Source organism: Meles meles, chromosome Y, assembly GCF_922984935.1.
Source record: "Meles meles chromosome Y, mMelMel3.1 paternal haplotype, whole genome shotgun sequence".
NCBI classification, from domain to species: Eukaryota; Metazoa; Chordata; class Mammalia; order Carnivora; family Mustelidae; genus Meles; species Meles meles.
The window spans coordinates 24,877,516-24,949,604 of record NC_060088.1 but is presented as its reverse complement, the minus strand read 5'-3'; the positions used below and the strand labels follow the sequence as shown (position 1 = coordinate 24,949,604).

Here is a 72,089-nt window from a genome sequence, read left to right as displayed (position 1 = left end):
TACACCATCAAGGGCTCATCCTCATATAATGCCACACCACCACACTACCCTTATAGAGTTACCTCTTTACATCATGTCCTGTTCTCCTCTAACCCTCAGCTTTATCCCCCGAGTCTGAGTCTCTCCTGGTGCGTCTCACTGAATTCTAATCCTTTCATTTTCCATTACTAATACTCATGTCCATGGTATACCTCATGGGCCACCTAGGAGTGAATCCATAGGATATATCCCTGGGTCTGCTTGCATTTTCATTTGGAAATCATCTTCTTTATCATCATCTTCATAATCATCTTTATCCAATAGCCCTTAAAAGGGGATCTCGGCTCCTTCCACTCTGATGCTAGAGGGGGCATCGTATGCCATCGATGTTGGCCGTTCATTTTCATCTGTATAAAGAGAGTTCCTCAACATGGCTCTCCCAGCAAAAATGGCATTGTGCATTAAATAATGATGACAAGGAGTACTGACCAGGGCTCTTTCTTTAGGGGTGGCGATCATGCAGAATTTCACTCTGCATGAAGCCTTTGCAACGGTGTTTAATGTAATGTCAGGTAGACAAAGCCTTCTTCCCTTAGGATTGGTATTTCAGGACACTAGCAGTTAAGGACACGGACAGCACAACCCATCCCTGCCTTGGCAATTTTCCTGGAATGATGAATTTCCTTCCCTTCTTCCTTCCTCAACTTCCATACTGACCAAGCACCAAAGGCAGACCTTACAGCCAAGAAACCATAGGAAACAGAAGCTAAGAATGGACCCTCTCACCCAAGGATATCCAACCTCCCAGAGACCTAGTAGTAGCCAAGAGGACTCGCTGTTGATTGAGATCTCTAGAAATTGCAGGGGAAACAGGAACACCTTGCTCTCTCTGGAGAAATGTCGGTCTAAAGAATTGTACACGGAACATCGTTTTCTTTTCTCTTTGTATAGAAAGTGGAAGTGGGAATGAAATAGAAAAGACCAACTGAGATCATGATCAGGCTAACAGGGCTCTTTCTTTTTCCTTCCCAGAAATTTCTACATGAAGCCATAGGACTCATAAATCATGAGAATGGGATTGCTGCTTCAGTGAAGTCCGCTTCTGTGACGTCACAAAGTTCTGAGTTCCTAGCAACCACTCCTCACCAAACCACGCCTCATCACTTCACCTGGCTGGAGTAGTTCTGGGTCAGCCAGGAGTATCAAAATCACTCCAATCCGCTGGAGCTGCCTGGGTATTTCCCCCAAGAGAGTTTGGGAAGCGATTTGGGATCACCTTCTCCATGTCCGAATTTGTAGTCTTTGGCCAGAACTGTCACCACCAAACCTCTGGACACCTGAGAGGGGCAAGAATCCACAATTCCATATTACCAACATAAGGTCAAGAAGGAGTCAAGAGTAAAAGGAGCCTCACACGGGGAACTCCATTCCATACACATGTTCATGGTACTCACACATTTTCAGGATGCTTCTGACCAGCAAAAGCGCCCCCCACCCACCAAGGAAAGCTCAGAGTTAACACCCAGAACCATACCAAAGACATGTCCGGAGTCGTCAACTGTGAGGACACGAGTTCTTCTTGCATCTCCAGAAATCGTGCCATAAATGCCTCCCAATATTCACAGCTCACCAAACATTAAAGGCAGAACCTACTCCCTAGAGGCTTAGGCCCAGGACGGACTCACCTGAATGGAGCTCACAGGAGCAAGCACGGAGCCTCTTGGAAGAGAACCAATTCACACGGGAATCCTTTGGAATAGGCTTTCGGGCAAGTTTCAGGAATACAACATGAATCTACAAAAGGTCTCTGTCTTCTCTGTATTTTAAACCTGCCTTCTCTTATCTACCCTGAAGATAATTTCCTTAGGAAGTATAGCTCAGGGAGTGCCCAAAGGCTGGCACTTGAGAGAGTCTCAGGTGTGTGTGACATGCTCTCTGGGGTTGTGTTGTGGCTGTCCACTCTACTGTGGATTCGTCCTCTGCAGAGGCTCTCATTGCCTTCCATTCAGAGTGTGTGGGGTCTGGGCCAAATATGGTGAGGTTAAGCTTCGTATATTTGGTGTGCCAATGAACGTGACTTTCAACCCACTCCACAAAACTTAAGGCCTGCTGAATTCTGTGGCCAGGTGAGAGGATGTGGGCAGGGCTTTCTTCTAGTCCGCTGCAGGATTTCCTGTTCTACTGGGACTAAGCAACGTGGCCTGAAGAAGACAGTCCCAACAAGTTTTCCAGGTATGGGAATCCGCGATTGCTGGTTGGGCAGCTAATGTCCTCACTGTCCTACCTGTGGCCACTTCTCAGTCTTGATGCTGGCAGTTGTAGAGCCCAAGTTCTTTGGCGCCCATCGAGGTACCTCCTCGAACACTGCCCATCACCAAAGCACACCAAGAAATGATAATCTTAACACAGTGTCAACAGTTATTGTCTCTGATCATGGTTCCCAGGCTGTCTGCACCTGGTTGCTTGCTGGTGTCCTCTCCACGAGATACACAGTGTTCTGCAGTTCTGGAGTCTATGTCTGCAAATCATGCTGATGTGGAATCCCCGGGCCTCAAGACCCTTGGGTTGCAAGTACTCATGTCATTCAGACACTCTCCATTTCTCCGCCAACAGCTCTGGGTCGACATTCAAATTGTGGGTTCTAAGTGTGCTCTTCTCCCCTGGGCCTTTGTCTTTGGCCATGGATCCCTGCCCTCTGAAACACCAACCATCCAATTCTCCCATAATCCCTGTCTACATCCTTCTCCCATGGTCTCATGCCTTCTTCTCTCTTTCGCTGTGGAGTATGAGTTCTAGGCTTCAGGTCCATATATGCCTATGCCATGTTTACATTGATTTTGTCATCTTCTACTTGTGCTGATGGCTGAAGACAAGCCTGGAGCTCCCAGGCACTTCTACCATCTCCATGTGCTACAAATGCACTGCGGACTCTTATGAAGCCATAAGCAAGAAGGCATTCTTGCTCCTTTTGACATGTGGCAGAAAGGGAGAGAGCATTGGGCTATATCGTATCTGTCAGTCACAGAAAGACAACTACCATATGATTGCACTCACTCATGGGATTTTAGAAACATGTGAAAAAGCAAGAAAAAGGGACAGGCAATTAGACTCTCACCAGCGACACAAAGTGTGGTGTTTGTTCCAGGCAGGCTAGTCAGAAACTGCATTTCTAAAAGTGGGTCAAATGTACATTCAATGCAGGAATTGTGCCCGAATGGGGTGTAACGTGAGTTTCCACTGTGTTTGAAGGTGAAATGTGATCTGGAATAGAGCAGCTTCATATCTCTTAAAATATCATTCAGCGTTTTGTGAAACACACACACACACACACACACACACACACACACACACACTAAAAAGAGTCCCAGAGAAGATAGGGAGCAAGTGAGGAATAGCACTCATAGAAGCAAAATTCAGAGAAAATACCATTAAAAAACAAAAGCTCAGAGAATCAAAGAAACAAACAGTCCAAACTGGATAAGTTGACTCCTTACCTTTCAAGAATTAATTAATGAATTAAACAACCTTACCTAAAAGACCACTCCACACAAGTATACCAGCATACCGGAGTGAAAAGGATAAATTCCAAGTCACATACGCACTACCATGACAAGATCATGAGTCAAACATATTTGACGTCTCAGGTAATAACTTTTGAAGCAGCTTTGGAGGCTTTTGAAGCAATCCTTAAACATCTCCCAACACACAGAAAGCCAGGTTCAAATCAATTCCCTGGTCCACAATTCGAGACATTTAATGGTAGTGTCGGCTTTTCTCATCTATTCCCCAAATGTTGGAAGAGGCCAGACTCTAATTTACAATGTCCACAGACCCAATTCACATAAGGACCTTTTAGGAAACCAATTGCATACCATTTTAATCAGTAAGATAACAAAACTAGAATTCATTTCTCTACTCTTTCTTTCTTCACCTACATGTGAAATGGCCTGTTCTGCTTCCCCTTCATTATTTTTTCTTATATTTGGCAAGCCAGTCTTTCATCCATCTAACGTTTTTTGACATAGTGTTCCCTGATTCTTTAATTACATACACCATCAAGGGCTCATCCTCATATAATGCCACACCACCACACTACCCTTATAGAGTTACCTCTTTACATCATGTCCTGTTCTCCTCTAACCCTCAGCTTTATCCCCAGAGTCTGAGTCTCTCCTGGTGCGTCTCACTGAATTCTAATCCTTTCATTTTCCATTACTAATACTCATGTCCATGGTATACCTCATGGGCCACCTAGGAGTGAATCCATAGGATATATCCCTGGGTCTGCTTGCATTTTCATTTGGAAATCATCTTCTTTATCATCATCTTCATAATCATCTTTATCCAATAGCCCTTAAAAGGGGATCTCGGCTCCTTCCACTCTGATGCTAGAGGGGGCATCGCATGCCATCGATGTTGGCCGTTCATTTTCATCTGTATAAAGAGAGTTCCTCAACATGGCTCTCCCAGCAAAAATGGCATTGTGCATTAAATAATGATGACAAGGAGTACTGACCAGGGCTCTTTCTTTAGGGGTGGCGATCATGCAGAATTTCACTCTGCATGAAGCCTTTGCAACGGTGTTTAATGTAATGTCAGGTAGACAAAGCCTTCTTCCCTTAGGATTGGTATTTCAGGACACTAGCAGTTAAGGACACGGACAGCACAACCCATCCCTGCCTTGGCAATTTTCCTGGAATGATGAATTTCCTTCCCTTCTTCCTTCCTCAACTTCCATACTGACCAAGCACCAAAGGCAGACCTTACAGCCAAGAAACCATAGGAAACAGAAGCTAAGAATGGACCCTCTCACCCAAGGATATCCAACCTCCCAGAGACCTAGTAGTAGCCAAGAGGACTCGCTGTTGATTGAGATCTCTAGAAATTGCAGGGGAAACAGGAACACCTTGCTCTCTCTGGAGAAATGTCGGTCTAAAGAATTGTACACGGAACATCGTTTTCTTTTCTCTTTGTATAGAAAGTGGAAGTGGGAATGAAATAGAAAAGACCAACTGAGATCATGATCAGGCTAACAGGGCTCTTTCTTTTTCCTTCCCAGAAATTTCTACATGAAGCCATAGGACTCATAAATCATGAGAATGGGATTGCTGCTTCAGTGAAGTCCGCTTCTGTGACGTCACAAAGTTCTGAGTTCCTAGCAACCACTCCTCACCAAACCACGCCTCATCACTTCACCTGGCTGGAGTAGTTCTGGGTCAGCCAGGAGTATCAAAATCACTCCAATCCGCTGGAGCTGCCTGGGTATTTCCCCCAAGAGAGTTTGGGAAGCGATTTGGGATCACCTTCTCCATGTCCGAATTTGTAGTCTTTGGCCAGAACTGTCACCACCAAACCTCTGGACACCTGAGAGGGGCAAGAATCCACAATTCCATATTACCAACATAAGGTCAAGAAGGAGTCAAGAGTAAAAGGAGCCTCACACGGGGAACTCCATTCCATACACATGTTCATGGTACTCACACATTTTCAGGATGCTTCTGACCAGCAAAAGCGCCCCCCACCCACCAAGGAAAGCTCAGAGTTAACACCCAGAACCATACCAAAGACATGTCCGGAGTCGTCAACTGTGAGGACACGAGTTCTTCTTGCATCTCCAGAAATCGTGCCATAAATGCCTCCCAATATTCACAGCTCACCAAACATTAAAGGCAGAACCTACTCCCTAGAGGCTTAGGCCCAGGACGGACTCACCTGAATGGAGCTCACAGGAGCAAGCACGGAGCCTCTTGGAAGAGAACCAATTCACACGGGAATCCTTTGGAATAGGCTTTCGGGCAAGTTTCAGGAATACAACATGAATCTACAAAAGGTCTCTGTCTTCTCTGTATTTTAAACCTGCCTTCTCTTATCTACCCTGAAGATAATTTCCTTAGGAAGTATAGCTCAGGGAGTGCCCAAAGGCTGGCACTTGAGAGAGTCTCAGGTGTGTGTGACATGCTCTCTGGGGTTGTGTTGTGGCTGTCCACTCTACTGTGGATTCGTCCTCTGCAGAGGCTCTCATTGCCTTCCATTCAGAGTGTGTGGGGTCTGGGCCAAATATGGTGAGGTTAAGCTTCGTATATTTGGTGTGCCAATGAACGTGACTTTCAACCCACTCCACAAAACTTAAGGCCTGCTGAATTCTGTGGCCAGGTGAGAGGATGTGGGCAGGGCTTTCTTCTAGTCCGCTGCAGGATTTCCTGTTCTACTGGGACTAAGCAACGTGGCCTGAAGAAGACAGTCCCAACAGTTTTCCAGGTATGGGAATCCGCGATTGCTGGTTGGGCAGCTAATGTCCTCACTGTCCTACCTATGGCCACTTCTCAGTCTTGATGCTGGCAGTTGTAGAGCCCAAGTTCTTTGGCGCCCATCGAGGTACCTCCTCGAACACTGCCCATCACCAAAGCACACCAAGAAATGATAATCTTAACACAGTGTCAACAGTTATTGTCTCTGATCATGGTTCCCAGGCTGTCTGCACCTGGTTGCTTGCTGGTGTCCTCTCCACGAGATACACAGTGTTCTGCAGTTCTGGAGTCTATGTCTGCAAATCATGCTGATGTGGAATCCCCGGGCCTCAAGACCCTTGGGTTGCAAGTACTCATGTCATTCAGACACTCTCCATTTCTCCGCCAACAGCTCTGGGTCGACATTCAAATTGTGGGTTCTAAGTGTGCTCTTCTCCCCTGGGCCTTTGTCTTTGGCCATGGATCCCTGCCCTCTGAAACACCAACCATCCAATTCTCCCATAGTCCCTGTCTACATCCTTCTCCCATGGTCTCATGCCTTCTTCTCTCTTTCGCTGTGGAGTATGAGTTCTAGGCTTCAGGTCCATATATGCCTATGCCATGTTTGCATTGATTTTGTCATCTTCTACTTGTGCTGATGGCTGAAGACAAGCCTGGAGCTCCCAGGCACTTCTACCATCTCCATGTGCTACAAATGCACTGCGGACTCTTATGAAGCCATAAGCAAGAAGGCATTCTTGCTCCTTTTGACATGTGGCAGAAAGGGAGAGAGCATTGGGCTATATCGTATCTGTCAGTCACAGAAAGACAACTACCATATGATTGCACTCACTCATGGGATTTTAGAAACATGTGAAAAAGCAAGAAAAAGGGACAGGCAATTAGACTCTCACCAGCGACACAAAGTGTGGTGTTTGTTCCAGGCAGGCTAGTCAGAAACTGCATTTCTAAAAGTGGGTCAAATGTACATTCAATGCAGGAATTGTGCCCGAATGGGGTGTAACGTGAGTTTCCACTGTGTTTGAAGGTGAAATGTGATCTGGAATAGAGCAGCTTCATATCTCTTAAAATATCATTCAGCGTTTTGTGAAACACACACACACACACACACACACACACACACACACACACACACACACTAAAAAGAGTCCCAGAGAAGATAGGAAGCAAGTGAGGAATAGCACTCATAGAAGCAAAATTCAGAGAAAATACCATTAAAAAACAAAAGCTCAGAGAATCAAAGAAACAAACAGTCCAAACTGGATAAGTTGACCCCTTACCTTTCAAGAATTAATTAATTAATTAAACAACCTTACCTAAAAGACCACTCCACACAAGTATACCAGCATACCGGAGTGAAAAGGATAAATTCCAAGTCACATACGCACTACCATGACAAGATCATGAGTCAAACATATTTGACGTCTCAGGTAATAACTTTTGAAGCAGCTTTGGAGGCTTTTGAAGCAATCCTTAAACATCTCCCAACACACAGAAAGCCAGGTTCAAATCAATTCCCTGGTCCACAATTCGAGACATTTAATGGTAGTGTCGGCTTTTCTCATCTATTCCCAAAATGCTGGAAGAGGCAAGACTCTAATTTACAATGTCCAAAGAGCCAATTCACATAAGGACCTTTTAGGAAACCAATTGCATACCATTTTAATCAGTAAGATAATAAAACTAGAATTCATTTCTCTACTCTTTCTTTCTTCACCTACATGTGAAATGGCCTGTTCTGCTTTCCCTTCATTATTTTTTCTTATATTTGGCAAGCCAGTCTTTCATCCATCTAACGTTTTTTGACATAGTGTTCCCTGATTCTTTAGTTACATATACCATCAAGGGCTCATCCTCTTATAATGCCACACCACCACACTACCCTTATAGAGTTACCTCTTTACATCATGTCCTGTTCTCCTCTAACCCTCAGCTTTATCCCCAGAGTCTGAGTCTCTCCTGGTGCGTCTCACTGAATTCTAATCCTTTCATTTTCCATTACTAATACTCATGTCCATGGTATACCTCATGGGCCACCTAGGAGTGAATCCATAGGATATATCCCTGGGTCTGCTTGCATTTTCATTTGGAAATCATCTTCTTTATCATCATCTTCATAATCATCTTTATCCAATAGCCCTTAAAAGGGGATCTCGGCTCCTTCCACTCTGATGCTAGAGGGGGCATCGCATGCCATCGATGTTGGCCGTTCATTTTCATCTGTATAAAGAGAGTTCCTCAACATGGCTCTCCCAACAAAATTGGCATTGTGCATTATATAATGATGACAAGGAGTACTGACCAGGGCTCTTTCTTTAGGGGTGGCGATCATGCAGAATTTCACTCTGCATGAAGGCGTTGCAACGGTGTTTAATGTAATGTCAGGTAGACAAAGCCTTCTTCCCTTAGGATTGGTATTTCAGGACACTAGCAGTTAAGGACAAGGACAGCACAACCCATCCCTGCCTTGGCAATTTTCCTGGAATGATGAATTTCCTTCCCTTCTTCCTTCCTCAACTTTAAAGCTGACCAAGCACCAAAGGCAAACCTTACACCCAGAAACCATAGGGAACAGAAGCTAAGAATGCACCTTCTCACCCAAGGATATCAAACCTTGCAGAGACCTAATGGTAGCAAGAGGCCTCACGGTTGATTGAGATCTCTAAAAATTGCAGTGGAAATAGGAACACCTTGCACTCCCTGGAGAAATGTGGTACTTGTTCCAGGCAGGCTAGTCAGAAACTGCCTTTCTAAAAGAGGATCAAATGGGACATTCAATGCAGGAATTGTGGCCGAATGGGCTGTAAAGTGAGTTTTCACTGTGTTTGAAGGTGAAATATGATCTGGAATAGAGCAGTTTCATATCTCTTAAAATATCATTTTCAGCGTTTTGTGAAACACACACACACACGACACAACACACACACACACAAACACACACACACCACACACTTAAAAGGGTCCCTCCGAAGTTAGGGAGCAAGTGTGCTATAGCACGCTTGGAAGAAAAATTCAAAAAAAAATATCATAAAAAAACAAAAGCTTGGAGAATCAAAGAAACAAACAGTCCAAACTGGATAAGTTAACTACTTACCTATCAAGAATTAATTAATTAATTAAACAACCTTACCTAAAAGACTCCTCCACACAATAATGCCAGCAAATCCAATACCGGAGAGAAAAGGATAAATTCCAAGTCACATACGCACTACCATGATAAGATCATGAGTCATACATATCTGACGTCTCAGGTAATGATTTTGAAGCAGATTTGAGCCTTTTGAAGCAGTCCTCAAACACCTCCCAACACAAAGAAAACCAGGTTCAAATCAATTCCCTGGTCCACAATTCGAGACATTTAATGGTAATGTCAGCTTTTCTCATCTATTCCCTAAATGTGGGAAGACGGAAGACTCTATTTACAATGTCCAAAGACTCAATTCACATAAGGACCTTATAGGAAACCTATTGCATGCAATTTAATCAGTAAGATAATAAAACGAGAATTCATTTATCTTCTCTCTCTTTCTTCTCCTGCATGTGAAACAGCCTGTTTTGCTTTCTATTCCCTATTTATTCTTATATTCAGCAAGCAAGACTTTCATCCATTGGACGTTTTTGACATAGTGTTCCCTGATTCTTTAATGGCATATACCACCATGTGCTCAACCTCATATAATGCCACAACACCTCACTACCCATTAACTACTTCCCTCTTTATGGCATGTCCTATCATCCTGTAATGCTCAGCTTGGTCCCCATAGCTTGAGTCACTCCTGGTGCGTCTCCCTGTCTGAATTCTTCTCCTTCCGTTTTTCCTTCCTACTACTCATGTCCATGGTATTCCTCATGGGCCATCTAGGAGTGAAGCCATAGGATATATCCCTGGGTCTGCTTGCATTTTCATTTGGAAATCATCTTCTTTATCATCATCTTCATAATCATCTTTATCCAATAGCCCTTAAAAGGGGATCTCGACTCCTTCCACTGTGATGCTAGAGGGGGCATCGCACGCCATCGATGTTGGCCATTAATTTTCATCTGAATAAAGAGAATTGCTCAACATGGCTCTCCCCGTGACTATGGCATGGAGCAATAACTAATGATGACAAGGAGTGATGACCAGGGCTCTCTCTTTAGGGGTGGTGATCATGCAGAATTTCACTCTCCATGAAGCCTTTGTGACGGTGTTTAAGGTAATGTCAGGTAGACAGAACCTTCATCCCTTAGGACTGGTATTTCAGGACACTAGCAGTTAAGGACACGGACAGCACAAGGCATCCCTGCCTTTGCAATTTCCCTGGAATGGTGAATTTCTTTCCCTTCTTCCTTCCCTCAACTTCCATGCTGACCAAGCACCAAAGGCAGACCATACAGCCGAGAAACCATAGGAAACAGAAGCTAAGAATGGACCCTCACCCAAGTATATCAAACCTCCCGGAGACCTAGTCATAGCCAAGAGGCCTTGCTGTTGATTGAGATCTCTAGAAATTGCAGTGGACATAGGAACACCTTGCTCTCTCTGAAAAAATGTGGGTCTAAAAAATGGTAGACAGAACATCATTTTCTTTTCTCTTTTTATAGAAAGGGGAAGTGGGAATGAAACAGAAAAGACCACCTGAGATCATGATCAGGCTAATAGGGCACTTTCCTTTTCCTTCACAGGAATTTCTATGTGAAGCCATAGGACCCATATGTCATGAGAATGGGAGTGCTGCTTCAGTGAAGTCGGCTTCTGTGACGTCACAAAGCTCTGTGGTCCTAGCAACCACTTCTCACCAAACCACGCCTCATCACTTCACCTGGCTGGAGTAGTTCTGGGTCAGCCAGGAGTATCAAAATCACGCCAATCTGCTGGAGCGGCCTGGGTATTTCCCCAAGACAGTGGTTGAAGCGATTTGGGGTCACCTTCTCCATGGCCAAATTTGTAGTCTTTGGCCGGGACTGTCACCACCAACCCTCTGGACACCTGAGATTGGCAAGAATCCACAATTCCATCTTACCAACGGAAGGTCAAGAAAGAGTCAGGAGTACAAGCAGCCTCACATAGGAACTCCACGCCATACACATGTTCATGGTCCTTGTTAGGTTCCGTGATCAAAGGAATGAGACTGACACAAAGCGAAAATCAAGCAAAGTTTTATTTCGTGCCATGCATCAGAATCCAAACTGCATCAGAAACCAAACTGCATCAGAAACCAAACTGCGTCAGAAACCAAACTGCATTAGAAACCTAACTGCATCAGAAACCAAACTGCATTAGAAACCAAACTGCATCAGAAACCAAACTGCATTAGAAACCAAACTGACCAGTAGGTGCCTGAGTCTTGCTGGGGACCACCGCTTCCCAGTCGCTGGGGTCCCTTCTGGAGGCTCCCTGCCTCACCCTTACAGTACCACAGACCCACTCCCAGCGTGGCTGCACCGTTGGCTCCTGAGAGTCTGCTCCTGATGGTGGCACTGCCCAAGGCGGTGTGGCTGCTTGTGGCGGCGCTGCTGCTGATACTCTGGCTCAGGGTGGCATCACTCATGGCAGCGCCGCTGCCACTGCTGCTCTGGGTGGTGCTGCTTGCGGTGGTGCCGCTACCTGCTGCTGCTCTGGGTGACATGGCACCGCTGCCGCTGCTGCTCTGGTGCACGGGGTGGTGCCGCTCGAGGTGGTGACGCTGCCGCTGCTGCTCTGGGCGGTGCCCAGGGCGATGCCACTTGAGGTGGCGCCGCTGCCACTGCTGCTCTTGTCTGTGCCCGGGGCGATGCTGCTCGAGAATCAAACCGACCGGTCGGGGCCATCTCTTACGCAGAGGTGACAACGACAAGGATGCCACTCCCGATGACAAAGAGGTGAGGATGAGGAGGACGATGAGGATGACAACCCTAATGACACAGACTCTGCTCCCCATGATGCCACTCCAGCAAGGCCACTCCCCAGACGAGGCCACACTCTGGACGAGGCCGCTTTGACGATGAAGAGGCCATTCTAGATGAGGCCGCTCAAGGACGGGGCTGCAAGCCAATGAGGCCACTCCCCGGAAAGATACCGCTCTGGCGAGGCCGCTTTGTACCAGGCCACTCCAGCAAGGTCACGGATCAGAGCGGTGAGGCCGCTGGCAGCAGGGCCGCAGCTGGGGGCAGCGAGGCTGCTGGAGGTGGTGAGGCTGGTCGCAGTGGGGCTGCGGCCTATGGCGGCGAGGCCCCTGGCAGCAGGTCTGTGGCTTGGGGCAGCGAGGCTGCTGGAGGCGGCAAGGCTGGTCGCGGTGGGGTTGCGGCTCAGGGCGGCGAGGCCCCTGGCGGCGGGGCTGTGGCTTGGGGCTGCGAGGCCCCTGGCGGCGAGGCTGCAGCTGGGGGAGGCGAGGCCGCTGGTCGCGGGGCCGTGGCTTGGGGCGGCGCTGCTCCCGATGACCCCGACGCTATCACTCCTATGACTACCCTAATGGCTCCCAAAGGTTACCCTAACGACTACTCTAACTGCTATTCTAACTGCCATTCTAACTGCCATTCTAACTCCTCCCACTTCTCCAACGGCTATTCTAACACCTCCTACTTCCCCCCAACCCAGCCTCACAGACTGACCTTTATAGAGGTGGTTGAGCCCGGCCCAAGACAGGTGGCCAATGAGATTTCAACTCACCACAGTTAATATATGCTTACCCCACTGATTGGATATGGCTATCTGGCCTGGCCCGCCCCTATATCCAGGGTTTACAGTTCCTCTGCCTAATCAGGCCCCTACATTCCCCTCTTTTCTTTGGAAATCAGTCAAATCCTTGACTATTCATCCAGTTCTATGTTCTCCTGTTGTAAGGGGGTTATATTGAGCATGTAAGACTAACATTTTTATCGCTCTAATTTTCTTTGGTACAAATGACATTAGGGTGTTTATAATCCAGGGGCCAAAAAGTAACAGTAGTGCACAGTTGGCTGATGAGTTAGCCATTCAACGCTTTGTATAACCTTTTCCATTGACCATGTAGCTACTCCCATCTGTGAACAGAGTCATCTCGGCATCCGGGAGGGGAATGTCTCTGAGATCCGGCCTTATACCTGAAACTTGGGGTAGGACCTCCCCAAGACATGTGGATGATCAGCCAGCTCCTCTGGCAGCAGCGTGGTTGGACTTAGCACTGCCAGGGGGCAGATGGTCACTCTTGGTTTGTTGAAGAGGAGGGCCTGATACCCCATAACTCAGGTGTTTGTCATCCATTGGTCTGGTGGAGTCCGGAGAAGGCCCTTGATGGCGTGTGTGGTGGTCAAAATGAGATTTTGACCCAAAGTCAATTTAATTGCATTCTTGACCAGGAGGGCCATGGCAGGAATTATGCAGAGGCAAGAGGGGAACCCAGCCACTACTGGATCTAGTTTCTTTTTTTTTTTTTTTTGTATTTTATACATTTTATTTATTTTTTCAGCGTAACAGTATTCATTGTTTTTGCAAAACACCCAGTGCTCCATGCAAAACGTGCCCTCCCTATTACCGACCACCTGTTCCCCCAACATCCCACCCCTGACCCTTCAAAACCCTCAGGTTGTTTTCCAGAGTCCATAGTCTCTTTGGGTTCGCCTCCCCTTCCAATTTGTTTTTTTTTTTTTTAAGAGAACATATAATGTATTTTTATCTCCAGGGGTACAGGTCTGTGAATCGCCAGGTTTACACACTTCACAGCACTCATGATAACACTTACCCTCCCCAATGAGCATAGCCCCCTCCCCCTCTCCCAATCGCAGCTCCCCCCAGCAAACCCCAGTTTGTTTTGTAAGATTAAGAGTCATTTATGGTTTGTCTCCCTCCCAATCCCATCTTGTTTCATTTATTCTTCTCCTATCCCACTAACCCCCCATGTTGCTTCTCCATGTCCTCATATCAGGGAGAGCATATGATAGTTGTCTTTCTCCGACTGACTTATTTCACTAAGCATGATACCCTCTAGTTCCATCCACGTCATCGCAAATGGCAAGAATTCATTTCTTTTGATGGCTGCATAGTATTCCATTGTGTATATATACCACGTCTTCTTTATCCATTCATCTGTTGATGGACATCTAGGTTCTTTCCATAGTTTGGCTATTGTAGACATTGCTGCTATAAACATTCAGGTACACGTGCCCCTTTGGATCACTATGTTTGTATCTTTATGGTAAATACCCAGTAGTGCAATTGCTGGGTCATAGGGTAGTTCTATTTTCAACCTTTTGAGGAACTTCCATGCTGTTTTCCAGAGTGGTTGCACCAGCTTGCATTCCCACCAACAGTGGAGGAGGGTTCCCCTTTCTCCGCATCCTCGCCAGCATCTGTCAATTCCTGACTTGTTAATTTTAGCCATTCTGACGGGTGTGAGGTGATATCTCATTGTGGTTTTGATTTGTATTTCCCTGATGCCGAGTGACATGGAGCACTTTTTCATGTGTCTGTTGGCCATCTGGATGTCTTCTTTGCAGAAATGTCTGTTCATGTCCTCTGTCCATTTCTTGATTGGATTGTTTGTTTTTTGGGTGTTGAGTTTGCTAAGTTCCTTATAGATTTTGGATACTAGCCCTTTATCTGATATGTCGTTTGCAAATATCTTCTCCCATTCTTTCAGTTGTCTTTTGGTTTTTTCACTGTTTCCTTTGTTGTGCAAAAGCTTTTGATCTTGATGAAATCCCAATAGTTCATTTTTGCCCTTGCTTCCCTTGCCTTTGCCGTTGTTCCTATGAAGATGTTGCTACGGCTGAGGTCGAAGAGGTTGCTGCCTGCATTCTCTTCAAGGATTTGATGGATTCCTTTCTCACATTGAGGTCCTTCATCCATTTTGAGTCTATTTTCATGTGTGATGTAAGGAAGTGGTCCAATTTCATTTTTCTGCATGTGGGTGTCCAAGATTCCCAGCACCATTTATTGAAGAGGCTGTCTTGTTTCCATTGGTCATTCTTTCCTGCTTTGTCGAAGATTAGTTGACCATAGAGTTGAGTGTCGATTTCTGGGCTCTCTATTCTGTTCCACTGATCTATGTGTCTGTTTTTGTGCCAGTACCATGCTGTCTTGATGATGACAGCTTTGTAACAGAGCTTGAAGTCCAGAATTGTGATGCCACCAACTTTGGCTTTCTTTTTCAATATTCCTTTGGCTATTCGAGGTCTTTTCTGGTTCCATATAAATTTTAGGATTATTTGTTCCCTTTCTTTGAAAAAAATGGAAGTTATTTTGATAGGGATTGCATTAAATGTGTAGATTGCTTTAGGTAGCATAGACATTTTCACAATATTTATTCTTCCAATCCAGGAGCATGGAACATTTTTCCATTTCTTTGTGTCTTCCTCAATTTCTTTCATGAGTACTTTATTATTTTCTGTGTATAGATTCTTAGTCTCTTTGGTTAGGTTTATTTCTAGGTATCTTATAGTTTTGGGTCCAATTGTAAATGGGATTGACTCCTGAATTTCTATTTCTTCTGTCTTGTTTTTGGTGTACAGAAATGCAACTGATTTCTGTGTATTGATTTTATATCCTGACACTTTACTGAATTCCTGTACAAGTTCTAGCAGTTTTGGAGTGGAGTCTTTTGAGTTTTCCACATATAGTATCATATAATCTGCGAAGAGTTTTAGTTTTACTTCTTCTTTACCAATTTGGATGCCTTTAATTTTTTTTGTTGTCTGATTTCTGAGGCTAGGACTTCTAGTACTATGTTGAATAGCATTGGTTATAATGGATATCCCTGCCGTGTTCCTGACCTTAGCGGAAAAGTTTCAGTTTTTCTCCATTGAGAATGATATTTGCAGTGGGTTTTTCATAGATGGCTTGGTTAATATTGAGGTATTTGCCCTCTGTCCCTACACTTTGAAGAGTTTTGATCAGGAAGCGATGCTGCTCTTTGTCAAATGCTTTTTCAGCATATATTGAGAGTATCATATGGTTCTTGTTCTTTCTTTTATTAATGTGTTCTATCACATTGATTGTTTTGCCGATGTTGAACCAACCCTGCAGCCCTGGAATAAATCCCACTTGATCATGGTGAATAATCCTTTTAATGTACTGTTGAATCCTATTGGCTAGAATTTTGGCGAGAATTTTTGCATCTGTGTTCATCAAGGATATTGGTCTGTAGTTCTCTTTTTTGGTGGGATCCTTGTCTGGTTTGGGGATCAAGGTGATGCTGGCCTCATAAAATGAGTTTGGAAGTTTTCCTTCCATTTCTATTTTTTGGAACAGTTTCAGGAGAATATGAATTCATTCTTCTTTAAATGTTTGGTAGAATTCCCCTGGGAAGCCGTCTGGCCCTGGGCTTTTATTTTTGTTTGGAGAATTTTGAGAATGTTTCAATCTCCTTACTGGTTATGGGCCTGTTCAGGTTTTCTATTTCTTCCTGGTTCAGTTGTGGTAGTTTATATGTCTCTAGGAATGCATCCATTTCTTCCAGAAAATCTATGTTGGCATAGATTTGCTCATAGTATGTTCTTATAATTGTCTGTATTTTGGTGTTAGTTGTGATCTCTCCTCTTTCATTCATGATTTTATTTATTTGGGTCCCTTCCCTTTTTTTTTTTTTTTTTTTTTTTTTTTTTTTTGATGAGTCTCGCCAGGGGTTTATCAATCTTATTGATTCTTTCAAAGAACCAGGACCTACTTTCATTGATTTTTTCTATTGTATTTTTTTTTCGTTTCTATTTCATTGATTTCTGCTCTGATCTTTATGATTTCTCTTCTCCTGCTGGGTTTAGGGTTTCTTTCCTGTTCTTTCTCCAGCTCCTTTACGTGTAGGGTTAGGTTGTGAACTTGAGACCTTTCTTGTTTCTTGAGAAATGCTTGTACCGCTATATATTTTCCTCTCAGGACTGCCTTTGCTGTGTCCCACTGATTTTGAACCATTGTGCTTTCATTATTGTTTGTTTCCATGAATATTTTCAGTTCTTCTTTAATTTCCTCGTTGACCCATTCATTCTTTAGAAGGATGCTGTTTAGTCTCCATGTATTTGGGTTCTTTCCAGCTTTCCTCTTGTGATTGAGTTCTAGCTTCAGAGCATTATGGTCTGACAATATGCACGTAATGATCCTAATCTTTTGATACCAGTTGAGACCTGATTTGTGACCCAGGATGTGATCTATTCTGGAGAAGGTTCCATGTGCACTAGAGAAGAATGTGTATTCTGTTGCTTTGGGATGAAATGTTCTGAATATATCTGTGATGTCCATCTGGTTCTGTGTGTCATTTAAGGCCTTTATTTCCTTGTTGATCTTTGCTTGGATGATCTGTCCATTTCAGTTAGGGGAGTGTTCAAATCCCCTACTATTATTGTATTATTATTGATGTGTTTCTATGATTTTGTTATTAATTGGTTGATATAGTTGGCTGCTCCCACGTTAGGGGCATAGATATTTAAAATTGTTAGATCTTCTTGTTGGACAGACCCTTTGAGTAGGATATAGTGTCCTTCCTCATCTCTTATTATAGTCGCTGGCTTAAAATCTAATTGATCTGCTATAAGGATCGCCACCCCAGCTTTCTTCTGATGCCCATTAGCATGGTAAATTGTTTTCCACCCCCTCACTTTAAATCTGGAGGTGTCTTCGCGTCTAAAATGAGTTTCTTGTAGGCAACATACTGATGGGTTTTGTTCTTTTATCCATTCTGATACCCTGTGTCTTTTGATTAGGGCATTTAGCCCATTAACATTCAGGGTAACTATTGAGAGATATTAATTTAGTGCCATTATTAGCCGATAAGATGACTGTTACTGTATATTGTCTCTGTACCTTTCTGATCTACTATTTTTAGGCTCTCTCTTTGCTTAGAGGACCCCTTTCAATATTTCCTGTAGAGCTGGTTTGGTGTTTGCAAATTCTTTCAGTTTTTGTTTGTCCTGGAAGCTTTTTATCTCTCCTTCTATTTTCAATGATAGCCTAGCTGGATAGAGTATTCTTGGCTGCATGTTTTTCTCGTTTAGTGCTCTGAATATATCATGCCCACTCTTTCTGGCCTGCCAGGTCTCTGTGGATAAGTCTGCTGCCAATCTAATATTTTTACCATTGTATGTTACAGACTTCTTTTCCTGGGCTGCTTTCAGGATTTTCTCTTTGTCACTAAGACTTGTAAATTTTACTATTAGGTGACGGGGTGTGGACCTATTCTTGTTGACTTTGAGGGGGGTTCTCTGCATCTCCTGGATTTTGATGCTTGTTCCCTTTGCCATATTAGGGAAATTCTCTCCAATAATTCTCTCCAATAGACCTTCTGCTCCCCTCTCTGTTTCTTCTTCTTCTGGAATCCCAATTATTCTAATGTAGTTTCGTCTTATGGTGTCACTTATCTCTCGAATTCTCCCCTTGTGGTCCAAGAGCTGTTTGTCCCTCTTTTGCTTGGCTTCTTTATTCTCTGTCATTTGGTCTTCTATATCACTAATTCTTTCTTCTGCCTCATTGATCCTAGCCGTGAGAGCCTCCATTTTTGATTGCACCTCATTAATAACTTTTTTGATTTCTACTTGGTTAGATTTTAGTTCTTTAATTTCTCCAGAAATGGCTTTTATATCTCCAGAGAGGGTTTCTCTAATATCTTCCATGCCTTTTTCGAGCCCAGTTAGAACGTTCAGAATCGTCATTCTGAACTCTTGATCTGACATATTATCAATGTCAGTGTTGATTAGGTCCCTGCACTTCGGTACTGTCTCTTGTTCTTTTGATTGGGTTGATTTTTCCTGCCTTGTCATTTTGTCCAGATAAGAGGATATGAAGGGCCAATTTAAATACTAAATGGGTGGCAGAGACCACAGAAAAATGTGCTGTAACCAAATCTGAAGAGATCCCAAATTGTGGGGGGGAGAAAGGGGATAAAAAGAGGTTCAGAAAAAAAAAGAAAAAATTAAAAAAAAAACAAAGAAAAAATATAAAAACGAAAGAAAAAATATATATATTTAGATAAACTAGTTAACAAACGTTAAAAAAGAAAAGGGTAAAACTTTTAAAAAATTACGCAGAAGAAGAAAAAAGAAAAAAAGAAAAAAAATTGAAAAAAAAAATGGAATTAGCTGCAAGACTAAAGAATCATGGGGAGAAACCATGAGTTCCATGCTTTGCTTTCTCCTCCTCTGGAATTGCGCTGCTGTCTTAGGAATTGAACCTGCTTTCCTTGATAGATGAACTTCGTTCTGGCTGGATATTTTGTTGATCTTCTGGGTGAGGGGCCTGTTGTAGTGACTCTCAAGTGTCTTTGCCCGAGGATGGATTGCACCACCCTTGCCGGGGGCCGGACTAAGTAATCGGCTCAGGTTCGCTTTTGGGAGATTGTGTTCCCTGAACGCTTTCCGTAGAGTTCCGGAGGACGGGAATGAAAATGGCGGACTCCTAGTCTCCAGCCTGGAGGAGCTGAGAGCCTGGGGCCCCATTCCTCAGTGCGCACCCAGAGGACAGCACCCAATCACTCCCGTATCCCCAGTCTCTTGCCGCGCTTGGAGCTCACCCAGTCGGCGACCAGTTCAAGGTAATTCCGAGCTGAGAGTTCAGTACTCGGCTCTGTCTCTGCAGCCGGCTTCTCTGTTCTAATACCTGCAATCTCTGTGACACTCCAACACCCCCGATCCTTCTGTGACGCTGCCTGTCCTGGGGCCACGCTGACCCCGCATGGGATTCACCCTGGTTTAGACTCTGGAGCAATGTCCCTCAGTGGAACAGACTTTTAAAAGTCCTGATTTTGTGCTCCCTTCCTCTGCCGCTTGCTGGGAGCCGGACCCTCCCCCCGCAATCTATCTTCCTGGTGTTTTAGATTCATGTCTCCGCCAGTCCTACCTTTCAGAAAGTGGTTGATTTTCTATTTCTAGATTGCTGTTCTTCTTCTCTTCGATCTCCCATTGGATTTGTAGGTGTTTGCAGTTTTTAGATAAGCTATCAAGCTGATCTCCTGCTACCTGATGTAGTCTCAGCCTGCTACTTCTCCGCCATCTTGACTCCTCCCCGCTTTTGAGGCTTTTGAAGCAGTCCTCAAACATCTCCCAACACACAGAAAGAAATATTCAAATAAATTAAATGGTCCACAATTCGAGACATTTGCTAGTAATGTCAGCTTTTCTTATCTGATCCCAAAAAGTAGGAAGAGAGAAGACTCTAATTGACAATGTCCAAAGACCCAATTCACATAAGGACCTTAACAGAAACCAATTGCATACAATTTTAATCATTAAGATAATAAAACTAGAATTCATTTATCTTCCCTTTCTTCCTTCATCTCCATGTGAAAGGGCCTGTTTTGCTTTCTATTCACTATTTCTTCTTAATTTCGGCAAGCCAGCCTTTCATCCATCCTACGATTTTTGACATAGTGTTCCCTGATTCCTTAATTGCATATACCACCAAGTGCTCATCCTCATATAATGCCACACCACCTCCATTCCCATTAAGCAGTTCCCTCTTTATGGCAGAGCTTATCCTCCTAGAACCCTCAGCTTGGTCCCCAGGTCCTGAGTCTCTCCTGATGCGTCTCCCTGTGTGACTTCAACTCCTTCCCTTTTCCCTTACTACAATTCAGGTCCATGGTATTCATCTTGGGCCACATAGGAGTGAAGCCATCACATATTTCCCTTGGTCTGCTTGCATTTTCATTTGGAAATCATCTTCTTTATCATCATCTTCATAATCATCTTTATCCACTAGCCCTTAAAAGGGTATCTCGGCTCCTTGCACAGTGATGCTAGAGGGGGCATTGCAGGCCATCGATGTTGACCCTTCATTTTCATCTGAATAAAGAGAGTTGCTCTACATGGCTCTCCCCATGACTATGGTATGTAGAATTAACTAATGATGACAAGGAGAGCTGACCAGGCCTCTTTCTTTCCGGGTAGCGATCATGCAGAGTTTCACCCTCCATGAAGACTTTGCAACGCTATTTAAGGGAAGGTCAGGTAGACAGAGCCTTCATCACTTGGGACTGCTGTTTCAGGACATTAGCAGATAAGGACCCGGACAACACAACGAATCCCTGCCCTGGCAATTTTCCTGGAATTGTGACTTCCCTTCCCTTCTTCCTTCCCTCACCTTCCAAGCTGAACAAGCACCAAAGGCAGACCTTACACCCGAGAAACCATAGGGATCAGAAGCTAAGGATGGACCCTCTCGCCCAAGGATATCCAACCTCCCAGAGAACTAATGGTAGCCAAGAGCCTCGCTGTTGTTTGAGATCTCTAGAAATTGCAGTGAAATAGGAACAACTTGCTCCCTCTGGAGAAATGTTGGTCTAAAGAATGGTATACAGAACATCATTTTCTTTTCTCTTTGTATTGAAAGTGGAAGTGGGAAAGAAACAGAAAAGACCACCTGAGTTCATGATCAGGCAAACAGGGCTCTTTCCTGTTCCTTCCCAGGTCGTTCAATTTAAAGCCATAGGACTCCTATGTCATGAGAATGTAATTGCCGCTTCAGTGAAGTCACCTTCTGTGACCTCACAAAAGTCTGAGGTCCTAGCAACCACTCCTCCCCAAAGCACGCTTCATCACTTCACCTTGCTGGAGTAGTTCTGGGTCAGCCATGAGTATCAAAATAACTCCAAACTGATGGAGCTGACAGTGTATTTCCCCAAACAGTTTGTGAAGAGATTTGGGGTCAACTTCTCCAAGACCGAATTTGTAGTCATTGGCCAGGACTGTCACCACCACCACTCTGGACTCCTGAGAAGGGCAAGAATCCACAATTCCATCTTACCCACGTAAGGACAAGAAAGATTCAGGAGTACGACCAGCCTCAAACAGGAACTCCACGCCAAACACATGTTCATGTTCCTCACACCCTATCAGGATGCTTCTGACCAGGAAAGCGCCCCCCCCCCCGGCGCTCAAGGAAAGCTCAGAATTAACACCCGCAACAATGCCAAAGACATGTCTGGAGGCTTCAACAGTGAGGACACGAGTTCTTCGTGCATCTCCAGAAATCGTGCCATATAGGTTGCACCGTTTTCCCGGCTGACCAAACATTAAAGGCAGACCCTACACCTTAGAAGCTTAGGCCCAGGACGGACTCATCTGTTTGGAGCTCACAGGAGCAAGCATGGAGCATGTTGGAAGAGAACCAATCCCGATGTGAATCCATCGGAAAAGGCTTCCAGGTCAGTTTCAGGAAGACAACGTGAATCTACAAATGGTCTCTGTCTTCTCAGTATTCGGAACATGCATTCTGTTATCTACACTGAAGCTAATTTCGTTAGAGAGAAGACCTCATGGAATGCCCAAGGGCTGGCCCTTGAGACAGTCTCAGGTGTGTGTGACATGCCCTCAGGGGTTGTGTTGTGGCTGTCCACTCCCCTGTGGGCTCGTCCTGTACAGAGGTTCTCCTTGCCATCCATTCCGATTGTTTGGTGTCTGGGCCATTAGGTGAGGTTAAGCTTCGTGGGTCTGGTGTGCTTGTGAAACGTGACTTTCACCCACTCCACAAAACGTAAGGCCTGCGGAATTCTGTGGCCAGGTGAGAGGATGTGAGCAGGGATTTATTTTAGTCTCCTGCAGGTTTTTCTGTTTTCCTGGGACTAAGCAACGTGGCCTAAGGAAGGCAGTCCCAACAGTGTTCCAGGTTTGGGAATCCGTGATTGCAGTTTGGGCAGCTAATGACCTCACCGTCCTGCCTGTGGCCAATTCTGTCTGGATGTTGGCGGTCGTAGAGCCCAAGTATCTTGGGAGCCAATCGAGGCATCTCCAATAACACTGCCCATCACGAAGGCACACAAAGAAATAGTGATCTTACCACGGTGTCAACAGGTATTGTCTCTGATCATGATTTCCAGGCTGTCTGCACCTGGTTACTTGCCAGTGTCCTCTCCAGGAGATACACAGTGTTCTGCAGTTCTGGAGTCAGTGTCTGCAATGCATGCTGCTCTGGAATCCCTGGGCCTCAAGACCCTTGGGTTGCAATAACTCATGTCATTCAGACACTCTCCTTTTGTCCGCCAACAGCTAGGGGTCAATATTCGAATTGTGGGTTCTAAGTGTGCTCCTCTACCTGGGCCTTTGCCTTTGGCTATGGCTCCTGACCCTCTGAAACACCAACTGCCCAACTCTCCCATAAGCTCTGTCTACACCCTTCTCCCATGGTCTCTGTGACTTCTTCTCTCTTTTGCTGTGGAATGTGATTTATTGGCTTCAGCTCCATTTATGCCATGTTTCCATTGATGTGGTCATCTTCTGGTTGTGCTGATGGCTGAAGAGAGGCCTGGAGCTCCCAGACACTTCTCCCATCTCCCTGTCCTCCAAATGCACTGCAGACTCTTATGGAGCCATAAGCAAGAAGGCATTCTTGCTCCTTGTGACATGTGAGAGAGCATTGGGCTGTGTCTTATCTGTCAGTGCCAGAAAGACAACTTCCATACGTTTGCATTCACTCATCAGAGTAAAGAAACATGTGAAAAAGCAAGAAAATGGGCCAGGTAATTCGACTCTAACCAGGCACACAAAATTTGGTGTTTGTTCCAGGCAGGCTAGTCAGAATCTGCCTTTCTAAAAGTGGATCAAATGGGACATTCAATGCAGGAAATGTGGCCGAACGGGATGGAACGTGAGTTTCCACTGTGTTTGAAGGTGAATTGTGATCTGGAATAGAGCAGCTTCATATCTCTTAAAATATCATTTTTAGCATTTTGAACCACACCCACCCACACACACACACACACACACACACACACACACACACACTCAAAAGAATCCCCCAGAAGTTAGGTAGCAAGTGAGGAATAGCACTCATGGAAGCAAAATTCAGAGAAATTGTCAAAAAAACAAAAGCTTAGAGAATCAAAGTAAAAAACCATCCAAACTGGATAAGTTAACTCCTTTCCTATCAAGAATTAATTAATTAATTAATTAATTAATTAATTAATTAATTAAACAACCTAACCTAAAAGACCCAACCAAACAAGCATGCCAGCAAATCGAATACCAGAGAAAAAAGGATAAATTCCAAGACACCTAAGCACTACCCTGACAAGATCATGAGTCATACATACCTGACATCTCAAAATGACTTTTGAAGCCGCTTTTGAGGCTTTTGAAGCAATCCTCAAACATCTCCCAACACAAAGAAACCACATTCAAATCAATTAACTGGTCCACAATTCGAGACATTTGTTAGTAATGTCAGCTTTTCTCATCTAATCCCAAAATGTTGGACGTATGAAGACTCTAATGGACATTGTCCAAGGACCCAATTCACATACGGACCTTACAGGAAACCAATTGCATACAATTTTAATCATTAAGATAATAAAACTAGAATTCATTTCTCTTCTCTTTCTTCCTTCATCTCCATGTGAAACGGCCGGTTTTGCTTTCTATTCACTATTGTTTCTTATATTGAGCAAGCTAGCTTTTCATCCATCCTACGTTTTTGGACATAGTGTTCCCTGATTCTTTAATGGAATATAACACCAAGTGTTGATCCTCATAAAATGCCACACCACCTCCATACCCATTAAGCAGTTTCAGCTTTATGGCAGGCTTTATCCTCCTCTAACCCTAAGCTTGTACCCCAAAGTCCTGAGTCTCTCCTAGTGCGTCTCCCTGTCTGACTTCTTCTCCTTCTGTTCTCCCTTATGACTATTCGTGTCCATGGTATTCCTCATGGGCCACAAAGGAGTGAAGCCATCGGATATTTCCTTTGGTCTGCTTGCATTTTCATTTGGAAATCATCTTCTTTATTATCATCTTCATAATCATCTTTATCCACTAGCCCTTTAAAGGGTATCTCGGCTCCTTCCACAGTGATGCTAGACCGGGAATGGCAGGCCATCGATGTTGGCCCTTCATTTTCATCGGAATAAAGAACGTTGCTCAGCATGGCTCTCCCCATGACTACCGCATGTAGCATTAACTAATGACGACAAGGAGTGTTGAACCAGGCTCTTTCTTTCGTGGTAGCGATCATGCAGAATTTCACTCTCCATGAAGCGTTTGCAACACTGTATAAGGGAATGTCAGGTAGACAGAGCCTTCATCCCTTGGGACTGGTGTTTTAGGACACTAGCAGATAAGGACACGGACAGCACAATAAATCCCTGATCAGGAAATTTTCCTGGAATTGTGACTTGCCTTCCCATCTTCCTTCCCTCACCTTCCAAGCTGACCAAGCACCAAAGGCAGACCTTACACCCGAGAAACCATAGGGACCAGAAGCTAAGAATGGACCCTCTCACCTAGGACATCCAACCTCCCAGAACCATAATGGTAGCGAAGAGGCCTCGCTGTTGATTGAGATCTCTAGAAATTGCAGTGGAAATAGGAACACTTGCTCTCTCTGGAGAAATGTTGGTCTAAAGAATGGTATACAGAACTTCGTTTTCCTTTCTGTATAGAAAGTGAATGTCGGAAAGAAACAGAAAACACCACCTGAGTTCATGATCAGGAAAACAGGGATCTTTTTGTTCCATCCCAGGTCTTTTGCTTGCCGGTTTCCTCTCCAGAGATACACAGTGTTCTGCTGTTCTGAGTCTATGTCTTCAAAGGATGCTGATCTGGAATCCCTGGGCCTCATGTCACTTGGGTTGCAAGAAATCATGTCCTTCAGAGACTTTCCTTTTCTCCGCCAACAACTAGGGGTCAATATTCAAATTGTGGGTTCTAAGTGTGCTCCTCTCCCCTGGGCCTATGCCTTTGGCCATAGCTCCCTGCCCTCTGAAGCACCAACTGTCCAATTCTCCCATAAATTCAGTCTACACAATTCTCCCATGGTCTCTGACTTCTTCTCTCTTTTGCTGTGGAGTGTGATTTCTAGGCTTCAGCTCCATTTAGGCCATGTTTCCATTGATGTGGTCAACTTCTGGTTGGGCTGAAGGCTGAAGACAGGCCTGGAGATCCCAGAAACTTCTCCCATCTCCCTGTCCTCCAAATGCACTGCGGACTCTTATGGAGCCATAAGCAAGAAGGCATTCTTGCTGCTTGTAACATGTGGAAGAATGGGAGAGAGCACTGGGCTGTGTCTTATCTGTCAGTCCTAGAAAGACAACTACCATACGATTTCACTCACTCATCAGAGCAAAGAAACATGTGAACAAGCAAGAAAAAGGGACAGGCAATTCGACTCTAACCAGGCACACAAAATTTGGTGTTTGTTATAGGCAGGCTAGTCAGAATCTGCCTTTCTAAAAGTGGATCAAATGGGACATTCAATGCAGGAAATGTGGCTGAACGGGATGGAACGTGAGTTTCCATTGTGTTTGAAAGTGAATTGTGATCTGGAATAGAGCAGCTTCATATCTCTTAAAATATCATTTTTAGCATTTTGTACAACACACACACACACACACAGAAACACACACACACACACACACTTAAAAGAATGCCACAGAATTTAGGGAGCATATGAGGAATAGCACTCATGGAAGCAAAATTCAGAGAAATACCATAAAAAACAAGAGCTTAGAGAAACAAAAACAAACCGTCCAAAAGGATAAGTTAACCCCTTTACCTATCAAGAATTGATTAATTAATTAATTAAACAGCCTTAACTAAAAGATCCCTCCACACAAACATGCAAGCAAATCCAATACCGGAGAGAACAGGATAAATTCCAAGACACATACACACTACCATGACAAGATCATGAGTCATACATATCTGACGTCTCATGTAATGACATTTGAAGCAGCATTTGAGGCGTTTGAAGCAGTCTTCAAACATCTCCCAAAACACAGAAAGCCACATTCAAATCAATTAACGGGTCCACAATTCGAGACATTTTTTAGTAATGTCAGCTTTTCTCTACTAAACCCAAAATGTAGGAAGAGGGAAGACCCTAATGGACAATGTCCAAAGTCCCAATTCACATAAGGACCTTACAGGAAACCAATTGCATACAACTTTAATCAGTAAGATAATAAAACTAGAATGAATGTCTCTTCTCTTTCTTCCTTCATCTCCATGTGAAAGGGCCTGTTTTGCTTTCTATTCACTATTTTTTTTTAATTTCTGCAAGCCAGCCTTTCATCCATCCTATGATTTTTGGCATAGTATTCCCTAATTCTTTAATTGCATATACCACCAAGTGCTCATCTTCATGTAATGCCACAACACGTCCATACCCATTAAGCAGTTCCCTCTTTATGGCAGGTCTTATCATCCTGTAACCCTCAGCTTGGTCCCCAAAGTCCTGAGTCTCTCCTGCTGCATCTCCCTTACTGACTTCTTCTCCTTAAGTTTTCCCTTACTACTATTCATGTCCATGTTACACCTCATGGGCCACATAGGAGTGAAGCCATAGGATATTTCCCTTGGTCTGCTTGCATTTTCATTTGGAAATCATCTTCTTTATGATCATCTTCATAATCATCTTTATCCACTAGCCCTTTAAAGGGTATCTCGGCTCCTTCCACAGTGATGCTAGACCGGGAATGGCAGGCCATCGATGTTGGCCCTTCATTTTCATCTGAATAAAGAGAGTTGCTCAACATGGCCCTCCCCATGACAACGGCATGTAGCATTAAGTAATGATGACAAGGAGTGCTGACAAGGCCTCTTTCTTTCCGGGTAGCGATCATGCAGAGTTTCACTCTCCATGAAGCCATTGCAACGGTGTTTAAGGTAAGGTCATGTAGACAGAGCCTTCATCCCTTGGGACTGCTGTTTCAACACTACCAGATAAGGCCACGGACAGCACAATGCATCCCAGCCCTGGCAGTTTTCCTGGAATTGTGACTTCCCTTCCCGTCTTCCATCCCTCAACTTCCAAGCTGATCAAGTCCCAAAGGCAGACCTTACACCCGAGAAACCATAGGGACCAGAAGCTAAGAATAGACCCTCTCTCCCAAATATATCCAACCTGCCCGAGACCTAATGGTAGCCAAGAGACCTCACTGTTGATTGAGATCTCTAGAAATTGCAGTGGAAATAGGAACACCATATTCCCTCCGGAGAAATGTTGGTCTAAAGAATGGTATACAGAACATCGTTTTCTTTTCTCTTTGTAAAGAAAGGGGAACTGGGAAAGAAACAGAAAAGACCCCCTGAGTTCATGTTCAGGCTAAAAGGGCTCTTTCTTGTTCCTTCCCAGGTCTTTCCACTTAAAGCCATGGGACTCATTTGTCATGATAATGGGATTGCTGCTTCAGTGAAGTCAGCTTCTGTGACGTCACAAAGCACTGAGGTCCTAGCAACCACTCCTCACCAAAGCATGCTTCATCACTTCACCTGGCTGGAGTAGTCCTGGGTCAGCCAGGAGTATCAAAATCACTCCAAACCCCTGGAGCCGACTGGGTATTTCCCCAAGACAGTTTGTGAAGCAATTTGGGGTCACCTTCTTCATGGCTGAATTTGTAGTCTTTGGCCAGGACTGTCACCACCACACCTCTGGACTCCTGAGAAAGGCAAGAATCCACAATTCCATCTTACCCAATTAAGGTCAAGAAAGGGTCAGGAGTACTAGCAGCCTCACACGGGGAACTTCACGCCATACACATGCTCATGGTCCTCACACCCTATCAGGATGCTTCTGACCAGGAAAAGCGCCTCCCCGCGCTCTAGGAAAGCTCAGAGTTAACACTCGCAACCATACCAAAGACATGCCTGGAGGCTTCACAGTGAGGACATAAGTTATTCTTGCACCTCCAGAAATCGTGCCATAAATGCCTCCCTATTTTCCCGGCTGACCAAACATTAAAGGCAGACCCTACACCCTAGAAGCTTAGGCCCAGGATGGACTCATCGGTTTGGAGCTCACAGGAGCGAGCACGGAGCATGTTGGAAGAGAACCAATCCCCATGTGAAGCCAAGGGAAAAGGCACTCGGGGAAGATTCAGGAAGACAACGTGAATCTACAAAAGGTCTCTGTCTTCTCAGTATTCAAAACGTGCATTCTGTTATCTACACTGAAGCTTATTTCTTTAGAAAGAAGAGCTTAAGGAGTGCCCAAGGGCTGGCACTTGAGAGAGTCTCAGGTGTGTGTGACATGCCCTATGGGGTTGTGTTGTGGCTGTCCACAGTCCTGTGGGCTCATCCTCTGCTGTCCATGGAGAGTGTTTGTTGTCTGGGCCAAATATGGTGACGTTAAGCTTCGTGGGTCTGGTGTGCTTGTGAAACGTGACTTTCAACCCACTCCACAAAACATAAGGCCTGCTGAATTCTGTGGCCAAGGAGAGGATGTTGGCAGGGCATTCTTTTAGTCCACTGCAGGAATTTCTGTTCTCCTGGGCCTAAGCAACTGGCCTGAAGAAGACAGTCCCAACAGTGTTCCAGGTTTGGCAATCCGTGATTGCAGTTTGGGCAGCTAATGTCCTCACCGTCCTCCCTGTGGCCAATTCTCAGTCTGGATGCTGTCGATCGTAGAGCCCAAGTATCTTTTGCACCCATCAAGGCATCTCCACCAACACTACGCATCACAAAGGTACACAAAGTAATAATAATCTTACCACGGTGTCAACAGGTATTTTTTCTGATCATGGTTTCCAGGCTGTCTGCACCTGGTAGCTTGCTGGTGTCCTCTCCAGAAGATACACAGTGTTCTGTAGTTCTGCAATCTCTTTCTGCAATGCGTGCTGCTCTGGAATCCCTGGGCCTCAAGACCCTTGGGTTGCAAGAACTCATGTCACTCTCCTTTTGTCCGCCAACAGCTAGGGGTCAATATTCAAATTGTGGGTTCTAAGTGTGCTCCTCTCCCCTGGGCCTATGCCTTTGGCCATGATTCCCTTCCCTCTGAAGCACCAACCGTCCAATTCTCCCAGAAGCTCTGTCTACACCCTTCTCCCATGGTCTATGTGACTTCTTCTCTCTTTTGCTGTGGAGTGTGATTTCTAGGCTTCAGCTCCATTTAGGTCATGTTTCCGTTGATGTGGTCATCTTCTGGTTGTGCAGATGGCTGAAGACAGGCCTGGAGCTCCCAGACACTTCTAACATATCCCTGTCCTCCAAATGCACTGCGGACTCTTATGGAGCCATAAGGAAGATGACATTCTTGCTCCTTGTAACATGTGGCAGAAAGAGAGAGAGCATTGGGCCGTTTCTTATCTGTCAGTCCCAGAAAGACAACTACCATACGATTTCACTCACTCATCAGAGTAAAGAAACATGTGAACAAGCAAGAAAAAGGGACAGGCAATTCGACTCTAACCAGGCACACAAAATTTGGTGTTTGTTCCAGGCAGGCTAGTCAGAATCTGCCTTTCTAAAAGTGGATCAAAAGGGACATTCAATGCAGGAAATGTGACCGAATGGCATGTAACGTGAGTTTCCACTGTGTTTGAAGGTGAATTGTGATCTGGATTAGAGCACCTTCATATCTCTTAAAATATCCTTTTTAGCATTGTGTTCAACACACACACATACACAGACACTTAAAAAAATCCCAGAGAATTTAGGGAACATGTGAGGAATAGCACTCATGGAAGCAAAATTCAGAGAAAATACCATAATAAAGAATTAGGAGAGTAAAAGTAAACCGCTTTTGAAGCAGTCCTCAAACATCTCCCAACACACAGAAAGCCAGGTTCAAATCAATTCCCTGGTCCACAATTCAAGACATTTAATGGTAATGTCGGCTTTGCTCATCTATTCCCAAAATATAGGAAGACGGAAGAGTGTAATTTATAATGTCTAAAGACCCAATTGACATAAGGACCTTATAGGAAACCAATTGCATACAATTTTAAACAGTAATTAATAAAACTGGAATTCATTACTCTTCTCTTTCTTTTTTCATCTCCACTTGAAACGACTTGTTTTGCTTTCTATTCACTATATGTTCTTATATACGGCAAGCCAGCCTTTCATCCATCCTACGTTTTTTGACATAGTGTTCCCTGACACACACACACACACACACACTTAAAAAAATCCCAGAGAATTTAGGGATCATGTGAGGAATAACACTCATGGAATCAAAATTCAGAGAAAATACCATAAAAACCAAAAGCTTTGAGAATCAAAGTAACAAACCGTCAAAACTGGATAAGTTAACTCCTTACCTATCAAGAATTAATTAATTAATAATTAATTAATTAATTAAACAGCCTTACCTAAAAGTTCCCTCCACACAAGCTTGACAGCAAATCCAATACCGGAGAGAAAAGAATAAATTCCATGACACATACGCACTACCATGACAAGATCATGAGTCATACATATCTGACGTCTCGGGTAATGACTTTTGAAGCAGATTTGGAGGCTTTTGAAGCAGTCCTCAAACATCTCCCAACACACAGAATGCCACTTTCAAATCAATTAACTGGTCCACAATTCGAGGCATTTGTTAGTAATGTCAGCTTTTCTCATCTAATCCCAAAATGTAGGAAGAGGGAAGACCCTAATGGACAATGTCCAAGGACCCAATTCACATAAGGACCTTACAGGAAACCAATTGCATACAACTTTAATCAGTAAGAAAATAAAACTAAAATTCATTTCTCTTCTCTTTCTTCCTTCATCTCCATGTGAAAGGGCCTGTTTTGCTTTCTATTCACTATTTTTCCTTAATTTTGGCAAGCCAGCCTTTCATCCATCCTACGTTTTTTAACATAGTGTTCCCTGATTCTTTAATTGCATATACCACCAAGTGCTCATCTTCATATAATGCCCCAACACCTCCATACCCATTAAGCAGTTCCCTCCTTATGGCAGGTCTTATCCTCCTGTAACCCTCAGGTTGGTCACCAAACTCCTGAGTTTCTCCTGCTGCATCTCCCTGACTGACATCTTCTCCTTCCATTTTCCCTTAATACTATTCATATCCATGGTATTCCATATGGGCCACATAGGAGTGAAGCAATCGGATATTTCCCCTGGTCTGCTTGCATTTTCATTTAGAAATCATCTTCTTTATGATCATCTTCATAATCATCTTTATCCACTAGCCCTTAAAAGGGTATCTCTGTTCCTTCCACAGTGATGCTAGAGGGGGCATGGCAGGCCATGGATGTTGGCCCTTCATTTTCATCTGAATAAAGAGAGTTGCTCAACATGGCTCTCCCCATGACAATGGCATGTAGCATTAACTAATGATGACAAGGAGTGCTTACCAGGCCTCTTTCTTTCCGGCTAGCGATCATGCAGAGTTTCACTCTCCATGAAGCCTTTGCAACGCTGTTTAAGGTAATGTCATGTAGACAGAGCCTTCATCCCTTGGGACTGCTGTTTCAGGACACTAGCAGAGAAGGACATAGACAGCACAACGCATCCCTGCCCTGGCAGTTTTCCTGGAATTGTGACTTACCTTCCCTTCTTCTTTCCCTCACATTCCAAGCTGACCAAGTACCAAAGGCACACCTTACACCCAAGAAACCATAGTGACCAGAAGCTAAGAATGGACCCTCTCACCCAAGGATATCCAACCTCCCAGAGACCTAATGGTAGCCAAGAGGCCTCGCTGTTGATTGAGATCTCTAGAAATTGCAGTGGAAATAGGAACACCTTGCTCCCTCTGGAGAAATGTTGGTCTAAAGAATGGTATACAGAACATCGTTTTCTTTTTCTCTTTATATAGAAAGTCGAACTGGGAAAGAAACAGAAAAAAACCCTGAGTTCATGGTCAGGCTAACAGGGCTCTTTCTTGTTCCTTCCCAGGGCTTTCTACTTAAAGCCATAGGACACATATGTCATGAAAATGGGATTGCTGCTTCAGTGAAATCAGCTTCTGTGACTTCACAAAGCTCTGAAGTCCTAGCAACCACCCCTCACCAAATCACGCTTCATCACTTCACCTTGATGGAGTAGTCCTGGGTCAGCCAGGAGTATCAAAATCACTCCCAACCGCTGGAGCAGACTGGATATTTCCCTAAACAGTTTGTGAAGCGATCTTTGGTCACCTTCTCCATGGCTGAATTTGTAGTCTTTGGCCGGGACTGTCAACACCACCCCTCTCCACTCTTGAGATGGGAAGAATCCACAATTCCATCTTACCAACCTAATGTCAAGAAAGATTCAGGAGAACAAGCTGACTCACACCGGGAACTCCACGCCATACACATGTTCATGGTCCTCATACCCTATGAGGATTATTTGGACCAGTTAAAGTGCCCCCTGCCCTCCGAAGAAAGCTCAGAGTTAACACCCGCAACCATACCAAAGACATGTCTGGAGGCTTCAACAGTGAGGACACGAGTTCTTCGTGCATCTCCAGAAATCGTGCCATAAATGCCTCCCCATTTTCCCGGGTGACAAATCATTAAAGGCAGTCCCTACACCCGAGAAGCTTAGTCCCAGGACGGACTAATCTGTTTGGAGCTCACGGGAGGAAGCACGGAGCATGTTGGAAGAGAACCAATCCCCTTGTGAAGCCAACGGGAAAGGCTTTTGGGGCAGTTTCAGGAAGACAACGTGAATCTACAGAAGTCTCTGTCTTCTCGGTATTCGAAACGTGCATTCTGTTATCTAACCTGAAGCTAAATTCTTTAGACAGAAGAGCTCATGGAGTGCCCAAGGGTTGGCACTTGAGAGAGTCTCAGGTGTGTGTGACATGCCCTCTGGTGTTGTGTTGTGGCTGTCCACTCTCTTGTGGGCTCGTCCTCTGCAGAGTCTCTTCATGCCTTCCATTCAGAGTGTTTGGTGTCTGGGCCAAATATGGTGATGTTAATATTCATGGGTCTGGTGTGCTTGTGAAACCTGACTTTCAATCCACTCCACAAAACCTAAGGCCTGCTGAATTCTGTAGCGAGGTGAGAGGATGTGGGCAGGGCTTTCATTTAGTCCCATGGAGGATTTTCTGTTCTCCTGGGACTAAGCAATGTGGACTGAAGAAGGCAGTCCCAATAGTGTTCCAAGTTCAGGGATCCATGATTGCAATTTGGACAGCTCTTGTGCTCACCGTCCTGATTGTGGCCAATTCTCAGTCTGGATGCTGGCAGTCGTAGAGCCCAAGTATCTTTGGCGCCCATCGAGGCATCTCCACCAACACTGCCCATCACCAATGCACACAATAATAATCTTGATTAGCCGGCTGAGACTACATCACGTAGTAGGAGATCAACTCGATAGCTTATCTAAACATTTCAAACACCTACATATCCAATGGGAGAACGGAGAGAAGAAGAACAGCAATTCTAGAAACAGAAAATCAGCCACTATCTGAAAGGTAGGACTGGTGGAGAAGTGATTCTAAAATGACAGGAAGATAGATCATGGGGGGAGGGGCCGTCTCTGGGCAAGTGGTGGAGGAACGGAGCACAAAATCAGGACTTTTAAAAGTCTCTTCCACTGAGGGACATTGCTCCAGAGGCTAAGCCAGGGTGAAGCCCGCGTGGGGTCAGCATGTCCCCAGGTTCCGCCACGTCACAGAATGATCGTGGTTGTTGGAGTGTCGCAGAGCTCACAGGTATTAGAACAGAGAATCCAGCTACAGAGACAGAGCCGAGGACTGAACTCTCAGCTCGGGGTTACCTTGAACTTGTCGATGGCTGCGTGAGCTTGGAGCGCAGCTAGAGACTGGGGATACGGTAGTGATTGGGTGCTGTTCTCTGGGGCGCACTGAGGAGTGGGGCCCCAGGCTCTGGGCTCCTCTCGGCCAGAGACTAGGAGGCCGCCGTTTTCATTTCCATCCTCCGGAACTCTATGGAAAGCGTTCAGGGAACACAATCTCCCAAAAGCGAACCCGAGCCGATTACTTAGTCCGGCCTCGAAAAAGGCTTGGAAGATATTAGAGAAACCATCTCTGGAGATATAAAAGCCATTTCTGGAGAAACTAAAGAACTAAAATCTAACCAAGTAGAAATCAAAAAAGCTATTAATCAGGTGCAATCAAAATGGAGGCTCTCACTGCTAGGATCAATGAGGCGAAGAAAGAATTCATGATATAGAAGACCAAATGACAGAGAATAAAGCATCTGAGCAAAAGAGGGACAAACAGCTATTGGACCACGAGGGGAGAATTCGAGAGATAAGTGACACCATAAGACGAAACAACATTAGAATAATTGGGATTCCAGGAGAAGAAGAAACAGAGAGGGGAGCAGAAGGTCTATTGAGAGAATTATTGGAGAGAATTTCCCTAATATGGCAAAGGGAACAAGCATCAAAATCCACGAGATGCAGAGAACCCCCCTCAAAGTCAACAAGAATAGGTCCACACCCCGTCACCTAATAGTAAAATTTACAAGTCTTAGTGACAAAGAGAAAATCCTGAAAGCAGCCCGGGAAAAGAAGTCTGTAACATACAATGGTAAAAATATTAGACTGGCAGAAGACTTATCCACAGGGACCAGGAAGGCCAGAAAGAGCTGGCATGATATAATCAGAGCACTAAATGAGAAAAACAGCCAAAAATACTCTATCCAGCTAGGCTATCATTGAAAATAGAAGGAGAGATCAAAAGCTTCCAGGACAAACAAAAACAGAAAGAATTTGCAAACACCAAACCAGCTCCACAGGTAATATTGAAAGGGGTCCTCTCAGCAAAGAGAGAGCCTAAAAGTAGTAGATCAGAAAGGTACAGAGACAATATACAGTAACAGTCATCTTACAGGCTAATAATGGCACTAAATTCATATCTCTCAATAGTTACCCTGAATGTTAATGGGCTAAATGCCTCAATCAAAAGACACAGAGTATCAGAATGGATAAAAAAACAAAACCTATCTGTATGTTGCCTACAAGAAACTCATTTTAGACGTGAAGACACCTCCAGATTTCTAAAGTGGGGGGGGTAAAAAAAAATTTACCATGCTAATGGGCATCAGAAGAAATCTGGGGTGGCGATCCTTATATCAGATCAAATAGATTTTAAGCCAAAGACTATAATAAGAGATGAGGAAGGACACTATATCCTACTCAAAGGGTCTGTCCAACAAGAAGATCTAACAATTTTAAATATCTATGCCCCTAACGTGGGAGCAGCCAACTATATCAACCAATTAATAACAAAATCAAAGAAACACATCAATAATAATACAGTAATCGTAGGGGACTAGAACACCCCCTCACTGAAATGGACAGATCATCCAAGCCAAAGATCAACAAGGAAATAAAGGCCTTAAATGACACACTGGACCAGATGGACATCACAGATATATTCAGAACATTTCATCCCAAAGCAACAGAATACACATTCTTCTCTAGTGCACATGGAACCTTCTCCAGAATAGATCACCTCCTGGGTCACAAATCAGGTCTCAACCGGTATCAAAAGATTGGGATCATTCCCTGCATATTTTCAGACCACAATGCTCTGAAGCTAGAACTCAATCACAAGAGGAAAGCTGGAAAGAACCCAAATACTTGGAGACAAAACAGCATCCTTCTAAAGAATGAATGGGTCAACCAGGAAATTAAAGAAGAACTGAAAAAATTCATGGAAATAAATGATAATGAAAGCACAACGTTTCAAAATCTGTGTGACACAGCAAAGGCAGTACTGAGAGTAAAATATTTAGCAGTACAATCCTTTCGCAAGAAACAAGAAAGGTCTCAAGTACACAACCTAATCCTACACGTAAAGGAGCTGGAGAAAGAACAAGAAAGAAACCCTAAACCCAGCAGGAGAAGAGAAATCATAAAGATCAGAGCAGAAATCAATGAAATACAAACCAAAAAAAAATAAATAAATAAATAGAAAAAATAAATGAAACTAGGAGCTTGTTGTTTGAAAGAACATGTTCTTGACATGACATTTTAGTCATTAGTCCATCGAGATGTCCCATTTGAAGGGTTAGTAGGATTGGATTGAGGACTATCATGGCCCTGAAGTAAGAACCAGATGCCAGGTATAGTTTCAGTATAGAAACCCCCACATGCGATGGGCCCAGAGCGAGAAGAGGTACACATCGTACAAGGATTGATGGTTTCTCGAGGCTTGGTGACCAAGCTCGTGATCTAAGTGAGATGAATTTATGTCATGCCAATCACTATATGTACATGCTTATATGCATGGGGCAAACCAGTAACGCACGACGTACATAGGGGCAAACCAGTAATGCACGACGTACATAGGGGCAAAAAGAAAAGTGTGTGCTGAGAAAATGCAGTAGATGTTGTTAAATATATGAATTGAAAAAAAATAATTAGGTGGGAAAATCAGGGACTAGTTTAGTTAGAATATCAGCTTTGTGCTGATGGTGGGGCTATTGTCTCTTCCTTGAGTCTTAGGGAGGTGTCTTTCTCCATTTTGGTTTACAAGACCAAGGTAATTGTTATACTACAAAGACTCTTCATTTTAGTAAGTTATTTTCGATGATGCTGGTCGCTGGTATTAAGATTAGGAGGATTGTAAAGTAGAGGATGGAGGCTAGTTGGCCAATGGCAATGTATGGGTGTTCTACTGGTTGGCCTCCGATTCATGTTAGGGTGAGGAGGTCTGCAACTAGTAATCAGAACAGGCATTGACTTAATGGGCGGAATATTATGCTTCGTTGTTTTGAGGTATGTAATAATGGGATAATGGCTAGGATTAGGATAGAGAAGATTAGGGCTAACACCCCTCCTAGTTTGTTGGGGATAGATCTTAGAATTGCATATGCGAATAAGAAGTATCATTCGGGCTTGATATGGGGTGGTGTATTGAGTGGGTTGGCGGGGGTGTAGTTGTCTGGGTCTCCTAATAGGTCGGGTGAAAATAGCACTAGGATCATGAGCGTTAATATTAGGAGTAAGGCTCCTAGGATATCTTTAATAGTGTAATATGGATGGAATGGGATTTTGTCAGAATTAGAAGGGATTCCAGAGGGGTTATTAGATCCTGTTTCGTGGAGGAATAGTAAATGGATTGCTGCTAAGGCAGAAATGATGAATGGTAGGATGAAGTGGAAGGCAAAGAATCGTGTGAGGGTAGCTTTATCTACTGAGAATCCTCCTCAGATTCATTCTACGAGGTTGGTTCCGATGTATGGGATAGCTGATAATAAGTTGGTAATTACGGTTGCACCTCAAAAGGATATTTGTCCTCATGGTAAGACGTAACCTATGAATGCAGTTTTTTATTACTGTAAATAATAAGATGATGCCGATGTTTCATGTTTCAGGAAATATATAGGATCCGTAGTATAGGCCTCTTCCTACATGTAAGAATAGGCAGATAAAGAATATGGAGGCTCCATTAGCGTGCATGTATCGAATGATTCAACCATAGTTAACGTCTCGGCAAATATGTGTGACTGATGAGAAGGCAGTGGTGGTGTCTGATGTGTAATGTATGGCTAGGAATAAACCTGTAAGAATTTGTAGGATTAGGCAGATTCCAAGGAGGGAGCCAAAGTTTCATCATGCTGAGATATTGGATGGTGCGGGTAGGTCAATAAATGAATTATTGATAATTTTGGTCAGTGGGTGTGATTTACAAATGTTGGTCATTAATGTTCTTATACTTGAAATACAACAGTGATTTTTCATGTCACTAGTCATGGTTAGATTCCATGTAGGAATAATGATGATATATATTGTATTCATTCTAAGTGTTATTTTCGTAGTTAGTTTTGTAGGGTTTTCTTCAAAACCTTCTCCTATCTACGGTGGGTTGGTTTTAATTATTAGTGGGGCTGTTGGTTGTGGGATTGTGTTAAGTTTTGGGGGATCTTTCTTGGGATTAATGGTGTTTTTGATTTATTTGGGTGGTATACTTGTTGTATTTGGGTATACTACGGCCATGGCTACTGAGCAGTATCCTGAGGTTTGGGTTTCTAATAAGGCTGTTTTAGGGGCTTTTATTGTTGGTTTATTGTCTGAATTGTTGATGGCTTGCTATATTTTGAAGGGAGATGATGTTGAGGTTGAGGTTGTGTTAAAATTTAATGGGGCAGGTGATTAGGTTATTTATGATACAGGTGATTCAGGATTTTTTAGTGAAGAGGCTATGGGAATTGCGGCTTTGTATAGTTATGGGACTTGATTGGTTATTGTTACTGGTTGGTCTCTTTTTATCGGGGTATTAGTGATTATGGAAGTTACTCGTGGAAATTAAGTGTGAGTAAGCTAAGGACTAGAGTGAGGATGAAAGTTATGAAGTATAGTTTGATTAGGCCCTTTTGGTTGGAAATGGTGATTGAGGATTTTATTTGAAACTGAGAGATAGATTTAGGTAATATTTTTTCTAGTCAAATTATGTCTAGTAATGTTGTTGCTGACTTTTGGCTTATAAATAGGTTTGTTTTGGGTATTAGGCGGTGGATGATGGTGGGGAAGTAGCCTAGTATGTTTGAAAATATAAACAGATTTGATGGGTGTTTAAATTTTAGGTTCTGTATTGTAAGGCTAAGTTCTAGTGCCAGGATGAAGCCCAAGATGGTTACAGTAAGCGCCGTAGTTTTAAGATAATGAGGCATAGTTATCTGTGGGATGGTGGTGGGTGTAATATTGTGGGAGATTAAAAATCCTGCGAGAATGCTCCCAAATAGGAGACGTTTAATGGAGTTAATTAGGAGTGGATTGTTCTCGTTGATTATGATAGTTGGGTTAAAGCGAGGCTGTCCTAGGAGTGTGAAGAATATAATTCGGGTGCTGTAGGCTGCTGTTATGGATGTGGCGACAAGAGTAATTAGTAGGGCTCAGGCGTTGGTATACGACGTGTTGGCAGTCTCAATGATTAGGTCTTTGGAGTAGAATCCTGTTAGGAAAGGTATACCTGTAAGTGCTAGGCTTCCAACGATTAGGGAGGTGGTGGTGAATGGTAGTGCCTTGAATAGGCCTCCTATTTTTCGAATGTCTTGTTCATCGTTTAGGCTGTGGATGATTGAGCCTGAGCATAGGAATAGCATGGCTTTGAAGAATGCGTGTGTGCAGATGTGGAGAAATGCTAGGTAAGGCTGGTTAATGCCAATAGTTACGATTATTAGTCCTAGTTGACTTGAAGTAGAGAAAGCTACAATTTTTTTGATATCATTCTGTGTTAAAACACAGATTGCTGTGAATAGGGTTGTTATTGCTCCTAAACATAGTGTGATGGTTTGTATAGCTTTATTATGTTCTATTAAGGGGTGAAATCGGATTAAGAGGAATACTCCGGCTACGACTATTGTGCTTGAGTGTAATAGGGCTGATACAGGAGTGGGTCCTTCTATAGCTGAGGGTAGTCATGGGTGGAGTCCAAATTGAGCAGATTTTCCAGTGGCTGCTAGTAGTAGGCCTATGAGAGGGATATTTAGGTTTTCTTTGGTCTTAAAGATTTGTTGTAGATCTCATGTGTTCAGGTTAGATAGGAATCAGGCTATGGCCAGGATAAATCCTACGTCTCCGATACGATTATACAGGACAGCTTGTAGTGCGGCGGTGTTTGCACCGCCATACCATCTGTCCGTCCATACCATCAACCAATAAGTAGAAAGGATATAATACCTACTCCTTCTCAACCGATGAAGAGTTGAAATATATTGTTGGCAGTAACTAAAATTATTATGGTAATGAGGAATAGTAGTAAGTATTTGAAAAATCGGTTAATATAAGGGTCTGAGTGGATGTATCATATTGAGAATTCTATAATTGATCATGTGACAAATAATGCTACTGGAATGAAGATTATTGAGAAGTAGTCTAGTTTATTTTATTTTTTTTTAAATTTTTTTCCCCTTTTTATTAATTTTTTCAGCGTAACAGTATTCATTCTTTTTGCACAACACCCAGTGCTCCATGCAAAACGTGCCCTCCCCATCACCCACCACCTGTTCCCCCAACCTCCCACCCCTGACCCTTCAAAACCCTCAGGTTGTTTTTCAGAGTCCATAGTCTCTTATGGTTCACCTCCCCTCCCCAATGTCCATAGCCCGAAGCAAGGGCGAAAATGAACTATTGGGATTTCATCAAGATCAAAAGCTTTTGCACAGCAAAGGAAACAGTTAACAAAACCAAAAGACAGCTGACAGAATGGGAGAAGATATTTGCAAACGACATATCAGATAAAGGGCTAGTATCCAAAATCTATAAGGAACTTAGCAAACTCAACACCCAAAGAACAAACAATCCAATCAAGAAATGGGCAGAGGACATGAACAGACATTTCTGCAAAGAAGACATCCAGATGGCCAACAGACACATGAAAAAGTGCTCCACGTCACTCGGCATCAGGGAAATACAAATCAAAACCACAATGAGATATCACCTCACACCAGTCAGAATGGCTAAAATTAACAAGTCAGGAAATGACAGATGCTGGCGAGGATGTGGAGAAAGGGGAACCCTCCTCCACTGTTGGTGGGAATGCAAGCTGGTGCAACCACTCTGGAAAACAGCATGGAGGTTCCTCAAAATGTTGAAAATAGAACTACCCTATGACCCAGCAATTGCACTACTGGGTATTTACCCTAAAGATACAAACATAGTGATCCGAAGGGGCACGTGTACCCGAATGTTTATAGCAGCAATGTCTACAATAGCCAGACTATGGAAAGAACCTAGATGTCCATCAACAGATGAATGGATCAAGAAGATGTGGTATATATACACAATGGAATACTATGCAGCCATCAAAAGAAATGAAATCTTGCCATTTGCGACGACGTGGATGGAACTAGAGCGTATCATGCTTAGTGAAATAAGTCAATCGGAGAAAGACAACTATCATATGATCTCCCTGATATGAGGACATGGAGAAGCAACATGGGGGGGTAGGGGGATAGGAGAAGAATAAATGAAACAAGATGGGATTGGGAGGGAGACAAACCATAAATGACTCTTAATCTCACAAGAGAAGTAGTCTAGTTTAAAGCTGAGGGATAGTTTCATAGTTTGGATTGTAATTCAGTGTCAGTTTGAAATTATTATATCTTGTCCTAGATGAAGGAAAATTATTGTGGGGATTAAGCTGATTATGAAAGCATAGGGGATAGTGGTTTTTACGTATTGTGGGTAGAGTTTGTTGGTATATATAGTAGTATTGGTCATTATGATTGGGATCGTAAGTATGAATAGTGTCACTAAAATTGAGGAGGTAAATAGATTGATTACTTTTATTTGGAGTTGCACCAATTTTTTGGTTCCTAAGACCAATGGATTACTACTATCCTTTAAAAGTGGAAAAAGCCATGTTTTTATACATGGAAGCACGAGTTAGCAGTTCCTGCGTAATACTTTTTCGGTAAATAAAAAGGGTTAAGCTTTTATTGTTAGATTCACAATCTAATGTTTTTGTTAAACTATATTTACAGTAGATGGGTCCTAGGATGAATTTAGGGTTGAGTGAGAGGAGTAATAAGGGTAATAGGTGGAGAGCTATTAGGGAATTTTCTCGTGTGAAGGATGGTTTGATGTTTTTGATGTGGTGTGTATATTTTCCGCGTTGTGTAGTAATTAGTATATATAGGGAATATAGGGCTGTAATGGTGATGTTAATTCCTATTAGAATGATGGTAATATTAGATCATGAAAATGAGGCTATTACTATGAATAGCTCCCCTACTAGGTTAGTTGTGGGTGGCAAAGCCAGGTTAGTTAGACTAGCAAGTAGTCATCATGCAGCTATTAATGGGAGGAGTGTTTGTAAACCTTGTGTGAGGATTATGGTACAGCTGTGGATGCGTTCATAGTTGGAGTTGGCTAAACAGAATAATATAGATGATGTCAGACTGTGGGCAATTATTAGGGCTGTTGCTCCTATGTAGCTTCATGGTGATTGGATGAGGACTGCTATGATTACTAGGGCTATATGGCTAACAGAAGAGTAGACAATTAGAGATTTTAGGTCTGTTTGGCGTAGGCAAATAGAGCTTGTTATAATTATTCCTCATAGGGATAATATTATAAAAGGGTAAGCTATGAGGTTGGTCAGTGGATTTAATAATATAGTAATACGTATTATCCCATAACCGCCTAGTTTAAGGAGTACGGCAGGGAGGACTATGGATCCGGCGATGGGGGCTTCTACGTGGGCTTTTGGAAGTCATAGGTGGAGGCCATATAGAGGTATTTTTACTATGAATGCCATCATGCATGCTAGTCATAGTAAGGCGTTTGATCATGAATTTAACAGTGGTTGTACTCAGTATTGGATCACTAATAGGTTTAAGGTACCTAGGTTGTTTTGGGCTCATAATAGTGCGATTAGAAGGGGCAGGGAGCCCACTAGGGTATAAAATAGGAAGTATAGTCCAGCGTTTAAGCGTTCTGTTTGGTTGCCTAATCGGGTAATAATAATAAGTGTTGGTATTAATGTGGCTTCAAATAAGATGTAAAATATGATTAGTTCTGTTGCGGTGAATGTTATGATTAAAAATAGTTGTAGTATAACTAATATTGTAATGTAGAGTTTTTTTCGGGTGAGGGTTTCTTTTGACAGGTGATATTGGCTTGCTATATGTATTAATGGTAGAAGCCATGTAGTGAGTATTAGGAGGGGTGCTGATAAAGAGTCCACAAAAAACAGCAATGAGAAATTTAGGTTGTTGTCTACGAATTGATTAAGATATGTAAGGCTGATAAGGCTAATTAGTATGCTGTGGGCTGTTGTATTAATTCAGATTATGTTAGGTTTTGATAATCATGCTAGGGGAATTAATATTATAGTGGGGATAATAATTTTTAGCATTGTAGTAGATTTAGATTTTGTACATAGTCGGTTCCATATGTATTAGAGATTATAACTAATAGAGATAATCCTAAGGCTGCTTCACAGGCTGTGAATACGAGGAGAATGATAGGAGCTATACTAGCTAATGTGAGGTGATTAACCAGAATAGTTAATGTCATTATAACAAATAGTGATAGTATTATGCCTTCTAGGCAAAGTAGGGAGGATATTAGGTGGGATCGGTAGATGAGTAACCCCATAAAGGATAGAGTGAAGGCTAAAAAGATGTTAATATAGACTATGGACATTTGATAATTGTAATATAGATTACAATCTAATGAGTCAAAATCATTTATTTTAATTAAACTAATTATCATTATTCATTTCATTCTAAGCCTTCTTCTGTTCATTCATAGGCTAGGCTTGTTGCTAATAGGAGAATTAGTACTAGCGCCATGGCGAGTGTTGTATTTAGGTTGATTGATTGTGAGGCTCATGGTAGTGGTAGGAGTAGTGCAATTTCTAAGTCAAATAGAAGAAATGTGACGGCCACTAGGAAGAATTTTATGGAAAAAGGTAGGCGTGCTGATCCTAGGGGGTCAAAGCCGCATTTGTAGGGACTTGCTTTTTCTGTATAAATGTTTAGTTGGGGAAGTCAGAATGCGATTAGGACAAGTAGGGACACTAGTGATGCGTTAATGAGGAGAGCTAATATTATATTTATTACTTCTCTCTGGGTTGTTACCAGAACTAGTTGATTGGAAGTCAACTGTACTTGTTAATACTAGAGAAATAAGACCCTCATCAATAAATGGAGACGTAAAGGAATAGTCATACTACATCTACGAAATGTCAATATCAAGCAGCTGCTTCGAAGCCGAAATGGTGGTTAGATGTAAAATGATAGTTTAGCTGGCGTAGAAAGCATACGATGAGGAAGGTAGACCCGACGATAACGTGAAGGCCATGGAATCCTGTGGCCATAAAGAATGTAGAGCCATAAACTCCATCGGAGATTGTAAATGATGTTTCATAATACTCTGAGGCTTGTAGAAGGGTAAAGTATAAGCCTAGAGAGACTGTAATAAATAGTGCTTGAAGTATATGTTTATGGTAACCCTCTATTAAGCTGTGATGGGCTCAGGTAATGGAGACTCCAGAGGCTAGGAGGACTGAGGTGTTAAGTAGTGGGACTTCTAGTGGGTTTAGGGGTGTGATACCTGTAGGTGGCCAGCATCCCCCTAGTTTGGGGGTTGGTGCTAGGCTTGAATGGTAGAAGGCTCAGAAGAAGCCTGCAAAGAAGAAAACTTCTGATACGATAAAAAGGACTATTCCGTATCACAAGCCTTTCTGGACTGTAGGGGTGTGATGACCTTGGAATGTTCCTTCGTGGATAATGTCTCGTCATCATTGATATATAGTTAATAGGTTGGTTGTTATACCAAGAGCTAAGAGGTAAATTGAGTTAAAATGGAATCATATTACTAAGCCTGATGTTATAAGGAGGGCGGAGAGGGCTCCTGTTAGAGGTCATGGGCTTGGGTTGACTATATGGTATGAATGGGTTTGGTGGGTCATTAAGTGTTGTCATGCAGATATAAGCTTACTAATAAGGTGAAGACGTAGGCTTGGATAAGGGCTACTGCGAATTCTAGGATGATTAGAAGAATGAGGATAATAAAGGTTACTATGGCTGTGGTAGTGCTGATATTTATTAGGGCCAAAGTGGCACTTCCAATCAGATGAATTAATAGGTGGCCTGCAGTAATATTTGCTGTTAATCGTACGGCTAGGGCTATTGGTTGGATGAATAGGCTAATAGTCTCAATGATAACAAGTATAGGGATTAGAAGGAGTGGTGTTCCTTGTGGTAGGAAGTGGGCTAAGGATGCCTTTGTTTTATGTCGGAATCCAACAATTACTGTTCCTGCCCATAGGGGAATAGCTATACCTAAGTTTAGGGATAGTTAAGTAGTAGGGGTAAATGAGTGAGGTAATAGACCTAGTAAATTGGTAGAACCAATAAACAGGATCAAGGATATTAATATCAGTGCTCAAGTTTGACCTTTTTGGTTATGGATGGACAGCATTTGTTTAGATGTTAGTTGTACTAATCACTGTTGGATGGAGATTAGTCGGTTATTGATTAGTCGATTTGGTGAGGGGAATAGAATGCTTGGGAATATAATGATGATAATAACAATAGGGAGTCCTATTATTGTTGGGGTAATGAAAGAGGAAAATAGATTTTCGTTCATTTTTTTTTCTCAAGGTGTGATGGGTTTTGGTATAGACACTAGTTTTTGTTCAGGATTTTCTGGAAAGTTGTATTTTGACACTTTTAGTTGAAATATAAAAAATAAGGTAATAATTATTGATAAGATTGTGATTAGTCATGTTGAAGTATCTAGTTGTGGCATATCATTGAGGAGAGGTTTACTCTCAATCTTTAACTTAAAAGGTTAATGCTGTATAGCTTCTCAATGAGTTTATAGTATTGAGGTGGATCATTTTTCAAAATGGGTTAAGGGTACTAGTTCAAGTACGATTGGCATGAAACTATGATTAGAGCCACAGATTTCTGAACACTGGCCGTAGTATAGTCCTGGTCGTATGGCTATAAGGGTTGTTTGATTAAGGTGTCCTGGGATAGCATCGGTTTTTAGTCCTAGTGATGGTACGGCTCATGAGTGTAATACGTCTTCAGAGGAGATTAGTATACAAATAGTTATTTCTATTGGAAGGACTACTCGGTTATCCACTTCTAATAGTCGAAGCTCCCCGGGTTTTAGTTCTTGGGTTGGAATTATGTAAGAGTCAAAGTTTAAGTCTTCATAATCTGTATATTTGTAACTTCAGTATCATTGGTGGCCCATGGTTTTTACAGTTAGGGAAGGATTGTTGATTTCATCTATTATGTAGAGAATTCGTAGTGAGGGTAAGGCGATTAGAATTAAGATAATAGCAGGTAGGATAGTCCAAATTGTTTCAACTTCTTGGGCATCCATAGTACTGGTATGGGTTAACTTGCTAGTCAACATTAATGAAATGATATATAGGACTAGGGAGCTAATTAGGAATACGATTATTAATGTATGGTCATGGAAGTGTAGTAGTTCTATAATAGGGGAGGTTGCATCTTGGAGACCTATTTGGAAGGCATATGCCATAGAGATATAAAGGATTTTCACCTATAATTTGACTTTGACAAAGTCATGTAATTTTTACTAATATCTCTTTATCGAGAAAGACATAATGGTTATGACATTGGCTTGAAACCAGTTTTAGGGGGTTCGATTCCTTCCTTTCTTATTTTGATAGTACATAGGTTGGCTCTTCAAATGTGTGATATGGGGGAGGGCATCCATGTAATCATTCAACGTTTGTTGAGGTGAGTTCTACCGTTAGTACTTCTCGTTTGGATGTGAAGGCTTCTCAAATTATGAAAATTATCGGTATAACTGCTATTAATGAAATAAATGAGCCTATAGAGGAGACTGTGTTTCACACTGTGTAGGCATCTGGGTAGTCGGAGTATCGTCGAGGTATACCTGATAAACCTAGGAAATGTTGTGGAAAGAATGTGGTATTTACTCCTACAAATATGATTGTAAAGTGAATTTTTGCTCAAACATCATTTAGTGCATACCCTGTAAAGAGTGGGAATCAATGAACGAATCCACCTATGATTGCAAAAACTGCTCCCATTGAAAGGACATAATGAAAATGTGCTACTACGTAATATGTATCATGAAGAACAATGTCTAGTGATGAGTTTGATAGGACGATACCTGTTAAACCCCCTACTGTAAATAGGAAGATAAACCCTAGGGCTCATAGTATAGCCGGTGATCATTTAATATTACCCCCATGTAAAGTGGCTAGTCAGCTAAATACCTAAACTCCTGTAGGCATAGCAATAATTATGGTAGCTGAGGTGAAGTATGCTCGTGTGTCGACGTCTATTCCTACAGTAAACATGTGGTGGGCTCATACAATGAACCCTAAGAAACCGATGGATATTATTGCTCAGACTATTCCTATATAGCCGAATGGTTCTTTTTTCCCTGAGTAATAGGTGACAACATGTGAAATAATTCCAAATCCTGGTAGGATTAAGATATATACTTCAGGATGCCCAAAAAATCAGAAGAGATGTTGGTAAAGAATGGGATCTCCTCCTCCAGCAGGGTCGAAGAAGGTTGTATTTAGGTTTCGGTCTGTTAGTAATATGGTAATACCAGCTGCTAAAACTGGTAATGATAGAAGTAAAAGTACGGCTGTAACTAGGACGGATCATATGAATAGGGGAGTTTGGTATTGTGATATTGCAGGGGGTTTCATGTTAATGATAGTAGTAATAAAATTAATAGCTCCTAGGATGGATGAGACACCTGCTAGATGAAGAGAGAAGATTGTTAAATCTACAGATGCTCCTGCATGTGCCAAGTTTCCTGCTAGAGGAGGATATACAGTCCATCCTGTTCCTGCACCTGCTTCTACTATGGAGGAGGCCAAGAGAAGAAGAAAGGGGGGAGGCAGGAGTCAGAAACTTATATTATTTATTCGGGGAAAAGCTATGTCGGGTGCGCCAATTATTAGGGGGACTAATCAGTTTCTGAAACCTCCAATTATTATTTTTTTTAAAGATTTTACCTATTCAGTTGACAGAGAGAGAGATCACAAGTAGGCAGAGAGGCAGGCAGAGAGAGAGGAGGAAACAGTCTCCCTGCAGAGCAGAGAGCCCGATGAGGGGCTCGATCCCAGGACCCTGAGATCATGACCTGAGCCAAAGGCAGCGGCTTAATCCACTGAGCCACCCAGGCACCCCCGGAAACCTCCAATTATGATGGGTATAACTATAAAGAAAATTATTACGAATGCATGGGCTGTTACGACTACATTGTAGATCTGATTGTCTCCCAATAAAGTGCCGGGTTGACCTAATTCAGCACGAATTAGTAGACTGAGAGCAGTACCTACTATTCCGGCTCATGCACCAAATAGAAGGTAAAGGGTGTTGATATCTTTATGATTTGTGGAAAATAATCATCGATTTATGAACATAGGTAAAATGGCTGATAAAAGCATTAGGCTGTAAATCTAAGAATAGGGGTTTAGTCCCCTTTTTGCCAAGCTCTGTGGTGAAATATCACGTTGAATTGCAAATTCAAAGAAGCAGCTTCAACCCTGCCGGGGCTTCTCCCGCCTTTTTTTCTTTGCGGCAGGAGAAGTAGATTGAAGCCAGTTGACTAGGGTATTTAGCTGTTAACTAAAGTTTGGTGGGATGATAGCCCACCAATCTAGGAAGGGCTTAGCTTAGTTAAAGTGACTGATTTGCATTCAGTAGATGTGAGATGTACTCTTGCAGTTCTTAGAGTAAATTCAGAAGTTAAGTGAGTTGCACTTACTTAGGGCTTTGAAGGCTCTTGGTCTTTTTAACCTAAACTTCTATAATAGTGTTAGTGTTATTGGGGTGAGGGGTAAAAGTATAGTTGAGATAACAATTAGTGGTGATAAGAAGGTTATGTTTTTTATATTCTCAAATTGTCATTTTATTTTTATGATATTTGTTGAGGGGAATATGGTGAGTGCGGTTGCATAGGTTAATCATATGTAGAAATATAAGTTTAATAGGGCTGTTATTGCTATGAATATTGCTGCGATGATTATATTGTTTTTTGTGAGTTCATGGATGATTATTCATTTGGGGATGAAGCCTGAGAGGGGAGGGAGGCCCCCTAGTGATAGCATAACTATTAGGATGAGTGATGTGATTAGTGGGAGTTTATTTCATGTATGTGATAGTGATAGTGTAGTTGTGGATGTGCTGAGTGTAAATAATATGAATGTCCCGAGAGTTATTGTAATATAAATTACTAGGTTTAGGATTATCAGGGTTGGGTTGTATGTTGTTACAGCGATTATTCATCCTATATGAGCAATTGATGAGTATGCTAGGATTTTTCGTAATTGTGTTTGGTTAAGGCCTCCTCAGCCTCCTACTAGGACAGATATAATAGCAATAGCTATTAATAGGTTTGGGTTAATGGAGGGGGAAATTTGATATAGGATGGATAGGGGAGCAATTTTCTGTCATGTTAGTAAGATTATTCCTGATGATAATGGAACTCCTTGGGTCACTTCGGGCACTCAGAATTGAAAAGGAGATAGTCCTAGTTTTATCGCTAGGGCGATTGTTATCATGTTTGATGTGATTGAATTGGGGGTATTTAGTATTGTTCATTGTCCTGATAGTAGTAAGTTGACAATAATACCTAATATAAGGAGCATAGATGCGGTGGCTTGGGTGAGGAAATATTTTGTTGATGCTTCTATGGCTCATGGATTGAACTTTTTTATTAGGATGGGAATAATAGCTAGTATATTTATCTCAAATCCGATTCAGATCATTAGTCAGTGGGAGCTTGTTAGTACTATGATTGTTCCTAGGATGACAGTTGATATAATGGTGATGAAGATGGGGGGTTTAATTAGTACAGGAAGGGGATAAACCAACATTTTCGGGGTATGGGCCCGATAGCTTATTTAGCTGACCTTACTGTAGAATTTGGTGTAAGTTTGGTAGCACGAAGATTTTTGAGTTCTTAGGATTAGGTTCAATTCCTATAATTCTAGAAAGAAGAGGGCTTGAACCTCTATAATTTACTCTATCAAAGTAACTCTTTTGTCAGACATATTTCTTATGTTTGTGGGGGGATACTTGCTGTTATAATGGGTAGGGCTATATGTCATATACATAAGGCTAGTGTTAAAGGGAGGAAGTTTTTTCATAGTAAATGTATTAGTTGGTCGTATCGGAATCGTGGATAGGATGCTCGGATTCATAGGAAGAAGATTGTTAGTAAGAGTGTTTTTATGATGAAATTAATTGAATATAGTTCTGGTAAGTAAGGGGCATGGAATGCGCCAAAAAATAGGATGGTAGTGAGGATGTTTATTATGATAATATTTGCATACTCGGCTAGGAAGAATAGGGCGAATGGTCCAGCTACATATTCGACATTGAATCCAGAAACTAGTTCTGATTCTCCTTCTGTTAGGTCGAATGGGGCGCGGTTGGTTTCTGCTAGGGTTGAGATAAATCATATTATGGCTAGGGGTCACGCGGGGAGAATCAGTCATAAGTGTTCTTGTGTGATAATAAGTGTGGATAGAGTGAAAGGGCCGTTTATTAATAGTACTGATAAAAGGATAATGGCTAATGTGACTTCATAGGACATTTTTGGGCTACGGCTTGTAGAGCTCCAATTAGGGCGTATTTTGAATTTGAGGCTCATCCTGATCACAGGATGGAGTAGACGGCTAGGCTGGATATTGCTAGTATAAATAGGATTCCTAGGTTTATATTGATGAGGGGGTAGGGTATTGGTAGTGGAATTCATATGGTTAGAGCTAGTGTTAGAGCTAGAATTGGGGCTATAACGAATATAGTGATGGATGATGTTAGGGGTCGTAGGGGTTCTTTGATGAAAAGTTTTACAGCGTCTGCGATTGGCTGTAATAGACCGTAGGGGCCTACGATGTTTGGGCCTTTACGGAGTTGTATATACCCTAGGATTTTTTGTTCCACTAATGTTAAGAAGGCTACAGCAAGTAAGATAGGCACAATTAGTGAGATAATATTAATTATAAACATGATGTTAGGAAGAGGACTTGAACCTCTGAGGATAAAAGCTTAAGTTTTACGCAATTACTGGGCTCTGCCACCCTAACAAGCCCTATTTCTAGGGCTATCAAATAAGTGGACTGGCTAGATTTAGATTATATCATCTATTAGTCCTAAGGCGTTTTAATAGAATGGGCCTTACTTCTCTTATCCTTTCGTACTGGGAGAGGTTGTTATGTTGTAATAGATAGAAACCGACCTGGATTACTCCATTCTGAACTCAGATCACGTAGGACTTTAATCGTTGAACAAACGAACCATTAATAGCTGCTGCACCATTAGGATGTCCTGATCCAACATCGAGGTCGTAAACCCTATTGTTGATATGAACTCTCAAATAGGATTGCGCTGTTATCCCTAGGGTAACTTGTTCCGTTGATCAAGTTATTGGATCAATAAATGATAGAGCGCTTTGACTGGTTTGTCTGTGCTTAAATCACTCGGAGGTTTTTTTGTTCTCCGAGGTCACCCCAACCTAAATTGTTAATCCATTAATAAAGTGGTGTTAAGCCTATTGGTATTTAAGTGAATTTATTATGGGTTAATTAATTGAAGCTCCATAGGGTCTTCTCGTCTTATTATTTTATTCCCGCCTCTTCACGGAAAGGTCAATTTCACTGATCGGAAGTAAGAGACAGTTAAACCCTCGTGAGGCCATTCATACAAGTCCTTATTTAAAGAACAAATGATTATGCTACCTTTGCACGGTCAGGATACCACGGCCGTTTAACCAATGTCACTGGGCAGGCAGTGCCTCCAATACTAGATATGGTGGAGGTGATGTTTTTGGTAAACAGGCGGGGTTTGTGTTTGCCGAGTTCCTTTTACTTCTTTTGATCTTTCCTTGATGCATACCTGTGTTGGGCTAACAATTGATTTGATAAGTGTTTTATTGGTGGTTTGTTCTTGTCGTGTTGTTAACTATCAGTGGGTATTCGTTGACTGTTATAAGCTTATGTAAGGAGAAATATTTCTTGTTACTCATATTAGCATTATTGCTTCTATTATTAAATAGATTATCCCAGTGATATATTAGGAGTTGATTAAGATTTTTGGGATTTGGGAGGATGATATTGTTGAGCTTGAACGCTTTCTTAATTGGTGGCTGCTCTTAGGCCTACTATGGTTATATTATGTTTTACTCTCTAACTAAGGTTGTAGCCTTGTTCTAAAAAGCTGTACCTTTTTAGATTATATTTTAAATTCACATTATAATTTTAAAGTTGTTAGGTAAATTTAAAGTTGAACTGAAATTCTGTTCTGGGTAACCAGCTATCACCAGGCTCGTTAGGCTTTTCACCTCTACCTACAAATCTTCTCACTATTTTGCAACATAGATGAGTTTATCCCTGTGGATTGTTTATAGGTAGCTCATCTGGTTTCGGAGAGGTTAGCTTAAGGTCTCTTTGCTAAATTATTCTAGCTAATTCATTATGCAAAAGGTACAAGGGGTAATCTTTGCTGTTTATTACTTTAAAATTTCTTTCATCATTCCCTTACGGTACATCCTCTATAGCTCCAAGTAGAATTTCTATCTCCTATACTACAATCGTGGTATTAAATGTTTTGATTGAAGGGTTATTGTAGTAATTGAGTTGGTAGTTGGTTGGGCTAGCTTTGGTTCAAAGTGGTCATGATGTATGAAATCCTCTGGGTGTAAGCCAGGCGCTTTAATCAAGCTACACTTTGATTTACCCAAGCACACTTTCCAGTATGCTTACCTTGTTACGACTCATCTCCTCTTGTCTTAATATAATTTTATTATGTAATGCTTGGGTATATTGCTTGAGGAGGGTGACGGGCGGTGTGTGCGTGCTTCATGGCCCTATTCAATTAAGCTCTCTATTCTTAATTTACTACTAAATCCGCCTTTAGTTTTTAAGTTTCATAAAAACTTTCGTGAGTATGCTCTTGATTAGAAAATGTAGCCCATTTCTTCCCACTTCATGGGTTACACCTTGACCTAACTTTTTTATGTATTATTATTGTGCTTACTTTTCTTCCTTTTAAGGTTTTGCTGAAGATGGCGGTATATAGACTGATTTAGCTAGAAGTGGTGAGGTTTATCAGGGTTTATCGATTATAGAACAGGCTCCTCTAGAGGGATGTAAAGCTCCACCAAGTCCTTTGAGTTTTAAGCTGTTGCTAGTAGTTCTCTGGCAGATAATTTTGTTCTGTGAGTTTTCTATGTTTAAGGCTGAGCATAGTGGGGTATCTAATCCCAGTTTGGATCTCAGCTATCGTGTTATCGGAAGTAATAAAGTCACTTTCGTGGTACATTTTATATTAACAGTAACATTTATGGCCTGGTTAAATTTTAACTTTAGTGTAATGATAATCCTTAACACGTTTTACGCCGTAGGCCTATTAATTTGGGTTAATCGTATGACTGCGGTGGCTGGCACGAAATTTACCAACTCTTAATATTAACATGACTTAGTCAAACTTTCATTTATGGCTTAATTTTTATCACTGCTCTGTCCCGTGGGGGTGTGGTTGAGCAAGGTGTTATGAGCTACTTGTTTAGTGTGCTTGATACCTGCTCCTTTCAATCATATGGGATTTAGAGGGCATTTTCACCGGGGTGTGGTGGCTTGCATGTGTAATTCTGTTAATAATTAATAGGAAGGCTAGGACCAAACCTTTATGTTTACGGGGTCTTGTGACTCTTCTAGGCATTTTCAGTGTTTTATTCAGCTTTATTTAATAAGCTACGTTAACAAATATGTAGTTGCGTTGAGATTTTAGGCGATTAATAATGGGGAAATCACATCTATAGATAGCCTTTTTGATATAAAATTTTTGATGAACTAATAATAGAATGGAAATTAATGTGAGCAGCGCAAGATACGTAACTTCTGATTTATGTTGCATGTGTTTAGTTCTGTTTTTGGGGTTTGGCAGGACAATTATGAGCATTTGTATACTTTTGAAGTTATGGGGGGTAAGGGGGGTTTGATTTAGTTAATTTCTATCTATTGGATATGCGAACGTGAACGTATGTGTGTGTATGTGTGTGTGTATGTGTGTATGTGTATGTGTATGTGTGTATGTGTATGTGTATGTGTATGTGTGTGTGTATGTGTGTATGTGTATGTGTGTATGTGTGTATGTGTATGTGTGTGTGTATGTGTGTGTGTGTGTATGTGTATGTGTGTATGTGTATGTGTATGTGTATGTGTGTGTATGTCCTATAACCATTGACTGAATTGCACCTTATGGTTGTGCAATGCAGATAAATGATGAAGTTAAAGTCCAGCTACAAGTTATCTGCCTGTTACGAGGCCTTTATGGCCATAGCTGAGTGATACCAGTTCTCCCCCCCCAAAAAATAAGAGATACCAAATGCATGACATTTGAAAGATCAAGTGGTATTTATTCCAGGGCTGCAGGGTTGGTTCAACATCCGCAAATCAATCAATGTGATAGAACACATTAATAAAAAAAGAACAAGAACCATATGATACTCTCCATAGATGCTGAAAAAGCATTTGACAAAGTACAGCATCCCTTCCTGATCAAAACTCTTCAAAGTGTAGGGATAGAGGTCACATACCTCAATATTATCCAAGCCATCTATGAAAAACCCACCGCAAATATCATTCTCAATGGAGAAAAACTGAAAGCTTTTCCGCTAAGGTCAGGAACCCGGCAGGGATGTCCATTATCACCACTGCTATTCAACATATTACTAGAAGTCCTAGCCTCAGCAATCAGACAACAACAACAACAACAACAACAACAAAAACTAAAGGCATCCAAATTGGTAAAGAAGAAGTCAAATTATATCACTCCTCACAGATGATATAATACTATATGTGGAAAACCCAAAAGAGTCCACTCCAAAACTGCTAGAACTTGTACAGGAACTCAGTAAAGTGTCAGGATATAAAATCAATGCACAGAAATCAGTGGCATTTCTGTACACCAACAACAAGACAGAAGAAAGAGAAATTAAGGAGTCAATCCCATTTACAATTACACCCAAAACTATAAGATACTTAGGAATAAACCTAACCAAAGAGGCTAAGAATCTATACGCAGAAAATTATAAAGTACTCATGAAAGAAATTGAGGAAGACACAAAGAAATGGAAAAATGTTCCATGCTCCTGGATTGGAAGAATAAATATTGTGAAATATTGTAAATATAGTGAAAAATGGATGAAGGACCTCAATGTGAGAAAGGAATCCATCAAAATCCTTGAGGAGAATGCAGGCAGCAACCTCTTTGACCTCAGCCGCAGCAACATCTTCCTAGGAACAATGGCAAAGGCAAGGGACGCAATGGCAAAAAAGAACTATTAGGATTTCATCAAGATCAAAAGCCTTTGCACAGCAAAGGAAACAGTTAACAAAACCAAAAGACAATTGACAGAATGGGAGAAGATATTTGCAAACGACACATCAGATAAAGGGCTAGTATCCAAAATCTATAAGGAACTTAGCAAACTCAACACCCAAAGAACAAACAATCCAATCAAGAAATGGGCAGAGGACATGAACAGACATTTCTGCAAAGAAGACATCCAGATGGCCAACAGACACATGAAAAAGTGCTCCACGTCACTCGGCATCAGGGAAATACAAATCAAAACTACTACCTCACACCAGTCAGAATGGCTAAAATTAACAAGTCAGGAAATGACAGATGCTGGCAAGGATGTGTAGAAAGGGGAACACTCCTACACTGTTGGTGGGAATTCAAGCTGGTGCAACCACTCTGGAAAACAGCATGGAGGTTCCCCAAAATGTTGAAAATAGAAATACCCTATGACCCAGCAATTGCACTACTGGGTATTTAACCTAAAGATACAAACGTAGTGATCCGAAGGAGCACGTGTACCTGAATGTTTATAGCAGCAATGTCTACAATAGCCAAACTATGGGAAGAACCTAGATGTCCATCAACAGATGAATGGATAAAGAAGATGTGGTATATATACACAATGGAATACTATGCAGCCATCAAAGGAAATGAAATCTTGCCATTTGTGACGACGTGGATGGAACTAGAGCGTATCATGCTTAGTGAAATAAGTCAATCGGAGAAAGAAAACTATCATATGATCTCCCTGATATGAGGACATGGAGAAGCAACATGGGGGGGTAGGGGGATAGGAGAAGAATAAATGAAACAAGATGGGATTGGGAGGGAGACAAACCATAAATGACTCTTAATCTCACAAAACAAACTGGGGGTTGCTGGGGGGAGGTGGGATTGGGAGAGGGGGAGCGGGCTATGGACATTGGGGAGGGGAGGCGAACCATAATAGACTATGGACTCTGAAAAACAACCTGAGGGTTTTGAAGGGTCAGGGGTGGGAGGTTGGGGGAACAGGTGGTGGGTAATGGGGAGGGCACGTTTTGCATGGAGCACTGGGTGTTGTGCAAAAACAATGAATACTGTTTCGCTGAAAAAGAAATAAATTAAAAAGAAGTTAAAAAAAAAAGAAAAGAAATAATAATCTTACAATGGTGTCAACAGGTATTGTCTCTGATCATGGTTTCCAGGCTGTCTGCACCTGGTTGCTTGCTGGTGTCCTCTCCAAGAGATACACAGTGTTCTGCAGTTCTGGAGACTCTGTCTGCAATGCATGCTGCTCTGGAATCCCTGGGCCTCAAGACCCTTGGGTTGGAAGAACTCATATCATTCATACACTCTCCTATTCTCCGCCAGCAGCTATGGGTCAATATTCAAATTGTGGGGTCTAAGTGTGCTCCTCTCCATGGGCCTTTGTCTTTGGCCATGGCTCCCTGCCCTCTGAAGCACCAACCGTCCACTTCTCACATAAGCCCTGTCTACACCCTTCTCCCATGGTCTTTGTGCCTTCTCTCTTTCGCTGTGGAGTGTGATTTCTAGGCTTCAGCTCCATTTAGGCCATGTTTCAATTGATGTGGTCATCTTCTGTTTATGCTGATGGCCGAAGACAGGCCTGGAACTGCCAGACACTTCTCCCATCTCCCTGTCCTCCAAATGCACGGAGGAATCTTATGGTGCCATAAGAAAGAAGGCATTCTTGCTCCTTGTGACATGTGGCAGAAAGGGAGAGAGCATTGGGCTGTGTCTTATTTGTAAGTACCAGAAAGACAACTACCATACGATTTCACTCACTCATTGGAATAAAGAAACATGTGAAAAAGCAAGAAAAAGGGACAGGCAATTCGACGCTAACCAGGCACACAAAATTTGGTGTTTGTTCCAGGCAGGCTAGTCAGAATCTGATTTTCTAAAAGTGGATCAAATGGTACATTCAATGCAGGAAATTTGGCCGAACGGGATGAAACATGAGTTTCCACTGTGTTTGAAGGTGAATTGTAATCTGGAATAGAGCTGCTTCATATCTGATAAAATATCCTTTTTGGCATTTTGTGAAACACACACACACACACACACACACACACACACACGCACACACACACACACATAAAAGAATCACATAGAATTTAGGGTGCAAGTGAGGAATAGCACTCATGGAAGCAAAATTCAGAGAAAATAACTTAAAAAACAAAATCTTAGAGAATCAAAGTTTCCAAACGTCCAAACTGGATCAGTTAACTACTTACTTATCAAGACTTAATTAATTAATTAATTAATTAATTAATTAAACAACCCTACCTAAAAGACCCCTGCTCACAAGTATGCCAGCAAATCCAATACCAGAGACAAAAGGATAAATTCCAAGACCCATACAGACTACCTTGACAAGTTCATGGGTCATACATATCTGACGTCTCAGGTAATGACCAAAGCTTTTGAAGAATTCCTCAAACATCTACCAATACACAGAAAGCCACATTCCAATCAATTCCCTAGGCCACAATTCGAGACATTTAATGGTAATGTAGGATTTTCTCATTTATTCCCAAAATGTAGGAAGAGGGAAGACTGAAATTTACAATGAGCAATGACCCAATTTTCAAAAGGATCTTATAGGAAACCAATTGCATACAATTTTAATCAGCAAGATAATAAAACTAGAATTCATTCCTCTTCTCTTTCTTTCTTCATCTCCATGTGAAACGGCCTGTTCTGCTTTCTCTTCACTATTGTTTCTTATATTGGGCAAGCTAGCCTTTCCTCCATCGTACGTTTTTTGACATAGTGTCCCCTGATTCTTTAATTGCATATACCACCAAGTGCTCATCCTCATGTAATGCCACACCACATCCATACCCATGAACCAGTTCCCTCTTTATGGAAGGTCTTATCCTCCTGTAACCCTCAGCTTGGTCCCCAAAGTCCTGAGTCTCTCCTGGTGTGACTCCCTGTCTGACAACTTCTCCTTCCATTTCCCTTCTACTACTCATGTACATGGTATTCCACATGGGTCACATATGAGTGAAGACATAGGATATTTCCTTGGTCTGCTTGCATTTTCATTTGGAAATCATCTTCTTTATAATCATGTTCATAATCATTGTTATCCACTAGCCCTTAAAAGGGTATCTCGGCTCCATCCACACTGGTGCTAGAGTGGGCATGGCAGGCCATCGAAGTTGGCCGTTCATTTTCATCTGAGTAAAGAGAGTTCCTCAACATTTCTCTCCCCATGACTATGGCATGTAGCATTAACTAAGGATGACAAGGAGTGCTGACAACGGCTCGCTCTTAGGGGTAGTGATCATGCAGAGTTTCACTCTCCATGAAGACTTTGCAACGGTGTTTAAGGTAATGTCAGGTTGACAGAGCCTTCATCCCTTGGGACTGGTGTTTCAGGACACCCGCAGATAAGGACACGGACAGCACAACGCATTCCTGCCCTGGCTATTTTCCTGGAATTGTGACTCTCCATCCCTTCATTTTTCGTCATCTTCCAAGCTGACCAAGCACCAAAGGCAGACCTTACACCCGAGAAACCATAGGGACCAGAAGCTAAGAATGGACCCTCTCACCCAAGTTTATCAAACCTCCCAGTGACCTAATGGTAGCCAAGAGGCCTCGCTGTAGATTGAGATCTCTAGAAATTGTGGTGGAAATAGATACACCTTGCATATTCTGGAGAAATGTTGGTCTAAAGAATGGTATACAGAACATCGTTTTCTGTTCTCTTTGTATAGAAAGTGGAAGTGGAAAAGAAACAGAAAAGACCACGTGAGTTCATGATGAGGCTAACAGGGCTCTTTCTTGTTCCTTCCCAGGTCTTTCTACTTAAAGCCATAGGACTCATATGTCATGAGAATGGGATTGCTGCTTCAGTGAAGTCAGCTTCTGTGACGTCACAAAGCTCTGAGGTCCTAGCAACCTCTCCTCACCAATCCACCCCTCATCACTTCACCTGCCTGGAGTAGTTCTGGGTCAGCCAGGACTATCAGAATCACTCCAAAACGCTAGAGCCACCTGGATATTTACCCAAGGCAGTTTGTGAAGCGATTTGGGGTCACCTTCTCCATGGCCTACTTTCTAGTCTTTGGCCGTGACTGTCACCAACACCCCTCTGGACTCCTGAGATGGGCAAGAATCCACAATTCCTTCTTACCCATGTAAGGTGAAGAAAGAGTTAGGAGTTCAAGCAGCCTCACACGGGGAACTCCACGCCATACACATGTTCATGGTCCTCACAGCCTATCAGGATGCTTCTGACCAGGAAGAGCGCCCCCCGCCCTCTGAGGTAAGCTCAGAGTTAACACCCGCAAACATCCCATAGACATGTCTGGAGTCTTCAAGAGTGAGGACACGAGTCCTTGCATCTGCAGAAATCGTGCCATAAATGCCTTCCAATTTTCCAAGCTGACCAAACATTAAAGCTGACCAAACATCTACACCCTAGAAGCTTACGCCCAGGACGGACTCATCTGTTTGGAGCTCACAGGAGCAAGCACGGAGTATGTTGAAAGAGAACCAATCCCCATGGGAAGCCATCGGAAAAGGGTTTTGGGCCAGTTTCAGGAATACAACGTGAATCTACTAAAGGTCTCTGTCTTCTCTGTATTCAAATCGCGCATTCTGTTATCTACACTGAAGATAATTTCTTTAGGAAGAAGAGCTCATGGAGTGCCCAAGGCCTGGCACTTGAGAGAGTCTCGGGTGTGTGTGACATGCTCTCTGGGGTGGTGTTGTGGCTGTCCACTCTCCTGTTTGCTCATCCTCTGCAGAGGCTCTCCTTGACTTCCATTCAGAGTGTTTGGTGTCTGGTCCAAATATGGTGAGTTTAAGCTCCGTGGGTCTGGTGTGCCTATGAAACGTGACTTTCTACCCCCTCCCCAACACTTACGGCCTGCTGAATTCTGTGGCCAGGGGAGAGGATGTGGGCAGGGCTTTCTTCTAGTCCCCTGCAGGAGTCTGTGTTCTCCTGGGACTAAGCAACATGTCCTGAGGAAGGCATTCCCAAGAGTGTTCCAGGTCTGGGAATCCGTGATTGCAGGTTGGGAAGCTAATGTCCTCACCGTCCTGCCTGTGGCCACTTCTCAGTCTTGATGGTGGCGGTCGTAGAGCCCAAGTATCTTTGGCGCCCATCGAGGCATCTCCACCAACACTGCCCATCAGGAATGCACACAAAATTAATAATCCTCCCACGGTGTCAACAGGTATTGTCTCTGATCATGGTTTCCAGGCTGTCTGCACCTGGTTGCTTGCTGGTGTCCTCTCCAGGAGATACACAGTGTTCCCTGGAGTCCTTGTCTGCAAAGCATGCTGATCGGGAATCCCCGGGCCTCAGGTCCCTTGGCTTGCAAGAAATCGTGTCCTTCAGAGACTCTCCTTTTCTCCGCCAACAGCTATGGGTCAACATTCAAATTGTGGGGTCTAAGTGTGCTCCACTCCCCTTGGCCTTTGTCTTTGGCCATGGCTCCCAGCCCTCTAAAGCACCAACCGTCCAATTCTCCCATAAGCCCTGTCTAAACCCTTCTCCCATGGTCTCTGTGACTTCTTCTCTCTTTCACTGCGGATTGTGATTTCTAGGCTTCAGGCCCATTTATGCCATGTTTACACTGACGTGGTCATCTTCTGGTTGTGCTGATGGCTGAAGACAAGCCTGGACCTCACAGACACTTCTACCCTCTCCCTTTCCTTCAAATGCACTGAGGACTCTTATGGAGCCATAAGCAGGAAGGCATTCTTGCTCCTTGTGACATGTGACAGAAAGAAAGAGAGCATTGGGCCGTGTCATATCTGTCAGTCACAGAAAGACAAATACCATACGATTTCACTCACTCATGGAAGTAAAGAAACATGAGAAAAAGCAAGAAAAGGGGACAGTCAATGAGACTCTAACCAGGCACACAAAAATTGGTGTTTGTTCCAGGCAGGCTACTCAGAATCTGCGTTTCTAAAATTGGATCAAAGGGGACATTCAATGTAGGAAATATGGCCAAACGGATGTAACGTGAGTTTCCAAAGTGTTTGAAGGTGAATTGTGATCTGGAATAGAGCAGCTTCATATCTATTAAAATATGATTTTAGCATTTTGTGTAACACACACACACACACACACACACACACACATGCACACACACACACTTAAAAGAGTCCCATAGAATTTATGGTGCAAGTGAGGAATAGCACTCATGGAAGCAAAATTCAGAAAAAATACCTTAAAAAAAAAATCTTAGAGAATCAAAGTTTCCAATCGTCCAAACTGGATCAGTTAACTGCTTACCTATCAAGACTTAATTAATTAATTAATTAAATTATTAAACAACCATACCTAAATGTTCCCTGCTCACTTGTATGCTGCAAATCCAATACCAGAGAAAAAAGGATATTTTCCAAGTCCCATATGCACTACCATGACAAGGTCTTGAGTCATACATATCTGACGTCTCAGGTAATGATCAAAGATTTGAAGCATTCCTCAAACATCTACCAATACACAGAAAGCCACGTTCCAATCAATTTCATAGTCCACAATTCGAGACATTTAATGGTAATGTAGTCTTTTCTCATTTATTCCCAAAATGTAGGAAGAGGGAAGACTGAAATTTACAATGAGCAATGACCCAATTTTCAAAAGGATCTTATAGGAAACCAATTGCATACAATTTTAATCAGCAAGATAATAAAACTAGAATTCATTCCTCTTTTCTTTCTTTCTTCATCTCCATGTGAAACGGCTGGTTTTGCTTTCTATTCACTATTGTTTCTTATATTGGGCAAGCTAGCCTTTCCTCCATCGTACGTTTTTTGACATAGTGTCCCCTGATTCTTTAATTGCATATACCACCAAGTGCTCATCCTCATGTAATGCCACACCACATCCATACCCATGAACCAGTTACCTCCTTATGGAAGGTCTTATCCTCTTGTAAACCTCAGCTTGGTCCCCAAAGTCCTGAGTCTCTCCTGGTGTGACTCCCTGTCTGACAATTTCTCCTTCCATTTCCCTTCTACTACTCATGTCCATGGTATTCCTCATAGGTCACATATGAGTGAAGCCATAGGATATTTCCCTTGGTTTGATTACATTTTCATATGGAAATCATCATCTTTATCATCATCTTCATAATCATCTTTATCTACTAGGCCTTAAAAGGGTATGTCTGCTCCATCCACAGTGGTGCTAGAGTGGGCATGGCAGGCCATCGAAGTTGGCCATTCATTTTCATCTGAATAAAGAGAGTTGCTCAACATTTCTCTACCCATGACTATGGCATGTAGCTTTAAATAACGATGACAAGGAAGTCTGACCAGATCTCTTTCTTTAGGGGTAGCGATCATACAGAGTTTCACACTCCATGAAGCATTTGCAATGGTGTTTAAGGTAGTTTCAGGTAGACAGAGCCCTCATCCGTTAGGTCTGGTGTTTCAGGACACTAGCAGATAAGGACACAGACAGCACAAAACATCCCTGCCCTGGCAATATTCCTGGAATTGTGACGTTCCTTCCCTTCATCCTTCCGTCATCTTCTAAGCTGACCAAGCACCAAAGGCAGACCTTACACCCGAGAAACCATAGGAAACAGAAGCTAAGAATGGACCCTCTCACCCAAGGATATCAAACCTCCCAGAGACGTAATGGTAGCCAAGAGGCCTCGCCGTTGTTTGAGATCTCTAGAAATTGCAGTGGAAATAGGAACACCATGCTCTCTCTGGAGAAATGTTGGTCTAAAGAATGGTATACAGAACATCGTTTTCTTTTCTCTTCGTATAGAAAGTGGAAGTGGGAAAGAAACAGAAAAACCACCTGAGTTCATGATGAGGCTAACAGGGCTCTTTCTTGTTGTTTCCCAGGTCTTTCAATTTAAAGCCATAGGACTCATATGTCATGAGAATGGGATTGCTGCTTCAATGAAGTCAGCTTCTGTGATGTCACAAAGCTCTGAGGTCCTAGCAACCACTCCTCACCAAACCACGCCTCATCACTTCACCTGGCTGGAGTAGGTCTAGGTCAGCCAGGAGTAGCAAAATCACTCCAAACCGCTGGAACCGCCTGGGTATTTCCCCAAGAGAGTTTGTGAAGCGATTTGGGGTTTCGTTCCCCATGGTCGTATTTGTAGTCTTTGGTCGTGACTGTCAACACCACCCCTCTGGACTCCTGAGAAGAGCAAGAATCCTCAATTCCATCTTACCATCGTAAGGTGAAGAAACAGTCAGGAGTACAAACAACCTCACACCAGGAACTCAAGTATCTTTGGCGCCCAACGAGGCATCACAACCAACACTACCCATCATGAATGCACAGAAAGAAATAATATTCTTACCACGTTCTCAACACGTATTGTCTCTGATCTTGGTTTCCAGGCTGTCTGCACCTGGTTGCTTGCTGGTGTCCTCTCCAGGAGTTACACAGTGTTCTCTGGGTCTATGTCTGCAAAGCATGGTGACCTGGAATCCCCGGGCCTCAAGGCTCTTGGATTGCAAGAACTCATGTCCTTCAGTTACTCTCCTTTTCTCCACCAATATCTATGGGTCAACATTCAAACTGTGGGTTCCAAGTGTGCTCCTCTCCCCTAGGCCTATGTCTTTGGCCATGGGTCCCTGCCCTCTGAAGCACAAACCATCCAATTCTCCCATAAGCCCTGTCTACACCCTTCTCCTATGGTCTCTGTGACTTCTTCTCTCTTTCGCTGTTGAGTGTGATTTCTAGGCTTCAGGTCCATTTATGCCATGTCTACATTGATGTGGTCATCTTCTGGTTGTGTTGATGAGTGAAGACAAGCCTGAGCTCGCAGACACATCTACTGTCTCCCTGTCTTCCAGATGCACAGCGGACTGTTATGGAGCCATAAGCAAGAAGGCATTTCTGTTCCTTGTTACATGTGGCAGAATGGTAGAAAGCATTGGACTGTGCATATCTCTCAGTCACAGAAAGACAGATATCATACGATTTCACTCACTCATGGAAGTAAAGAAACATGTGAAAAAGCAAGAAAAAGGGACAGTCAATGAGATTCTAACCAGGCACACAAAATTTGGTGTCTGTTCTAGGCAGGCTAGTCAAAAACTGCCTTTCTAAAAATGGTTCAAAAGGGACATTCAATGCAGGAATTGTGGCCAAATGTGGTGTAACGTGAATTTCCACTGTGTTTGAAGGTGAATTGTGATATGGAATAGAGCAGCTTCATATCTCTTAAAATATCATTTTTAGCGTTTTCTGAAACACAAAGACACACACACACACACACACACACACACACAAACACACTTAAAAGAGTCCCACAGATGTTAGGCAGTAAGTGAGGAATAGCACTCATGGAAGCAAAATTCAGAGAAAACACCATAAAAAACAAAGCTTAGAGAATCAAACTAACAAACTGTCCAACTGGATATGTTAAATCTTTACGTGCCAAGAAGTAATTAATTAATTAATAATTAATTTAATTAATTAATTCTATTAATTAATAATAGTTTATTAATATTAATTATTATTGATTATTATTTTTATATTAATATAGTATATATTGATATATAATCATTATATATTAATATATATTAATCATTATTATTAATTAATGTTAATTATTTTATTGTTTTTATTTTATTTTTATGATTATTTTATTATTATATATTATATTCTATTGTATTATATTATACATACATAATAATATATTATATATTATTATATACATAATATATTAATATATATCAATTATTAATTAATATCAATTATTTTAATTAATCGAATAATATTTAATAATTAATTAATTTAATTGATTGATTAGATTAATTAATTAGATTGATTAATTTATTAATTTAATTAATTAATTAAACAATCTTACCTAAGAGTCCCCAACACAAATGTCACCCAGCAAACCACATCCGGAGGGAAAAGGATAAATTCCAAGACACATATGCAGTACCTTGACAAGGTCATGAGTCATACATATCTGACCTCTCAGTTTATGGCTTTTTAAACAGGTTTTGAGGCTTTTGAAGCCATCCTCAAACATCTCCCCGCACACTGAAAGCCAGGTTCAAATCAATTCCCTGGTCCTAAGTTTGAGACATTTAGTGGTAATGTCGGCTTTTCTCATCTATTCCCAAAATGTAGGAAGAGAGAAGACTCTAATTTACAATGTCCAAAGACCTAATTCACATAGGGACCTCATAGGAAACTAACTGCATACAATTTTAATCAGTAAGATAATAAAACTTGAATTCATTTGTCTTCACTCTCTTTCTTCATCTCCATGTGAAACGGCCTGTTTGGCTTTCTATTCAGTATTTTTTCTAATATTCGTCAAGCCAGGCTTCCATCCATCCTGCATTTTTTGACATAGTGTTCCCTGATTCTTTAATTGCATATATCACCAAGTGCTCATCCTCATATAATGCCAAACCACCTCCATATCCATTATCCAGTTCCCTTTTTATGGCATCTTATCCTCCTATAACCCTTAGCTTGGTCCCCAAAGTCCTGAGTCTGTCCTCGTGTGTCTCCCTGTCTGACTTCTTCTCATTCCGTTTTCTCATAATACTAGTCATGTACATGGTATTCCTCATGGGCCAAATAGGAGTGAAGCCACTGCCCATCAAGAATGCACACAAAGACAAAAACAGACTCATAGATCAATGGAACAGAATAGAGAGCCCAGAAATTGACCCTCAACTCTAAGGTCAACTAATCTTGTACAAAGCAGGAAAGAATATCCAGTGGAAAAAAGAAAGCCTCTTCAATAAATGGTGCTGGGAAAATTGGACAGCCACAGGCAGAAAAATGAAATTGGACCACTTCCTTACACCACACACGAAAATAGACTCAAAATGGATGAAGGACCTCAATGTGAGAAAGGGATCCATCAAAATCCTTGAGGAGAACACAGGCAGCAACCTCTTCGACCTCAGCCACAGCAACATCTTCCTAGAAACATCGGCAAAGGTAAGGGAAGCAAGGGCATAAATGAACTATTGGGGTTTCATCAAGATCAAAAGCTTTTGCATAGCAAAGGAAACAGTTAACAAAACCAAAAGACAACTGACAGAATGGGAGAAGATATTTGCAAACGACATATCAGATAAAGGGCTAGTATTAAAAAATCTATAAGGAACTTAGCAAACTCAACACCCAAAGAACAAACAATCCAATCAAGAAATGGGCAGAGGACATGAACAGAGCTTTCTGCAAAGAAGACATCCAGATGGCCAACAGACACATGAAAAAGTGCTCCACGTCACTCGGCATCAGGGAAATACAAATCAAAACCACAATGAGATATCACCTCACACCCGTCAGAATGGCTAAAATGAACAAGTCAAGAAATGACAGTTACTGGCGAGGATGCGGAGAAAGGGGAACCCTCCTCCACTGTTGGTGGGAATGCAAGCTGGTGCAATCACTCTGGAGGTTCCTCAAAATGTTGAAAATAGAACGACCCTATGACCCAGCATTCGCACTACTGGGTATTTACCCTAAAGATACAAATGTAGTGATCCGAAGGGGCACGTGTACCCAAATGTTTATAGCAGCCATGTCTACAATAGCCAAACTATGGAAAGAACCTAGATGTCCATCAACAGATGAATGGATAAAGAAGATGTGGTATATATACACAATGGAATAATATGCAGCCATCAAAAGAAATTATCTTGCCATTTGCGACAAAGTGGATGGAACTAGAGGGTATCATGCTTAGTAAAATAAGTCATTCAGAGAAAGACAACTATCATATGATCTCCCTGATATGAGGATGCGGAGATGCAACATGGGGGGTTAGGGCGATAATAGAAGAATAAATGAAATAAGATGGGATTGGGAGGGAGACAAACCATAAATGACTCTTAATCTCACAAAACAAACTGGGGGTTGCCGGGGGGATGCGGTGTTGGGAGGGGAGGGAGGAGGTTATGGACTTTGGGAAGGGTATGCGCTCTCGTGAGTGCTGTGAAATGTGTAAACCTGGTGATTCACAGACCTGTACCCCTGGGGATAAAAATACATTATATGTTTACTAAAAAAAAGGGGGTGAATACCCAACTTTTGTAGCAACAACGACGGGACTGGAAGTGATTATGCTGAGTGAAATAAGTCAAGCAGAGAGAGTCCAGTATCATATGGTTTCACTTATTTGTGGATCATAACAAATGACATGAAGGACATTGGGAGATGGAGAGGAGAAGGAAGTTGGAGGAAATTTGAAGGGGAGGCGAACCATGAGAGACTGTGGACTCTGAGAAACAACCTGGGGGATTTGAAGGGGCCGGGGTGGGAGGTTGAGGGAACCAGGTGGTGGGTATTAGGGAGGGAACGTGTTGCATGGAGCACTGCGTGTTGTGCAAAAACAATGAATACTGTTACACAGAAAAAATAAATAAATTAATAAGAATGCACACAAAGAAATAATAATCTTACTACGGTGTCAACAGGTATTGTCTGTGATCATGGTTTCCAGGCTCTCTGCACCTGCTTGCTTGATACACAGTGTTCTGCAGTTCTGGTGTCTATGACTGCAAAGCATGCTGATCTGGAATCCCCACGCCTCAAGACCCTTGGGTTGCAAGAAGTCATGTCCTTCAGACACTCTCCTTTTCTTCAGCAACAACTTGGGTCAACATTCAAATTGTGGATTTTATGTGTGCTCTCCCCTGGACTTTTGTTTTTGGTCATGGATCCCTGCCCTCTGATGCACCAACCGTCTAATTCTACCATAAGCCATGTCTACATCCTTCTCCCTTGGTCTCTGTGACTTCTTCTCTCTTTCGCTGTGGAGTGTGAATCTAGGCTTCAGCTCCATTTAGGCCATGTTTCCATTGATGTGGTCATCTTCTGGTTGTGCTGATGGATAAGGATAAACCTGTATCCCCAGACACTTCTACTGTCTCCCTGTCCTCCAAATGAACTGCAGACTCTATGGAGCCATAAGCAAGAAGGCATTCTTGCTCCTTGTGACATGTGGCAGAAAAGGAGAGAGCATTGGGCTTTGTCAAATCTGTCAGTCACAGAAAACAACTACCATACGATTTCACTCACTTGTGGAAGTAAGGAAACATGTGAAAAAGCAAGAAAAAGGGACAGGCAATTAGACTCTAACTAGGCACCCAAAATTTGGTGTTTGTTCCAAGCAGGCTAGTCAGAGTCTGCGTTTCTCAAAATGGATCAAATGAGACATTCAATGCAGGAAATGTGGCCGAACGGGATGTAACGAGAGTATCCACTGTGTGTGAAGGTGAATTGTGATCTGGAATAGAGCAGCTCCATATCTCTTAAAATATCATTTTTAGCGTTTTGTGAAACACACATGCACACTTAAAAGATTCACACAGAAGTTAGGAGCAAGTGAGGAATAGCACTCATGGAAGCAAAATTCAGAGAAAATACCATAAAAAACAAAAGCTTAGAGAATCAAAGTAAGAAACCGTCCAAACTGGATAAGTTAACTCATTACCTATCAAGAATTAATTAATTAATAAAAAACCTTACCTAAATGATCCCTCCACACAAGTATACCAGCAAGTGTCATACGTGAATGAAAAGGGTAAATTCCAAGACACATACATACTTCCATGACAAGATCATGGGTCATACATATCTGACGTCTCAGGTAATGACTTTTGAAGGAGACTTTGAGGCTTTTAGAGCAGTCCTCAAACATCTCCCATCACACAGAATGCCAGGTTCAAATCAATTCCCTGGTCCACAATTCGAGACATTTAATGGTAATGTCAGCTTTTCTCAATCTATTCCCAAAATGTAGGAAGAGGAAAGATACTAATTTACAAAGTCCAAAGACCCAATTCAGATAAGGACCTTATAGGAAACCAAAAGCATACAATTTTAATCCGTAAAATAATAAAGCTAGAATTCGTTTCTCTTCTCTTTATTTCTTCATCTCCATGTGAAACGGCCTGTTTGCTTTCTATTCTCTATTTTTTCTTATATTCGGCAAGCCAGCCTTTACTCCATCCTACGTTTTTTGACATAGTGGTCCCTGATTCTTTAATTGCATATACCACCAAGTGCTCATCCTCATATAATGCCACACCACCTCCAAACCCATTATCCAGTTCCCTCTTTATGGCATGACTTATCCTCCTGTGACCCTCAGCTTGGTCCCCAAAGTCCTGAGTCTCTCCTGGTGCATCTCCCTGTCTGACTTCTTCTAGTTCCGTTTTCCCTTACTACTACTCATGTCCATGGTATACGTCATGGGCCACATATGAGTGAAGCCATAGGATATTTCCTTTGGTCTGCTTACATTTTCATTTGGAAATCATCTTCTATATCATCATCTTCATAATCATCTTTATTTATGAGCCCTTAAAAGGGTATCTCTGTTCCTTCCACAATGATGCTACAGTGGGCAAGGCAGGCCATCTATGTTGGTCATTCATTTTCATCTGAGTAAAGAGAGTTGCTCAACATGGCTCTCCCCATGACTATGGCATGTGGCATTAACTAATGATGACAAGCAGTGCTGACCAGGGCTCTTCTTTAGGGGTAGCGATCATGCAGATTTTCACTCTCCATGAAGACTTTGCAATGGAGTTTCAGGTAATGTCAGGTAGAGAGAGCCTCCATCCCATGGTTTCAAGAAACCAGCAGATAAGGACACGGACAGCACAATGCATCCCTGCCCTCACAATTTTCCTGGAATTGTGACTTTCGTTCCCTTCTTCCTTCCCTCAACTTCCAAGCTGACCAAGCACCAAAGGCAGACCTTACTCCCTAGAAACCATAGGGAATAGAAGATAAAAATGCACCCTCACACCCAAGGATATCAAACCTCCCAGATACCTATTGGTAGCCAAGTGGCCACGATGTTGATTGGGAACTCTAGAAATTTCAGAGGATATAGGAACACCTTGCTCTCTCTGGAGAAATGTTGTCTAAGGAATGGTATACAGAACATCGTTTTCTTTTCTCTTTGTATAGAAAGTGGAAGTGGAAAAGAAATAGAAAAGACCACCTCAGTTCATGATCAGGCTAACAGGGCTCTTTCTTGTTCCTTCCCAGGTCTTTCTACTTAAAGCCATAGGACTCCTATGTCATGACAATGGGATTGCTGCTTCAGTGCAGTCAGCTTCTGTGACGTCACAAATCTCTGAGGTCCTAGAAACCACTCCTCACCAAACCACGCCTCATCACTTCACCTGGCTGGAGTAGGAGTAATGCTGGGTCAGCCAGGAGTATCAAAATTACTCGAAACCGCTGGAGCCGCCTGGGTATTTCCCAAAGACAGTTGTGAAGAGATTTGGGGTCACTTTCTCCATGGCCTGATTTGTAGTCATTGGACAGTACTGTCACCATCACCTCTCTGGTCTCTGGAGAAGGGCAGGAATTCACAATTCCATCTTACCGACGTAATGTTAAGAGTCAGTAGTACAAGCAGCCTCACACTGCATACGCATACACATGTTCATGGTCCTCACATCCTATCAGTATGCTTCTGACCAGGGGAAGTGCCCCCCGCCCTCCGAGGAAAGCTCAGAATTAACACAAGCAACCATACCAAAGACATGTCTGGAGTCTTCAACAGTGAGGACACGAGTTCTTTTTGCATCTCCAGAAATCTTGCCATAAATACCTCCCAATTTTCCCAGCTGACCAAACATTAAGGGCAGACACTACACCATAGACGCATAGGCCCAGGACCGACTCATCGGTTTGGAGCTCACAGGAGAAAACACGGAGCGTGTTGGAAGAGAACCAGTCCCCATGTGAAGCCATCAGAAAAGGCTTTTGGGCCAGTTTCAGGAATACAACGTGAATCTACAAAATTTCTCTGTCTTCTCTGTATTCGAAATGCGCATTCTGTTATCTACCCTGAAGATAATTTCTTTAGGAAGAAGAGCTCATGGAGTGCCTAAAGGCTGGCACTTGAGAGAGTCTCAGGTGTGTGTGACATGCCCTCTGGGGTTGTGTTGTGTCTGTCCACTCTCCTGTGGGCTCGTCTTCTGCAGAGGCTCTCCTTGCCTTCCAGTCAGAATGTTTGGTGTCTGGGCCATATATGGTGTGCCTGTGAAACATGACTTTCAACCCGCTCCAAAAAACTTAAGGCCTGCTGAATTCTGTGGTCAGGTGAGGGGATGTGGGCAGGGCTTTCTTCTAGTCCCCTGCAGGATTTTCTGTTGTCCTGGGATGAAGCAACTTGTCCTGATGAAGGCAGTTCCAACAGTGTTCCAGGTTTGGGAATCCGTGATTGCAGTTTGGGCAGCTAATATGCTCACCGTCCTGCCCGTGTCCACATCTCAGTCTTGGTGTTGACGGTCATAGAGCCCAAGTATCTTTGGTGCCCATCGAGGCATCTCCCCCAACACTGCCCATCACCAATGCACACAAAGAAATAATCTTAACAAGTTGTCAACAGGTATTGTTACTGATCATGGTTTCCAGGCTGTCTGCACCTGGTTGCTTACTGGTGTCCTCTCCAGTAGATACACAGTGTTCTCTGGAGTCTATGTCTGCTAAGCATTCTGATCTGGAATTCCCGGGACTCAGTACCCTTTAGTAGCAAGTACTCATGTC

At 42.5% G+C, this 72,089-nt stretch overlaps 2 pseudogenes; one reads left to right on the top strand and one right to left on the bottom strand.

Moving 5' to 3' along the window:
* Positions 1-37,174: 37,174 nt before the first annotated feature.
* On the top strand, positions 37,175-40,485 carry LOC123935908 (annotated as a pseudogene).
* A 1,715-nt stretch (positions 40,486-42,200) lies between these two features.
* On the bottom strand, positions 42,201-48,598 carry LOC123935907 (annotated as a pseudogene).
* Positions 48,599-72,089: the final 23,491 nt, after the last annotated feature.